The following is a 72,089-nucleotide window of genomic DNA, read 5'->3' on the forward strand; positions in this document are numbered from 1 at the left end:
TGGTCTGGTACAACAGCTTCGGAAGAGTGGAAGCTATTCTTCACTTGCCGCTGCTGTAACCAGAAAGCACTGGAGTAAAGCAGCCTCTTGCAAATGCAATTCTGCCTTCAGGACGCGTATGGTCTTGAGCATCGTGTTAATGAGCACAAGGCGATGCAGGTCGATGCTGGCCGGGTCCTTCTTCACCTTGCGGAGCTTCTTTTTGGTCTGGTACAAAAGCTTCGAAAGAGGGGAAGCCATTCTTCACTTGCCGCTGCAGTCACCAGAAAGCACTGGAGTAAAGCAGCCTCTTGCAAATTCAATTCTGCCTTCAGGACACGCATGGTCTGGAGCGTCGTGTTTAGCAGCACGAGGCGATGCAGGTCGATGTGTGCCGGGTCCTTCACCTTGCGGAGTTTCTTTTTGCTCTGGAACAACAGCTTAGAAAGAGGGGAAGCCGTTCTTCACTTGCCGCTGAAGTCACCAGAAGGCACCCAGGCAGCACAAACCGTTGGCCCAATATTGGGAGTCTGTTGGCTATGTGTGGCCCTATACAGGACCAATGTTGCCTTCATTGTCCCCATATTGGCACTGCCACAATGTGCCATTTCCAACATTGGCCCTACTTGTCCGATGTTTTCCCCATATTGGCAATGCCGCTTAGTTACACCTCCAACGATGGCCCTACTTGTCCGATGTTTTCCCCGTATTGGCAATGCCACTTAGTTACACCTCCAACGATGGCCCTAAATGTCCGCTGTCGTCCCCATATTGGCAGTGCCGCCTCATTACACCCGCAACGATGGGCCTACTTGTCCGCTGTTTTCCCTGTATTGGCAGTGCCGCTCCACGACACACCAAAGGATATCCCTGCGATTATATGTGGTTATTTCTCTCAATCCATTTTTTTCAGTATTCGGACTTGTTTATTTATTTATTCTTTATGACCAACAACAGCGCTAGCGTCGAACTCTGACGCGAAATTACAATAAAAAGCGCGATGTAATTGATTGCGCGAAAGTGAGCCGAGGTCACATTCATTCACGAAGGTATACGAATTTTGAAAAGCGGCGTCTTTTGTAATTATGGCATGCAAAGAAAAAAAGAAAAAGAGAAAGAGGTGCCACAATCAAGAAAATGAAATTTCGATTCGAGGAATGGTATAATAACGCACTAATTAACGTGCTGCCTCGCAGATCTCTCGCATACCTCGCATACCACAGCCCCCGATTATAGGTTGCCGGTTCAAATTCGTGTCTCAAGATATAGGCCCAACTTAACTAATAAGTTTAGGCTGCACAAAACGCTGAATCGTATTACACAATCCGGAACACAATGCCTCACCCACAGGATGCTCACCCTAGAAAAAAACAAATAAATCGCTTTTTCCACTAGGTCACAAATTATTGCGTGGCGCATTTGGAGAGAAGAAACGATGTGAGTAAAACGGGATTTTGGTTTTATCGCAAATAAACAGTTGGCGTGAACAACTTGCTGCGCATTTACTGCGTGAAGAAGCAGCAGACGGGAAAGAAAATGTAGATGTATGTTAAATTAAAAATATAATAAGCGAACAAACAGCTCTGCTTCGTGAAGCCGCGAAGCTAAGGTGGCTAGGTTTTTTTAATGTCGCAAATTGTTTTGTTATTCTGCTGTGCTTTTTGGGTATTCTATAACGACGGCTCTAGCATACGTTTTTGCTTTAAATTATCGCGTTTTTCAAATTAAAGATCGGAACTTTTTCCCGGTCGCATTTCCACTAGTTTTTTTTTGTTCGCCTTTTCTTTGCGCGTATCCTTAATACCAATGAGCCATAACAGGTGCATGCTGAGTAGCGCGCCGCGTCATTTCGAGCTAGCGCAGACACGCACGGGTGGGCCGCATGACTATGACTTAGACCGACCTGCCTACACTGGTGTGTATAAAATGTAGGGTATTCGTCGCTCTAGAAGCGATTCATTGGATTATATTGATGAATGGTGTTGCTTGGACGTATGTCATCCTACTTTGTCCGCCACAAGTATCATACATGAAACACTCAAAGAACACGCATTGTTCCCGCTAATTTTATTTATTGTCTTATATTTCCGGTATTTTCATAGTAACACATTTATCTCAGCTTCAACCAAAGAGGCACACGACCGCAGAGATTACGCTAATGTTTGGAGCCGTTTTGACGAAATTCATGCCCAAGCTCCACGTTTCCACTTCCAACATCTCCGCATTGTTGTTTCCTTGCCGCTTTTCACGTGCTCAACTGCCTATGGCGCACCCTCCGGACATTCCGGAATTCTTTAACTCATTTCGCCCCCCCCCCCCCTCTCCACCCCCTTTTTGAAGTCCCATGCAGCCGCCTTTTGCCGGGCCGAGCCTCTTTGTTGGAAGAGCGCTGGCCCTCACCATGCTAGGAGTTATTTTTTTCTTTGTGATTTTAGGTACACTGACCTTCTCTAACCTGTTTTCCCCTCGCGCCCAACTAAGCGCAACGCCGCTCATCCACCCTCCCCAGATTTTCTTCTACCCCTTCTCCAGCTGCCGTTTCTCTTGCTGCAGCAAATTCTCCGAAAAATATAAGAAACCTGTCCCATCGTCGTCTCCTCCTTTCCCGAACACTCGCCCAACGAGTATCGCCTGTAGCTAGCAAGGCGGCGAAAAGCCACACAACCAGCGTGCCGACGAAGCATGCGCGCTCAAGCTGACGCCGTTCGTTGTCGAGAATCCGCACCCGATACGATTTGACAATTATGACGGAATTCAGTAGCCTGGCCTGCAAGATTCTATTTGTTTGTGAGTACCACCATACTTTTATATTGCAATGTGTTCGGAAATGAATATGGTTCTTGGCGTAATTGCCGCTTTGAATCAGCGCCGACCTTTTTTTTCTCCGGCAGGAAAAGAGAAAGCGACAAAGCACTGGCGCCAACTTCTGAATGCCAACTTTCACAGCGAAATGTCTAGCGCAAAGGCATGCACAGAATGGTGAGAACATTATTTTTCAGCTTTCAAAAATGGATTTACCGAACGTTGACTATCTTTTCACTCACCGTGGCGGAGTGTTAAGTGGCCCGACTCATGTTGCGTTCATTACGACGTTGGTAGTCTATCGTTTGTGCAAGATGAGTACCAGAAGCGCTTATTCTTCCACTGCAGCAGTTTTCTGGCCGCGTGTAATATTCCCGTGCCGGGTGCCTTTGTCTTGGCCAGTTGCAGGCGTACGAGAAAAAGCGGAATTCCTGGTCCCAGCGAACTTTATCCATGTTGTCTCGGAATAAATCACCCATGGACTATCGGAAGAGTGATTTCGTGTGGTTTTCAAGTAAGAATTCCGTCTGCCCCGTTACATGCATGCCAAGCGGCATCGATAATCTGCTTACTTTAAAAAAAAGTGTATTCGGTCTCCTGCGTTCAGCGCATTTCGCAAAACTGTGCAAGCCGTCTTTGCATGGAATATTATATTTCATAGCGAAAAAAAAAATGCTCACAGCTGTTCAATGGGGAGGAGCTGCTACCACCTGTGCAATACTTTGCTGGAACAAAACGGCAAACAACCAGCTCGCAATAGACATATAATTTTGATAGGAAATATAAATATAGATTGATTTGTATTAAACACTATATCTCTTTTTGTGACTTTTAATATGCATTTGAGGGTGTGACACGGCAAATTGGGATTAGAAATTAGCAATACGGTGGGAAAAATTGTTAAATTCAATTCAACATTTTGCTATTCGTGTGGGGACTTATATTAAGAGTCATTTAGAAATTATACTTTCAACATATATTGCGAGTACCTTCTCGCACACTGCGCGCCACTAAGATCAATGTGTTATTTTATTTCTTGTCTTTTTTCTGCGATGGTTGTACTTACACTCATGATCACATCATGCACCTCTTTGCAGCTGCGATGTACAGCCAGATCATCGTGCAAGAGCTTGGCGCGGAATTTGTTTCAAGGCACTGCAAAAGTTCTCTTACAAGAGGAGTGAAACGATTAGTGCCGATATGACTAATCGATTCAGCGGCACGACAGTGTGCATTTCACGATGTACTGGCACCGTAGATGCAATAAATTTCGTTCTTTGAATCCGTTCTTTCTTTTTTGTATGTCTGCTGACTGCTTATATGTAAAATGTTACACATACAAGCTCCGGCTGGTGGAAAACAAGCGGTATATGTCTGCATTGTTGCTGGCCAGCAAGAGGTGTGGTACAAAACTAGGTGGGACCCCCGATCGCATACAACTTCCCACTGGCCTTGCTATTGATATGCCACCTATAAAAGTTAGATCAAGGGTGGAAAAGTGGGCACAAGTCGGAGTGAACCTGGAGCTATTATTGATACTGGCGGAATGTGGGCATACTATTGGCGCGAATTTCAGGCCATTATTGACAGATCGACTGAATGTGGGCATACTATTGGCGTGAGATTGGCTGAATATGGGCATAGTATTGGCACGAATGTCGGGCCATAATTAATAGATTGGCTGAACATGGGCATTGTCTTGGCACGAAAGTTGGCCATTTGTGGATAGACTGGCTGAATGTTGGGTCAATGCTGGTAGCTAGACTGGCTGAGTATAGGCACAATCTTGGCATGAATGAAGGGCCATTGTTGGAAAAAGTCTCGAATTGCTCAAATGCCAGTGTAGGACCAATATTCATGCCAATTTCCGCCACTCTTTTGCGACTGTTGGACCAATCAATTTGTGCTGCTTGGGGTGCACTGGAGTAAAGCAGCCTCTTGCAAATTCAATTCCGCCTTCAGGACGCGTATGGTCTTGAGCTTCGTGTTTAGCAGCACGAGGCGATTCAATTCGATGCGGGCCGAGTCACTCTTCACCTTGCGCTGCTTGTTTTTCGTCTAGTACAACAACTTCGAATGAGGGGAAGCCATTCTTCCCTTTCCGCTGCAGTCACCAGAAAGCACTAGAGTAAAGCTGCCTCTTGGAAATTCAATTCTGCCTTCAGGACGCATATGCTCTTGAGCGTCGTGGTTAGCAGAACGAGGCGATGCAGGCCATTGCGGGCCGGGTCACTCTTCACCTTGCGGAGCTTTTTTTTCCTCTGGTACAACAGCTTCGAAAGAGTGGAAGCCATTCTTCACTGGCCGCTGCAGTGACCAGAAAGCACTGGAGTAAAGCAGCCTCTTGCAAATTTAATTCTGCCTTTAGGACGCGTATGGTCTTGAGCGTCGTGTTTAGCACCACGAGGCGATCCAGGTCGATGCGGCCCGGGTCCTTCACCTTGCGGAGCTTCTTTTTGGTCTGGTACAACAGCTTCGAAAGGGGGGAGCCATTCTTCACTTGCCGCTGCAGTCACCAGAAAGCACTGGAGTAAAGCAGCCTCTTGCAAATTCAATTTTGCCTTCAGGACGCGTATGCTCTTGAGCGTCGTGGTTAGAAGCACGAGGCGATGGAGGTCGATGCGGACTGGGTACTTCTTCACCTTGCGGAGCTTCTTTTTCGTCTGGTACAACAGCTTAGAAAGAGGGGAAGCCATTCTTCACTTGCCGCTGCAGTCACCAGAAAGCACTGGAGTAAAGCAGCCTCTTGCAAATTCAATTCTGCCTTCAGGACGCGTATGGTCTGGAGCGTCGTGTTTAGCAGAACGAGGCGATGCAGGTCGATGCGGGCCGGGTCCTTCACTTTGCGGAGCTTCTTTTTGGCTGGTACAGCAGCTTCGAAAGAGGGGAAGCCATTCTTCACTTGCCGCTGCAGTCACCAGGAAGCACAGGAGTAAAGCAGCCTCTTGCATATTCAGTTCTGCCTTCAGGACGCGTATGGTCTTGCGCGTCGTGTTTAGAAGCACGAGGTGATGCAGGTCGATGCGGACCGGGTACTTCTTCACCTTGCGGAGCTTCTTTTTCGTCTTGTACAACAGCTTCAAAAGATGGGAAGCCATTCTTCACTTGCCGCTGCAGTCACCAGAAAGCACTGGAGTAAAGCAGCCTCTTGCAAATTCAATTCTGCCTTCAAGACGCGTATGGTGTTGAGCGTCGTGTTTAGCAGCACGAGGCGATGCAGGTCGATATGTGCCGGGTCCTTCTTCACCTTGCGGAGTTTCTTTTTGGTCCGGTACAACAGCATCGAAAGGGGGGAAGCCATTCTTCACTTGCCGCTGCAGTCACCAGGAAGCACTGGAGTAAAGAATCCTCTTGCATATTCAGTTCTGGCTTCAGGACGCGTATTGTCTTGAGCGTCGTGTTTAGAAGCACGAGGTGATGCAGGTCGATATGTGCCGGGTCCTTCTTCACCTTGCGGAGTTTCTTTTTGGTCCGGTACAACAGCTTCGAAAGGGGGGAAGCCATTCTTCACTTGCCGCTGCAGTCACCAGGAAGCACTGGAGTAAAGCAGCCTCTTGCATATTCAGTTCTGCCTTCAGGACGCGTATGGTCTTGAGCGTCGTGTTTAGAAGCACGAGGCGATGCAGGTCGATATGTGCCGGGTCCTTCTTCACCTTGCGGAGTATCTTTTTGGTCCGGTACAACAGCTTCGAAAGAGGGGAAGCCATTCTTCACTTGCCGCTGCAGTCACCAGAAAGCACTGGAGTAAAGCAACATCTTGGAAATTCAATTCAGCCTTCAGGACGCATATGGTCTTGAGCGTCGTGTTTAGCAGCACGAGGCGATGCAGGTCGATGCGGGCCGAGTCATTCTTCACCTTGCGGAGCTTCTTTTTCGTCTGGTACAACAGCTTCGAAAGAGGGGAAGCTCCCAAGCAGCACATGACATCGGTGCAATGTAGGATCTGAGTTGGCAAACGACGGCCCTCTGAAGGCCCGCGTTGCCTCTGTTCTCCCAGCCTTGGCTTAACCATTTTTAGAAGTTGGCTGTATTGGATCAGTTTCTCAGACGTTTTCCCCGCCTTGGCTCAGCCATTTTTAGAAGTTGGCAGTATTGGACAAATTTCTCAGACGTTTTCCCCGCCTTGGCTCAGCCATTTTTAGAAGTTGGCAGTATTGGACCAGTTTCTCGGACGTTTTACCCGACTTGGCTCAGCCATTTTTAGAAGTTGGCAGTATTGGACCACTCTCTCGAATGTTTCGCCTGCATTGACTTTGCCATATTTAGAAGTCGGCCAATTCCTGCAATAGGCAACGCAACTTTGAAGTGCCGACTGCTGTGGAGCATCATCGAGTTGCTATCGTGACTTCTTAGTTTTCTCAATTGCAGCGAGGCGCGATATATATATATATATATATATATATAGCTCGCACATTGTCAATTATTTATAAGCATATATAGTTCGGGGCGTAGATAATGATATCTTCGTAAAAACCCGCATAACCTCCGGTGAGATTTTTTAAATCTCAGTTTTTTAAACTAAGATATGCAAAGTTGCATGCTTGCATGCGATTATTTTCCCCTTTAAGGTTGTGGTCTTCGTTCTGTGTAAAATGTAAAAAGTCCAGTCGTGCAATGAAAGAATGCGAGTCGGAGAAACATATATGCAGCACTGATTTTCTGGCCTGAATTTCAAAAACTATCAATAGCATTTTATAAAAATAACTTCTCGATACTAACGTTAGATCCGCTGTACCTTGATGCGCTTGGGCGTCGCAGTTAATGCGGTATACCTGCAGAACAGCACCAAAACATATATGCATGGCGCAACGTGTCGAGCACTCCATTAAAGCAGGAATGGGTAAACAGTAACGAGCGTTTGCTCCATGATAGGACACCGCTGACCATGCGCTTATATAAGAGATAGATATAGCTTAAGAAAAAAACGTTGCATCGTCTGCGGCAACTCGCATTGGAAGAATGCGAAGGCACTGCGCCTCCATGGAACTCGTTCTCTCCCTTTGCCTAGCTCTCTTTGATGCTCTGCCGCCGTTTTGCTCTCAATTAGCATTGCATTGGCTTTCATTAGCAGGTATTAATCGCTATCGCTTAATCGTCTTCATATGATTACGGTTATAGATTTCAATCACTGTTTTACATTTTTCTTATATAATCTCCTTAATTAATCGCTTTCACTCTGATTACACCCATTTCCGCCTCTCACGCATTTTTTTTTTAATTTGGGGCCAATGCTGCTTTCCCGCCCACATACTCTATCTTCGTCCAGCGTATTCGACCATCCAACGACTTCTGCTTATAATTAATTAATTAATCGATCTGAATCAAACTTTTTGTTCGATTGAGTATCACTCATCAAACACATTTCAATCCATTTCAAACTATATTTTCGCTCCTTTGCCTATTTTCCCACTATTTTGCCACCCATGGTTGTTTTTCTGTCCACTCACTATATCGACGCTCATGCTATTTCGAGGGTTTTTCAACATTTTTGGCTCTAATTGATTACTAATCATCCTACTGAGATCAAATTTCTTGCACATTATCCTCACATTGTGCTCTATCGGTACAATCATTTGTTTTATCCTATACTTCTTCTGAGAATGACACTACTACTGCTGACACATTTTGGCGACATGACCTCGCTGACATAGCCTAATTCTTTCACAATAAGCCTCTAATTGCCGCTGTCACTACTCAAATCGCGGAGACCTCTGTCTGGTTAGAACAGCAGCGAGCGAATTAAGTGTGTATTCGTTTACCTAAATGTGCGCTACGTCTTTCTTGCTATCATGTAACGCTTATATCTGCTCCTGAAGATGAGGAGGATTGGGAGTTCTATGAGCATAAGTAGCTTTGCATCGCATAATCAAAATGAAGTGTCTGTATTAGTGTCATTTATGACTCGTACATTGCATGGTAGCTCTATTGTTGCAACATGATCGAGGCACAAGATGAGAGCACAATTACACGAGATGAATAGTCCGCGATTAAGCATTTTCATTGCTTTGTGCCACCTTTTAAGTTTCGTATTAATGCTTGTTTTCCCGTATTTTTCAGTGTATAAGCTAACCGCACCCCTCTCCAAACGGCTGTTTTTCTGAAAAAAAAAACAAAACATACATGAGTCGCAGCAGTGTATAAAGACAAACCTGTTCATTCGGTAGAAAACTGCTCAAGGATCATGTTGGGAGAAAGTGCGATGAAAATGTTTGCGGCGGCCACTGCTTCAGCGCGTATCCCTTGATAGGCAGTGCTGACACACATGCATGTGTACCATCCAAAGTCGAGAGTACTTTTCAAAAATGTTTTTTTTTCGATAGCATGGTTAATGCGCACAACGGTATTTACAGAGGGAATTTAGGCAAAACTATCGAAGCCTGCCCCCTCCGGGTCATTAGCAAATATAGCAGCAAAATTCACCACTACACCAACTAATGAGAAGTACTTGAAATTGGTGCCTTTGTCAGCAGTACAGACGCCCTGTCGAATTGAACTGCGGCCATCATTTGATACCTATGTTAAGAACAGCTCTTCCTCTAAGTGTGATAAACTGAACGAGATGGTAGTTTTACTATATTACTAGCAAACACACCACTGGGTAATGATGAGCTTTGCATTTGCGGCATTTCAGTTCAGCAAAAAAACTGCAATATGGTGATTATATATGGCTTACACGGCATATGCCTCAAAATAAAAAATGAGGTTCCGCACTTATCTACACCCAGTGACACACAGGGGCTTGCATGTTATCAATGCAATATAACAGCTGTTGATATCAGCAGTACACAGGATAATGTTCAGCCCTAGTTGACAGTGTTCCGTATTTTTCACCCCTTCATCAGTCTCTGTGATTCAAATCACTTCATGCATTAGACCTGCACTCGAAGGAAGCATGACTCAGTGACCAATACACTCAGGAGGTATATTTTCTTGCAACAATGGTCGTTTGGTCAGACAGCCTTATCACATAGTGAGGTAAGACTATGCTACCCGCACAGGACCAACAGTAGCTAGGGTCTATGCCCTGCAGTGAGCATAACCAGCCGGGGAATGGTGGCAATAATAAACTTCTTTGAACTATACAGTTTTCTTCTCAGATCCTCATGTTCAAGCCTACGTCTCAACTTCAATGATGTGTGCTAATGTTTGTGTCTCTGTATACTTGTACCTACCAATTTTGAGTAAATCACAAACTGGCAACATAATTTCATCACACATTCATGTACACGTGGTACTGTTCAAAGTTATTCACTTCAGTGCTGCCTTAAAATGCAACTTGACATGCCAGATTCAAGTCATTTCATTTCTAGATGCAATGTTTAGCACAAGAACGCCTTCAAAAGTGTGCTATTAATTTAACCTTTCACTTGTGTTCAGTACGTCTTCATTAAAGCACCCTTAATGGAATCAAAAACCTTTAAGATTCCATCAATAACACCTAGGTCTTCTTACCAAAATGCTAAAGTTCACCAAGCACATTGAGCTTGAAAGCGCATATACCTGCAAGGCCAGCAGCCATTTACACCTCCTCGGCACACACTAAAAATGCCAGTGAGGCAAAATTTGATCAGTCATCTTTTGGTTTGTCTTGTGCGGCTCCCCTTGATTGCATTCTTGTTCATAGCACAGTACAGTGCAGTTACAAACTTATTTCGCTCTACTTGTAGCAGGACATTAGTTGATGTGGTTGCTTTAGTTTCTCTAACCCCAAGATTCGTAAAGTGGGTTTCGTGGAATCCCAGGGTTCCTTTTGGGGCTCTCTGAGAACCTTAATCCATATATATTTCTTGACTGTTCTTCATTTAACTTTATTTTCAGACTGATAAATGTTTACTTGTGGCTTATATTATGCAGCTAGCCTAAATAATTGAATGTGACCTTTTTTTTGAAGCGCTGCAAATCTGCAGGCTCTATTTTTTCATGCATTTAAGGCAGGAAGGTATGGAAGTAAAAAAAACTAGTGAAGTTTCACAGCCCTTCTTGAAAGCTGTTGGTGTTCCTCACTGCTAAAATAATTGAAGACTCCTGTATTAACCAATGGCTAGTTTCGGAGGTTTTTGTTACCCAAATGTAATTTTTAGTATTGCGTATATGAAAATTGGAAAATATCCTTGAACAACCTACTTTCTCGAACAAAAAACTGCAAAATATATGTAATCAAATGAAAAGTACTATATAAACTGAAGTGTTGCATGACCTACATGTCTGTCATTACAATGGTTTAGGTGTCTTTTTCTGGACACCTTAAACACTACTGCCAATGGCGTTGCTGACCTTTTCCTGACTGAAAACTTCTGGCCAAAGTTAATTTACACGACTACCATAACTCTAACAACACTTGTCATTTTTTGCCACATCAGTATGTATGGTACAAGAGACAAGATGTGTGACCTCTGAACACTTTAAGCATGAAAAAAATACTGAAAAAAACACACTCGGGCACGTAACTGCACTTCCATTGCAGCAAAAAAGCAGTCAAAACAGAAGCTTAAAGTATCATTTTGTGAGTAGTCGATGGTTTGATAGCCCACTCTCCGGTCAGGAATTATGGTTGATGAAGTTCACTGGTCAATGATCATGGTCAAAAACAAATGACGATTCGGGAGCGCTACAGCTCTTCCCAACCATGAAGAAGAGAGAGACATTCCTTTTTGACCACCGTCAGTGACCACTGAACTTCACCTACCTTTTGTGTGCAGTATGCTTTGTGCAGCCTATTTTACATTGCCCAAACTGGCACTGATGTTTGAGTATTAGCCTTATTTGGCGAGTGCTTTAATGTCATCATAAATGATAAGCACCTCCCTTTTTTGAGATCATTATGTAGTTCTTATGACCGTGTAACTTTCCTGTATTTGAAGAAGCCACAGTATTATTTTACACCATTTTTCTCACTGTTTAAGAATAAGTTGCAGTGCATCATATAGCCTCACTTTGGTTATGAAAGCGGCCAACGCAAGAATAACCAATGCCATTTGATTTCTGTTTTCTAGCATATAAAAAGCGCTATTTTCAGTGAAAGTAAACAGGAAAACTTAAATTTTTGTGATTTCTGGGGTTCAACGTCCCGAAGTGACACTATACTCCATTTCATATATGAGGTGCAACGCTGTGAAAGGTACGGAATTAGTCCACATGAAAAAATAGAGCCATGTTACCACACGCTTCTGAGCCTGAGGGGTTTAAGACACGAGAAAGTGACAGCATTCCGTCAGCAATAAGAGTGCACTTAATCAGGCTCATGACAATTTGTCATATATCATGCCTGAAGGCAAAGCATTTATTACTTTTCGCTCCCCACAAGGAACACAACACTTTTCAATTCCGGATGTAGAGGGTGCAAACAAAAGCTCTAGCTTTGGCAGCGTTGCACAAGATGTATGAAACGGAGTATAGAGGTGCGAGGTCTATCAATTTACATTCTCCTATTACATAATTCTTTGGAATCATGCTAATTGCGCATCACTTCAAGTAGTTATGCTGCACACCTAATATTCACATCAATTCATTTCAATGCAGCTTCGTGTGCTCAATACTATAATGTCTGCATTCTGTTTTAGACTGTCTGTTTTAGACTGTCAAATAGTAAACAACTTTGATGGGAACGGGAGGGTCTTTGGAGGCGCAGCTGCGGCCCTGGCAGCATCATTTGGGTGGCCCTGAAAAGGGCCGTTATCTACAAAGCTGACGCTTTCCACAGGTGAGGTTGTAGGAGATGATGCGCTCAACACCAATGGCTGCAGTGTTGTGCAGCTGAACACAAGGCTGGAGGTCCATTCTCAGCTTGTTTCAATGGAAGCAGAATACATGGAGATATATCAGGTTGCTCCCTCTTCATACAGGCACGTATTTCTTCATGCTGAAATAGCAATCTGATCTGTCACAGTGGCTCAGGTGGCCAAGGACATGAGTTCAATCCTGGCTGCTTTTTGATGGTGGTGAAAAGCAAGGCGGCCATCTACTGTGCGATGTCAGTGCACATTAAAGATCCCCAGGAGGTCGAAATTTCTGAAGCCTTGCAGCGACGTCCCTCTTAGCCCGAGTTGCTTTCCAATGTTAAACCAAACCAACAGCACTCAGATTTCACTCACAGTGGAGTAGAGAAAAAATAACGTGCCCTCGCTTGTAATTACGCTTCAGGCATCAAACTCGGTCTTTCATATTTGAGAGAGGCCACATCTTAGCTTCTTCCCCAAGACCACTGTAACGCCTTATATTGAGCCTTGAGCTCTCGATCGGTGTCTTAAAGAAATCTCTGCCATTTGGCAAGATGCCAGCCTTGACACTTTCTTTGCACACAGCAACAAAGACAACAGCAGAGTTGTCTACTAAAAATCAGTCTCCCACTTTCACGTGTTGCTCAACTCTTGCACTGATCATTGTACACTGCCTTGCTTCCGACATCCTGCGGCTAAGCTGTGCTAGTGGCTTGTTGGTAGTGCGGAGCATTTTTTTTACCTTTCCCAAATAGCTTGCGAAGGGAAATGCGCTGAATTGATCAACAGGGCCATGGTCTAGGCACTGCTCCGCCAGGTGCTCCAAGCTGTGAACGTTGTACACGACCTGTTTTGCGCCATACAACATGCCAAACTACTGAACAAAATACCTGAGCAGGTCCCGGGCAAAACTGTTCCAAGCTACATGGTGCTCAGGGGAGGCAAGTATCCTCAAAGCCACGTGGAGCTGAAGAAAATGCTTGTACTGTTCTTCAGTCAGGAGAGACTCGAGAACTACAGGCCCCAGATAGAGTAAAAACGTCCTGAACTCGGTTGCTTTCCAACGGTGCAGTTCCTCAGTTCCTCTGGGTTTTCGCTGGAAACAACTGGGAAAAACTGTGGCCGCTTCTTGCAGCCTGTTGTTGAGCTGGCTCCGTTCCTGTCTGCTAAGTCGAGCAGCATGGCCCGGGGAGACCCAATTTCGCAGTAGCCGCCGCATTACTCCCAGGCAGACCAGGTGCATGTATTCGGTGGGAAAGCATGCCACCATGTCAATATCTAAGTTAGTGAATGGTGAAACACCGGTGTGGTGCTGCCGATCTTCCTGGGAGCGAAATGATTGATCACTTCGTTGAGGTGCGTGGAGGTCTGGGAATGTGAGTCTGTTCTCCCCATAGCGGCCCTTTTGGCTCCATCTTTCACAAGCATGATAGCCTGCATGCCCAGTTATTGCCTTCACGAAACTTCTTACCGGGGCATCGCAGATCACAGCAGTCAGTGTGACAGCAACGCAATTTCCTTTCAATACCAAACCGTTACTGCTGAGGCTGTGTACTTCTTTTAAAAAGGGGGAAAGAAATTTCTGGAGGCACGGTGGCTTCCCTGTGCCGCAGTACACGCTCACCATAAATGGTGCCGAATTTTTGAGGTTCGTAACTCGGCAAAGTATTGGCCACAAACCAGGTTGACTACTCTTGTGCAAAGGCAGGCCATCAATGTTGGCTTGCAGCCTAATGTTCTCGGGCGCAGGCCCTTGCCCGACTGCTTGCTGAATGCTTTCAGCAAGGCCGAAATGAGCAAATGTGCCGTTGTGCTCAAGTAGCGCTTTTCGCTGTGTCCGCATTACTGTCCTCGCGTCTTTTGGTAGCTCCTCAATCCCACGACGACGACAGAAGTCAAGCATATCATTGAGGCAAGCATGCGTCATGTTGTGCTTGCTAGCTATGAGAGCTAACTCCTCAGTCGCCGAGAGACTGTGAGTAAAATGCTCACGAGGCTCACCCACGTTCTGAGCCACTGTGGATGACACATTCTCATCATCTGATTCTTCTGAGCTTTTGGCATTACTTGAATGGTCTGAAACTGCGTCATGACTCGAATGATCTGAGGCTGCAGCATCACTTGACCTGCTGCCTGTGCACGATTAGCTGCTCCCTGGTGACGCACGATCAGACTCGTGCACAAACGGTAACGGCGGGTCAGCAGGTGGCGATGGAACTACTCACCCGCTTCCACTGGAGCACGCGTCTTCAGCGCACACTTCGCTTCTGCGTCGCGTGGTTGCTTCAGACGGTAGCAAGAGTTGGGGGGGGGGGGGGGGGGTGCGTACGTCGACTGATGTTTCGGTGTGCGATCTTTTCCTGCCCCCTTGATCCAAGCTTGAAGACGTAGATGCGACCGGCCGTTGTGAAATACCGAGATCTTGCGAGATCTCACGGTATTCTTTTTCAACGATACGGTACTTGCGTTGCTTTGCATTCATGGCGAAATGCAGAAGCTTTGCGGTGAAAGGCGAGGACCGCAACAGCCGCACAAAGGGACAGCAGACAGGCAGTACGACCAACACCTCCACACCACAAAAGAAAAACAACGGCGAGCACTCGCGGCATGACTCGCGGGCAGGGTTGCCGTTGGGAACATTTTAAAAGGAGCCAAAACTTGAGCTGAAAGTAGTCAAAAGTAGCCATGCCATTCCATCTTAGCGCCAAATATGTAGCCAAATCAAATAGAAGCGTTATTAGGAATATGACTGTTGTCAAAGAACAGTAACTTTTAGCATTTCAGATCACGCAAGAAACAGAATAAAGAGCACAAAATTTTAGCCTTTTCCTTGTTCTTCAAGGCACAGGTAGGTTGCAAATAGATGAATTATTAAATGATGTGCGAGTAGATATTTGCACGCTCTAGCCAACAACCCAGTAGGACAGCTATATTAGCCTTCAAGCCTTAGATCGATCTTGATTCGACCGTAAGGCAGTGGAGCTTCATTTTGTTGCACACTTTTTTTATCAAGTTATCACAGAAGAAAACGCGCTCAGCATCAGAGTTGGAAATTCGAAGTGGGGAAATTTTGTGACTTATTGCGCAGGTGTGGAAAAGGCCATTCGCTGCGTCTTTGTACGCTCCGGCCACTGCGTGCCATAAACTCAAACATAATGGGTGATAAAATTCACGCTTAATGTTTGCAATTACCGCATTTCTGACTCCAACTCAATGGAGTACCATATATTAAAAATGCAGCGGCAGCTTCGTATGCCTTCACGACTCTCCGCGCTTTCTTTGTCATCATCAGGATTAATGGCATGCAGCCTCCCAAGTGCAGGGCATTTGAAAGCCGCTACAGGAGTCGTATGTCCATTTGCCTCAAGAACTGGAAGCATCACGGATCCTTGGCCGAGTGAAATGTTTTTGAAGATGTCACCTTCAGCGTCGCGCCGCATGCAAAGCGACGTCGTTAGCCTAGCCGTGCGTAGGGGTGCCTCGATGCGAACAGACCCTGCCGGCATGCCTGCCGGCGAGGATGCTGCGAGTTAAGCAGCCAACAAACGCGCCAAAATAAAAGTTCAAAGTAGCCAGGAAGTCACCAGGGAGCCAACCTGAAATATTCATTGCCAGAAGGTTTCAAAAGTAGCCAATTTGGCACAATGTAGCCACCAACGGCAACCCTGCTCGCGGGCGTGCACTCGGAACCTCGGTGCCGGTGCCGGTGGCCTGGATACAACCATGTTTGGAAAATAAAAATATCACAAAAAAGCGGCAACATTGTCCAGAAAAAAAAAGGTTCTGTAGTTGCGAGCAGTACACAAATTTTTCCCCGCAGGGAGGCGTCTGCAGCATGCAGACGTTGGTAAGTGGCGACACCATGGGGTTAACCCGAGCATCCGCAGGGACATCCCCGCCGGGGGATGATGGTGAACAATGCGTCACCACGGACCCGAGCATCCGCGCTTAGCCGTGCGTGGCATCGCCGTGTCCGGGGAAAAGGGGATCCTGGTGGTTGAGCCGATGCCGAGCTTTTGGACCCCTAAGGCCCCTCGGCGGAGGCAACACACCACTTTGGCCCCAGCTTCCTGTAGACGGCACCTCCGGCCTGACCCGACCGGGGGAAATCGGCAGTCGCCTTTTCCTGTCCTCCCCTCTATCTTTCACTTTCCTATATCTTTCGTACAACTCTCCTGTCTGCTCCTCTTTTCTTCGTTTTTTCCTCTTTTTCCTGGCATACAGGGACTAGACATAAAATTTTGCTGGGTTCCCAGCCACATTGGAATCGCTGGCAATGAGAAAGCAGACGAATGTGCTGGAAAAGCTCGAAACAAAGAAATAAAGAAAGTGTACATTCCCTACAAAGATGGTATGAAGTTGGTGCAGTGCAAATTAAGAAATAAATGGCAGTCGCAATGGAATATCGAAAGAAATAATAAGCTACATTTAGTAAAACCCATCCTAGACGAATGGAAATCATGCTCACACCAAAAACGATTCATCGAAGTTTTTTTATGCCGTCTCCGTATAGGACACACACATCTCACACACAACTTCCTGCCAACAAAGAAAGACAAACCTGTTTGCGAGCAATGCGGACATGAACTTACCGTAAACCACATACTACTATCATGCACAAAACTTGAATCATTAAGGAAAAAATATTTTGCCATATTTTACAAAGAACATATCCCATTTCATCCAGCGTTGATTTTAGCTGAACATGCACCCGTTAGTATACTTGATGTTTTTAGCTTTTTAAGGGAAGCCGGTGTTCTTCAAAACCTGTAATGTTCTGACCCTGTGCTTCTTTACTTAGAACGATACACCTCAGCCACTTTCTCAGTCCTGAGAAGGAGGCTGAGGTTTTTATCTGAGTAGTTGGGGGCCTCGAGATCCTTGGCAAGCCAAGGATGTCCACGGAGGTTAACCAACTTAAAAAGCTTCTGCAGACAGCCATTTCTAAAAAGTTTGTATTTAATCAGCCAGGTAATAAAAATAACTTTTAGGCCCTTTACACCACCGTTTTTATCAACTTTGTTTTCACACTCTGCTCAAGCCAATTTTTCCATACCTTGTTTTTGGCGCATGATAGCCTTAGCTGCTTATGCGCCAATAAACACAACACAACACAACACTCTTTTTCCTGGCGGCGAGGGTTAACCGTGTGTGACCAACTACCCTGAGTTGAGTCATATTAGGTTATAGTTAAGGTGTACAGCTGTCGTGGGCAGGACTTGCTCGCAAGTTCCTGTCCCGTCCCCTTGTGGGGCTCCATGGTGGGTGGTTGGCACCATGACCGAAAAACTAGAATTTTTATGGCTCCCCCTTTTTCCAAACCAGATCGCTCTCTCAAGAGAGGGCGGAACGAAGCAGAACAGTTCTTTCAAAAAAGAAAAGTCAGTTTTCCTAAGTACCATGTGATCCATAGTGAAGTACAAGATAAGCAAGCTAGAATCCTGTCCCCCTTCCTAGTGTGAAAATGTTTGACAGAAGCCTTGGGCATTGGCTACAAGGTGTCTAAAATGGCCAGCGGGGACTTACTGCTCGAACTGCGTGACAACGTCCAACACTCAAAACTCGTAAACATTGTATCTGTTGGGGATATTCCTGTCTCCGTGACGTCACACCGATCTCTGAACACCGTCCGATGTGTTATATCCGAAAATGACTTTGTCCACATCACTGAAAAAGAGATGCTCGAAGGTCTGAGTGACCAAGACGTGATAGATGTTCACAGAATCAAGATCCGGAAGGATAATAAGGAAATAGACACAAAACACATGATCCTGACGTTCAACACCAGCACACTGCCCGACACAGTCGAAGTAGGATATCTAAAAGTTAACATAAGACCATACATTCCCAACCCTCGCCGATGTTTCAACTGCCAAAGGTTCGGTCACGGCTCACAAAGTTGCCGCGGCCGGAAAACGTGCTCGAAATGCGCCTCGAAGGATCATTCTGATCAATGTGACGCAGTCCCGCATTGCGCAAACTGTGAAGGTGACCATGCAGCGTACTCCAGGGCGTGTCCGTCCTGGAAAAAAGAAAAGAAGATAATCAGCATAAAGACAAGGGAAAACATTTCATTTAAAGAAGCGAGAAGGCGTTTTGCACTCACGAACTCATTCTCCTTCCCAACAAAACAAAACTTCGCCGATGTGGTGCGTGGGCGGGGCGCACCACACCAGGCTTCGGCACCCGTCCCGGTCACACGCAGTGAGCCTGTGGCGGTGCCATCCGCGCCCCAAGGCGGAGCAGCTAACGCTGCTCCGCCAACTGCAAGTCAGGCTGCGCAGACCCCCGGGTCGGCGGGCCTCAAGACCTCTTCCCACAGGTCGAGGTCAAACTCGAACGCGAACGTGCCGCCTGCACGGTCGTCCAGCGCCTCCGCAGAGGTGATGGACACGGCCCCGGGCAGCCCCGCGCCGTCCACGTCGGACGGTCGACGGAGCTCTCTGGATCGATCAAAAAAAGACAGGCCCCGAGTCACGGGGCCAACAACAACTTGATATACCTTTCCACCCTATAGAAACACAAAATTAAGATGGCTTTCATAATACAATGGAACTGTAGAGGACTTTTACACAATTACAGTGACATAAAAGACATACTAGGAGCACACGCTCCTGTCTCCTTATGTCTACAAGAAACAAATTTAGGTCCCCAAAAAAATAACTTTCTTAAGAATTACACTGTTTTCCGCCGCGATCGGGAACAGGCGAGCCGACTATCGGGAGGCGTAGCCATTATAGTGAAAAGCGGCGTCCCTGCTCAAGAGATCAGACTGAAAACAAAACTTGAGGCAGTTGCAGTCAGCATTGTCAGCTACAAAACAATTACAATCTGCTCTGTACATATTCCTCCACATCTAACACTAACAGTCCACGATCTACAAGGCCTCATTGATGAACTTCCAGAACCATATCTAGTAGTCGGGGATTTTAACGCTCACTCGCCTTTTTGGGGAAGTGAGCGCTGTGACTCTAGGGGTCAAATAATCGAAGATTTTATCCTCACAAATAATGTATGTCTTTTCAATACAGAAAAAGCCACATACTGCTCCCCTACCACAGGGAATATGACCTTTTTAGATTTATCGTTTAGTTCACCTTCTGTTTTTAACGATTTTAACTGGGACGTCGTTGACAACCCATATGGCAGCGATCACCTCCCTGTACTAATCACTTTAACATCCACACCGGAAATAATCCCCACAAGGCCACGGCGCTGGAAGCTTCACCTCGCCGACTGGTCACTTTTTAGAGCAAAGGCAATTTTAGGAGATATAGTTTTAGGAAATCTTACCGTTGACCAGATAAACGAAAAGTTCACTAATTGTATCATAACTGCCGCACTCACAGCTATTCCTCAGACGTCAGGAGTGGCGCGATAAAACCATAAAGTATGGTGGACAAAGGACTGTAAGGAAGCCAAAAAACAACAAAACAGAGCTTGGGGTAAATTCCGCAGGTATCCGACGCATGAAAATCTCGTTAATTTTAAGAAGGCAAGAGCCAAAGCTCGGTACGTCCGTCGGTGTGCCGAGAAAGCATCATGGCAGAGTTATGTTTCATCCATTAACAGTCAGATGACATCTAAAAAAATGTGGGAGCAGGTTCGCAAATTAAATGGAAACTTTTCACCCTTCACAATTCCTTTTTTAACAACACCCGGAACACAAACAAGCATAGAGGAAGAGGCAGACATATTGGGGGAACATTTCACTGCAGTTTCAAGTTCATCACACTACACGCAGTCCTTTTTAAAATACAAACATACAGCTGAAAAACAGAGGCTCCCAACTACTGGAGGTGCAAATGAAAAATACAATAGTCTAATTACCCGCCAAGAAATCAACAGAGTACTTTCTGCCGGAAAAAAAACTGCTCCAGGACCCGACCATATACATCATGAAATGCTTGCACATCTTTCTGAGCCTGCCATAGAAGCACTTTTAAGATTCTTCAACACAGTTTGGATGTCAGGGAAAAAACCTGTAGCCTGGAAGAAAGCTATTATTGTACCATTTCTTAAACCTAGTAAACCCGCAACCTCTCCTAGCAGTTATAGACCCGTAGCCTTAACCAGTTGCCTCGCCAAATCCTTCGAAAGTGTCCTAAATATAAGACTAACCTTTGTTCTTCAATCCTGTGAACTGCTTGATATCCATCAGTGTGGATTTAAAAAAGGATGCTCCACTACAGATCACCTAGTCCGTCTAGAAAATACAGTCAGAGAAGCTTTTATACACAAACAACACTGTCTTAGCGTCTTTTTTGATATAGAAAAAGCATATGATACAACCTGGAGGTTCGGGATCCTCCAGGACTTAGCTGAACTTGGCATCCGTGGCAGAATGGTGAACTCCATTAAAGACTTTTTGTCTAACCGCTCATTTAATGTCCGCCTAGGCTCGACCCTTTCGAGGGACTTCATTCGGGAAAATGGAGTTCCTCAAGGGTGCATTTTAAGCACAACTCTCTTCGTTGTAAAAATGAATTGTATTAGAAAAATAATCCCAAGGTCCATTATGTATTCCATGTATGTTGATGATCTTCAGATAGCGTGCACATCTTCCAATATATCCACATGCGAACGACAAGTACAGCTTACAATCAACAAAATGGAAACATGGGCAGACAAGAATGGTTTCCAGTTCTCACCACAGAAAACAGTGGCCTTACTTTTTTCACTCAAACGAGGCTTGCACACAAATCCAACATTGCACCTAAACCAAACCGAGCTGCTTTTAAAAAAGGAACACAAATTTCTAGGCATCACTTTCGACAAAAAACTCACTTTCCTGCCTCACATAAACGCACTAAAGAAGAAAGCGTCGCTATCACTGAACATACTGAAAGTCCTTTCACGCAAACACTGGGGTTCTGATCGGGTATGTCTTCTACACATTTATCGCTCTGTAGTACGTTCCATTCTAGATTATGGCTGCATAGTGTATGGATCAGCAAGGCCATCGTACTTGAAGCGACTGGACCCTGTGCACAATTTGGGATTGCGTCTTTCAACTGGTGCATACAGGACGTCACCCATAAAAAGCCTGTATGTAGAAACCAATGAACCACCACTTGCAGACAGAACAACGCTCACATGCGCATACATTTTAAAGATCCGTTCCCAGCCTAAACACATATGTTACCCACTCGCTACAAAGTGCCCATCCCGAACACTATTTACCAACAGACCCCACGCAATCAGGTCACTTCTTCTCCGCTTTGAAGAGAAATGCCAAGAACTAGACATAATGAACACATTACCTAATATTGCCCGCAAACGTGATCCACTCCCGCCTTGGTACTGCGTACCATCTGTGTGCGACTTCACATTAACACAATTTCGGAAGAAACATACACCGCATGAACAGATATTACAAGAGTATTTAACAGTAAACGTAAAGTACGGAGTATACGAAGCATTTTATACCGATGGATCAAAATCGGCGCACTACGTGGGAAGTGCTGTGGTTCAGACTAATTGGGAAAAAGTAGTACGCCTGCCTGAGTGCGCATCCATTTTCACCGCCGAGTGTTACGCAGTCTCGGTGGCTGTAGAAAAAATAATAAATGAGAACATTCAAAACAGTATCATTTACACTGATTCTCTGAGCATACTAACCTCACTTCACCATAGAAATGCAGTGACACCACTAATCGGGGATATCATACATAACATAACAAGCGCCACAATACAGGGACAACACATAACATTTTGCTGGGTTCCCAGTCACATTGGAATCACTCGCAATGAGAAGGCAGATGAATGTGCTGCGAAAGCTCGGAACAAAGAAATAAAGAAAGTGTACATTCCCTACAAAGATGGTATGAAGTTGGTGCAGTGCAAATTAAAAAATAAATGGCAGTCGCAATGGAATATCGAAAGAAATAATAAGCTACATTTAGTAAAACCCATTCTAGACGAATGGAAATCATGCTCACACCAAAAACGATTCATCGAAGTTATTTTATGCCGTCTCCGTATTGGACACACACATCTCACCCACAACTTCCTGCTAACAAACAAAGACAAACCTGTTTGCGAGCAATGCGGACATGAACTTACCGTAAACCAGATACTACTATCATGCACAAAACTTGAACCATTAAGGAAAAAATATTTTGCTACATTTTACAAAGAACATATCCCATTTCATCCAGCGTTGATTTTAGCTGAACATGCACCCGTTAGTATACTTGATGTTTTTAGCTTTTTAAGGGAAGCCGGCGTTCTTCAAAACCTGTAATGTTCTGACCCTGTGCTTCCCTACTTAAAACAATACACCTCAGCCACTTTCTCAGTCCTGAGAAGGAGGCTGAGGTTTTTACCTGAGTAGTTGGGGACCTCGAGATCCTTGGCCAGCCAAGGATGTCCACGGAGGTTAACCAACTTTTAAAAGCTTCTGCAAACAGCCATTTCTAAAAAGCTTGTATTTAATCAGCCAGGAAAAAAAAGATAACTTTTAGGCCCTTTACACCACCGTTTTTATCAACTTTATTTTCACATTCTGCTCAAGCCAATCTTTCCATACCTTGTTCTTGGCGCATGAAAGCCTTAGCTGCTTACGCGCCAATAAACCCAACACAACACACAACACAGTACACAAATTTTATTAAATTACAAGACTGCAAATACTGCGTTTAATTATTTCGTTTATTTTGTAACACCGAATAGTTTGTAACTTCGCCTACTTGAATACTATCATACTGAGTAAATACATTAATGATTGCTTTCATAACTGCAAGGGAGTCCACGGAAAGTCATCGCCCGTTCGGCGCGACACGGGCAAGGTGTCGCGAAATTAAGCAGTCACAGTCACTTTCTTGGTGGACACCCGAACCACGCATGATACGATTTTATGTACGCAACCCGTCATTATAGGCCGCCAGTTCCTCGATTATTTCCGACACATGGTGCCGTATACTGCTACTACTACAAACGAGGCAAAAGATTGGTTTGGTTTGTGGGGTTTAACATCCCGAAGCGACTAAGGCTATGAGAGACGCCGTAGTGAAGGGCTCCGGAAATTTCGACCACCTGGGGTTCTTTAACGTGCACTGACACCGCACAGTACACGGGCCTCTATAATTTCGCTTCCAAAGAAATTCACCCGCCGCGGCCGGGATTGAACCGCGTCTTTCGGGTCAGCAGCCGAGCATCATAACCACTGAGCCACCGCGGCGGCTTCGAGGCAAGAGAGGCAGAGGTAAAATTGGATTCATTCAATGGAAAAGATCCCCGCAGGGAGGCGTCTGCAGCATGCAGACGTTGGTGAGTGGCGACACCACGGGGTTAACCCGAGCATCCGCAGGGACATCCCCGCAGGGGGATGATGGTGAACAATGCGTCACCACGGACCCGAGAATCCGCGCTTAGCCGTGCGTGGCATCGCCGCGTCCGGGGAAAAGGGGATCCTGGTGGTTGAGGCGATGCCGAGCGTTTGGACCCTTAAGGCCCCTCGGCGGTGGCAACACACCACTTTGGCCCCAGCTTCCTGTAGACGGCACCTCCGGCCTGACCCGACCGGGGGAAATCGGCAGTCGCCTTTTCCTATCCTCCCCTCTATCTTTCACTTTCCTATTTTCCTTTCCGGTTATGGTGCTCGGCTGCTGATCCAAAAGACGCGGGTTCGATCCCGGCCGCGGCGGCTAGAATTTCTTTGGAGGAGAAATTCTATAGGCCCGTGTACTGTGCGATGTCAGTGCACGTTAAAGAACCCCAGGTGGTCGAAATTTCCGGAGCCCTCCACTACGGCGTCTCTCATAGCCTTAGTCGCTTTGGGACGTTAAACCCCATAAACCAAACCAAACCTATTTCCTTTCTTACAACTCTCCTGTCTCCTCCTCTTTTCTTCGTTTTTTCCCTCTTTTTCCTGGCGGCGAGGGTTAACCGTGTGTGGCCAACTACCCTGAGTTGAGTCATATTAGGTTATAGTTAAGGTGTACAGCTGGCGTGGGCAGGACTTGCCTTCAAGTTCCTGTCGCGTCCCCTTGTTGGACTCCATGGTGGGTGGCGGCCACCATGACCGAAAAACCAAATTTTTTTATGGCTCCCCCCCTTTCAAAACTAGATCGCTCTCTCAAAAGAGCGCGGAAAGAAGCATCAGACTTTTTTTCGAAAAAGAAACCTATATTCACAAAGTTTCATGTGATACATAGCAACAGTGACCAAAAGCAAGATCGAATAATATCCCCATTTCTTGTAACCAAATGTTTAACAGATACCTTAGGGCCTGGCTACAAGGTATCCAAAATGTCCAGCGGCGACCTACTCCTCGAACTCCGTGAGAGCATCCAATGCTCGAAACTCTCAAACATTGCTTCCATAGGGGACATCTCTGTCTCCGTGACTCCCCACCGATCTCTTAACACAGTTAAAGGCGTTATCTTAGAAGCTGACTTCATCCATCTAACAGAAACCGAAATGCTTGAAGGACTTTCTGATCAAAATGTAATTGACGTGCACAGAATCAAAATCCGCAAAGACAACAAAGAAAAAGACACCAAACACATGGTCCTCACGTTTAACACCAGCAGTGTGCCCGAAACAATCGATGTTGGATACCTGAAAATCACCGTCAAACACTACATACCCAATCCCCGCCGCTGTTTTAACTTTCAGAAGTTTGGCCACGGCTCACAGAGTTGCCGCGGCCGCAAAACCTGCGCGAAATGCGCTTCGAAGGACCACCCTTCTAAGGAATATGACGCAGCCCTACGCTGCGCGAATTGTGAAGGATATCACGCTGCATACTCCAGGGCGTGTCCGTCCTGGAAAAAGGAAAAAGAAATCATCACCATTAAGACAAAAGAAAACATTTCGTTCAAAGAAGCGAGGAGGCGTTTTGCGCTTACCAATTCATTCTCCTTCACAGCAAAACCAAACTTCGCTGATGTGGTGCGCGGGGGCGTAGCACCACACAGCGCTCCGGCACCTGCCGCGGCCACTTCCACCGCGCCTGTGGCAGTGCCATCCACGCCCCAGGCTGAGACAGCGAAAGCTGCTCTGCCAACTACAAGCCAGGGAGTGCCGGCCCACAAGTCAGCATCCCGCAGGACTTCCCCCCGTCGGGGGAGGCCTGACACCCACACACCCGCGGCTTCTTCGCGGTCGTCCAGCACCTCTTCCGAGGTGATGGACCAAACTCCCAGCCCGCCTGCTCTGCAGCGAGCGGCGGAACAGCTCTCTTGAGCGAAAAAAAGGCACGGCTACCATAACGGCCCCAGAACATAAGTAAACCTCTCGTTGCTCCTGCCCCAAAACATAAACATGGCTTTTCTAGTTCAGTGGAACTGTAGACGAATATTGAGAAATTACGATGACATAAAAAACATTTTAGTGTCAATGTCACCCGTAGCTAGCCTTATGTCTCCAGGAAACCAATCTAGGTCCACAACATATGAACATCCTGAAGCATTATAAAACTTTTAGACGCGATCGTGAGCAGGCAAATAGACTCTCTGGAGGCGTCGCGATTATCGTACAAAGCGGCATTCCTGCTCAAGAAATAAAACTCAGAACAAAACTTGAAGCCGTTGCGGTCAGTGTCGTCAGCCATAAAACAATTTCTCTCTGTTCTGTATATATTCCTCCACATTCTACATTAACAGTCCACGATTTACAAGAACTTATCAATGAACTTCCACAACCGTATCTAGTAGTTGGGGACTTTAACGCTCACTCCACTTTTTGGGGAAGCTAGCACTGCGACTCTAGGGGTCAAGCAATCGAAGATTTTATCCTCACGAACAATGTATGTCTTTTAAATACAGGAAAAGCCACCTACTGCTCCCCTGCCTCGGGGAAAATGACCTTTTTAGATTTGTGTTTTAGCTCACCTTCTGTTTTTAATGATTTTAAATGGGATGTCATTGACAACCCATATGGCAGTGACCACCTCCCTATACTAATCACTTTAACTTCCTCACCAGAAATAATCCCAACAAAACCACGGCGCTGGAAACTTCACCTCGCCGACTGGTCACTTTTTAAAGCAAAGGCAACTTTAGACGATATAGTTTTAGAAAATCTCACCATCGACGATGATAAACGAAGAGTTCACTAATTGTATCATAACTGCCGCACTCACAGCTATTCCTCAGTCGTCAGGAGTGGCGCGACAAAACCATAAAGTATGGTGGACAAAGGACTGTAAGGAAGCCAAAAAACAACAAAACAGAGCTTGGGGTAAATTCCGCAGGTATCCGACACATGAAAATCTCGTTAATTTTAAGAAGGCATGAGCCAAAGCTCGGTACGTCCGTCGGTGTGCCGAGAAAGCATCATGGCAGAGTTATGTTTCATCCATTAACAGTCAGATGACATCTAAAAAAATGTGGGAGAAGGTTCGCAAATTAAATGGAAACTTTTCACCCTTCACAATTCCTTTTTTAACAACACCTGGCACACAAACAAGCATAGGGGAACAGGGAGACATACTGGGAGAACTTTTCGCTACAGTTTCAAGTTCATCACACTATACACAGTCATTTTTAAAACACAAAAACACAGCCGAAAGACAAAGACTTCCAACTAGTGGACGTGCAAACCAAGAATATAACAGTGTGATTACCCTCCAAGAAATAAATACAGTACTGTCTGCTGGTAAAAAAACTGCTCCAGGACCCAACCAAATCCACTACGAAATGCTGGCACATCTATCTCAACCTGCCGTAGAGGCACTTTTAAGGTTCTTCGACATAGTTTGGATATCAGGCAAAATACCGGAGGCCTGGAAAAAAGCTATTATTGTACCGTTTCTTAAACCTAGTAAACCCCCAACCTCTCCTAGCAGTTATAGACCCATAACCCTGACCAGTTTCCTCGCCAAAGCCTTCGGAAGTGTCCTAAATATAAGTCTAACCTTTGTTCTTCAATCCTGTGAACTGCTTGATATCCATCAGTGTGGATTTAAAAAGGGATGCTGCACCACAGATCACTTAGCCCGCCTCGAAAATACTGTGAGAGAAGCTTTTATACACAAACAACACTGTCTTAGCGTCTTTTTTGATTGAGAAAAAGCATATGATACAACCTGGAGGTTCGGGATTCTCCAGGACTTAGCTGAGCTCGGCATCCGTGGCAGAATGCTCAGCTCTATTAAAGACTTTTTATCTAACCGCTCATTTAATGTCCGTCTAGGCTCGACCCTTTCGAGGGATTTTATTGAGGAAAATGGAGTGCCTCAAGGGTGTATTTTAAGCACAACTCTTTTTATTGTAAAAATGAACTCTCTTAACAAAATAATACCAAGGTCTGTTATGCATTCACTTTATGTAGACGACCTCCAGATAGCTTACACATCCTCCATCATATCAACATGTGAAAGACAAATACAGCTAACAATAAATAAACTGACAACATAGGCAGACAGAAATGGTTTCCGATTTTCGCCACAGAAAACAGTGGCCATTCTGTTTTTACTCAAACGAGGCTTACAGGCAGACCCTACCCTACACCTTAACGAAATAGATTTACCAGTAGAAAATAAACATAAATTTCTAGGCATAACATTTGACAAAAACTCACTTTCCTGCCTCATATTAACACATTAAAAAAGAAAACTTCCCGATCACTGAACATACTCAAAGTCCTTTCACATAAACACTGGGGTTCTGACAGGACAGGGCTTCTAAAAATTTATCGCTCTGTGGTACGATCCTCATTAGACTATGGTAGTATAGTATATGGTTCAGCAAGGCCATCGTACTTGAAACGACTGGACCCAGTGCACAATTTAGGTTTACGTCTTGCAACTGGCGCTTACAGGACGTCACCCATTAATAGCCTCTACGTTGAAACAAATGAACCATCTCTTACAGATAGAAGAAGCATACTTACATGCTCATACGTCCTAAAAATCCGTTCCCTACCAAAACATATCTGTAATGAAATAGTTACAAAGTGTCCATCCAGAACACTTTTTAATAATAAACCACAAATTACAGAACCACTCCTCTTGCGTTTTGAAGAGATGTGCGAGAGTCTCGGTGTACTGAACACATTACCTAACATTGCGCTCAGACGAGAGCCACTACCTCCATGGTACAACTTCCCTGCAATATGCGATTTCACTCTCACACAGTTTCACAAAAAGCAAACCCCGCAACAACATATAGTACAAGAATTTCTTGCACTGGAGGAAAAATACAATGGTTTTGCGGATTTTTATACGGACGGTTCAAAAACAGCCACCTACGTAGGAAGTGCGGTAGTACGAGGGCATGAGAATGAAATAATCAGACTTCCACAGTGTGCATCAATTTTCACAGCCGAATGTTACGCTGTATGCTTGGCCGTACAAAAAATAGTAAATGAAAACCTCAGAAACAGTATTATTTACACGGACTCCCTTAGTTTACTTACAGCTCTCCACTCTAGAAATGCAATTACTCCCATGCTCGGTGACATAATACACAACATAACAAAAGCCATAGCTCAAGGAAAAAACATAAAACTTTGCTGGGTGCCGAGTCACGTCGGAATTAAAGGCAACGAGAGAGCAGACCTCTTCGCTGCGCAGCCTCGTAGCAAACAAATAAAGAAAGTAGACATTCCCTTTAAAGATTGCATGAACTCGGTACATTGTGAAATAAGGAAAAAATGGCAGTCCGCTTGGGACAATGAATCAAACAACAAACTACACTTTGTAAAACCAGTTTTAGGCGAATGGAAATCTTGCACCCACCAAGAACGCTTCAAAGAAGTCATTATTTGTCGTCTTCGTATAGGACACACGCATCTGACACACAATTTCCTACTGTCAAAAAAAGAGCATTTTTTTTGCGAAGAATGCGGAGTTGAAGTTACAATTAAGCATATTTTATTCACTTGTATGAAATTGGAAAAAATAAGGAAAAAGTACTTTGCTCAATTTTATAACGAATACATCCCTTTTCATCCCGCACTGCTTTTAGGAGATGATTCAATTGTTGATATATCATGTGTTTCCAGCTTTCTTAAAGAAACTGGATTTTTTAAGTGTCTCTACATTTTTACCCACAGGTCTGTTTTAATTCTATTACACCTCAGCCACTTTCTCACGCCTGAGAAGAAGGCTGAGGTTTTTAATTTTGGTTGGTTGGAAGTCTCAGTGTCCTTGTCCAGCCAAGGATAGCTACTGAGGTTTCCCAGCCCTGTTTAAAGCTTTTACTAGTAGCCATTTTTAAAATTTGTGTACATGTTCAAAAGGTAATATTAATGTCTGAAGGCCTTTACACCAAGGATGACTTTTTACATATCTCTAATATTCAAAAATAAACTTTTACAATACCTTGTGTGTGGTGCATGATGGCCTCAGTTGCCTATGTGCCATAAAACCCAACACAACACAACACACTCAATGGAAAAGAAGCCTAGTGCAGAACTATATCGACACTGGAAAACACAGATCAGGAACGAATTGTTCTATGATAAATCAAGAGGCAGTGCCCTACTCTTTGAACATTTAGGTCAGGGTGTCTCAGAACGCGCAGCTACAAAAGCAATTTAACAACGATGACACATGTGCTGTGTGTGGTAGATCTGTAGAAACAATTGAACACCTTGAAATGTGATTGTATCCATCCGAATGTCGATGCGGGCACAGTCAACATTCCTGAGGCCCTAGGGTTCAGAGATAACAATAGTCATGTAAATAAATCTGCGGTGGAAGTTACCAAAAACCGATTATTATCCCCAGTAGCACAAACGGGGCTCGGAATTGCGGGCCCTCGCGGGCCCCACACGGGAAGCCCATGGGGGCCCGCTGTGGGTTATGTGCGGGTTTTGCAACTCGGCATCGCGCGGGACCCACAGGGGCAGCCCAGTGGGCTTGCTACATAGGACCAGCAGTGGACCCCTATGGTCTGCATGCATAAAAACGATACAGGGGGCTTTCCTCGGTCCTTTGTGGGACCCATAGGGAAGGTAATGGGCTTCTTAGAGGGGACCTCCAGGGGGGCTTAGGCGGCAGTGCAGCGGGGACCCACACGGGCTAGCCCAAGTCCGGCCCACATGGGCAAGCCCAAGTCCGGCCCACGTGGGCTAGCCCAAGTTCGGCCCACAGGCAAACACACATAGACCAAGAAAGAGACAGGACACACATCAGCGCTGAATTCAGCGCTGGTGTGTGTGTCCTCTCTCTTTCATGGACTTGGTGTGTTCGCGTTGTTGAACCATCATTATGAATATAGACTAAATAGCCCAAGTTCGGCCCACAGGCAAACAAACATAGACCAAGAAAGAGACAGGACACACATCAGCGCTGAATTCAGCGCTGGTGTGTGTGTCCTCTCTCTTTCATGGACTTGGTGTGTTCGCGTTGTTGAACCATCATTATGAATATAGACTAATTAGCCCAATCTGGACTTCATCCACAGGCAAAACAGTGCACTTTTGCTTCTCAACCGGTTTTCCTTGGGTGATGGCTCCCCCGCCCAATTGCTTCTCCTTGTTAGAGACACCTCGGTGCGCGCTATATTTTTCCCATTGAACAAGAAACGCGAGCTGTGATGCATTACGGGAAAGGTCTAGTATTGGACAGTCGCAGGTATTAAGCGACAGCGTAAGGAGCTCGTTGAGGTGAAATCCCGGCTCCGGCCGTCGGAAAAAACCCAAAATTCCTGTAAATAGAAAAAGAAAATAGCCCCACTGCGCCAGGTGGGCAAGTAACGCGTATGCCACGAAGGTTTTTGTTTGTTCTTTATTCCCGTAGGCCACGAAGGGTAATTGCTTCAGGCATTGCTTCAGGCAACACACACGTACACGAAGGGAAGCGCTTCTAAATGTCGTGTGTGTTTGTGTGTTCCTTCATCAGGGTGAACGCACTATCCCGGCAAATCTTGTTGGCGCATTGCTTCAGAGAGGGTTTGTTTCTCACGGCACATCGTACATTTATGTACGTGTATAGATATTATGATCATGATCGCAATGAGAGTCGTCACGTGGTTACGGCGCTCGGCTGCTGACTCGAAATACGCGGGTTCGATCCTGGCTGCGGCGGTCGAATTTCCATGGAGGCGAAATTCTAGAGGCCCGTGTACTGTGCGCGATGTCAGTGCACTCTAAAGAACCCCAGGTGGTCGAAATTTCCGCAGCCGTTCTCTGCGGCGCCCCCCGTGACCAACCAGTTGCCACGTGCGATGCAGTTGAGTGCTTTTCATCGCCAATTTTTGCTTTTGTGAGGCTAATCGCTTGGTTCAGGCAGGCATGTCAGACGTCATAGAGTCGCAGCCTGCATGCCTTGTTATGCTTGATTGACAAATGCTTCCATGGCAGTGTTGACATTGTTGCGTTGCGAGTCTCCGTGCGATGAGAGAAATGTGACAAGAACAGGATGAATGAACACAATTCTTCTGTACTGCCAGAAGTAATGCTGCTCCTGCCAGTGATCGGTTACAGAAAAAAAATTGAGAGTACTTTTTTTTATGTGTGTCCCTTCCCGCTACTGAGAGCCTTGTATTACATAGTCTAAGATCAGTGTGACTCTACGTATAGTCCCCGCAGGGAGGCGTCTGCAGCATGCAGACGTTGGTGAGTGGCGACACCACGGGGTTAACCCGAGCATCCGCAGGGACATCCCCGCAGGGGAATGATGGTGAACAATGCGTCACCACGGACCCGAGCATCCGCGCTTAGCCGTGCGTGGCATCGCCGTGTCCGGGGAAAAGGGGATCCTGGTGGTTGAGCCGATGCCGAGCGTTTGGACCCTTAAGGCCCCTCGGCGGAGGCAACACACCACTTTGGCCCCAGCTTCCTTTAGACGGCACCTCCGGCCTGACTCGACCGGGGGAAATCGGCACTCGCCTTTTCCTGTCCGCCGCTCTATCTTTCACTTTCCTATTTCCTTTCTTACAACTTTCCTGTACCCTCCTCTCTTCTTCGTTTTTTCCTCTTTTTCCTGGCGGCGAGGGTTAACCGTTTGTGACCAACTACCCTGAGTTGAGTCATATTAGGTTATAGTTAAGGTGTACAGCTGGCGTAGGCAGGACTTGCTTTCAAGTTCCTGTCGCGTCCCCTTGTTGGACTCCATGGTGGGTGGCTGGCACCATGACCGAAAAACTAAATTTTTTTATGGCTCCCCCCCTTTCCAAACCAGATCGCTCTCTTAAAAGAGGGCGGAACGAGGCAACAGACTTTTTTTCGATAAAGAAGCCGACATTCACAAAGTTTCATGTGATACACAGCAACAGTGACGAAAAGCAAGCCCGAATAATATCCCCATTTCTTTAACCAAATGTTTAACAGATACCTTAGGGCCTGGCTACAAGGTGTCAAAAATCGCCAGTGGCGACCTAGTCCTCGAACTGCGTGAGAGCATCCAATGCTCGAAACTCTCAAACATTGCTTCTATAGGGGACATCTCTGTCTCCGTGACTCCCCACCGATCTCTTACACAGTTAAAGGCGTTATCTCAGAGGCTGAGTTCATCCATCTAACAGAAACCGAAATGATTGAAGGACTTTCTGATCAAAATGTAATTGACGTGCACAGAATCAATATCCGCAAGGACAACAAAGAAATAGACACCAAACACATGGTCCTCACGTTTAACACCAGCAGTTTGCCCGAAACGATCGATGTTGGATACCTGAAAATCAGCGTGAGACACTACATACCGAATCCGCGCCGCTGTTTCAACTGTCCGAAGTTTGGTCATGGCTCACAGAGTTGCCGCTGCCGTAAAACTTGTGCGAAATGTGCTTCGAAGGACCACCCTTCTGAGGAATGTGACGCAGCCCTACGTTGCGCGAACTGTGAGGGAGACCACGCTGCATACTCCAGGGCGTGTCCGTCCTGGAAAAAGGAGAAAGAAATTATTGTGTAGCGCCCGGCGACGCTATAAAGCGCCGGCGCTGAGATCGGCGTTACAGCGCGCGCTAGAGGAAAATAAAGACGGACAGCGCGTGCTCGTGCCGCACGCCCGGCACGGGCAGTCCGGAACTAGAAGCCTGCCACGCTGGTCGTCTCTCTCTGGTGCTCCGCTGCGACCCCGCAAATCCTCAACAGTGGTGACCTGGCGAACCGTGCCTTCTATCGCAGCGGCGTTCCAGCATGGCGTACTGGCAGCACCCAAGTTTCGACCCGCCGCTCCCGGCGTTCCGGCCTGCAGGCGTCGGCGGGTGGTTCGCCCAACTGGAGGCTGCGATGTACCTGAACGGCATCACCATCCAGCCGTTCAAACACGAAGTCCTTTGCGACATCCTCCCACCCGACCTCCTGCGTCGGCTCACCTACTCTGCTTTCGGCGGCCGGCCATACGATGAGCTGCGTGCGGCCGTCTTGGCGTCCTTCGGCGCCTACTACGTTCCGCCGCCGCTCTACGACGCAGCGGACCCGTTTTCGCCGCCGCCAGCCTCTGGCCCTGCACCGGCCTCGCTCGCGCCCACGCAGCCTTCATCAGAACCCGGCCCGCCTCAGCAGTCCCTCGCCGCATCGCCGCCACTCCCGTCCAGCGTCTCCAGCCCGGCTGTCTCTCTCGACGCCACCCCAGGTGGGATCAGCACGAGCTTCGCCTCGCGTCCTTCTCCCACTACTATCGTACCCGCGTCTCTGGCTCTGCCTCTTTGCGCTTCAGTGGCGTTGTCGCCAGAGCCTCCTGCAGCCAAAGACGACTCTGCGGCAGCAGCCGTGCCGAGGCTTCCGGCATCTCCATCTACCTCGTCACTATCGCCAACAGCTCTGCAGGCCTCTTCTGTGAGGTTGAAGCCGTCGCCCGCTGATGCTAAAGAGCCCTCGACAACGACCAAGCCTGCTTGTCACACTCCCAGCCCCTCAGAAGGTCCGCAGAGCACTACTCGTCATCAGGAGCAGGATGAGAAAGCCAACCCGATGACAGCAGTAACAAGCACGGCGATCGCCTCCAGCCCCACTTTGCCTGCAACAGTTCCTGACCCAGTGTCAGCGCTTGCTCTCAAGCCCGACCATGCCCACACGCGCATCAGCACTGGCCAGTCGCTCCGGACGGCCACTCCCGCTTTACCCCAGCACCTGGAATTGAACCCAGCAACTTCCTCCGTCATCACCACAGCTGTCACCGTTGTCTCGTCGGTCACACCTGTGCCAACCCTAGTGGCCGGACCGCACTGCTCGCGCCCTACATCAGGGGCACCTGAGCCATGTAAGCCAGCCATTTCCGCCTATTTGGACGACTTGAAGCTGGCGCTACAGCAGCGACACGACACCACGCTAAAGACCACATCTGTCCACGGAGCCGTTTCGACCGCTCCCTTGCTTGTGACGGAGTACTCTGTGTGCCAGCTTCCCGCCGACATCAGCTGCAACGGTCCAGCACCAATGACACTTGTGCCAGCGGGCAGCACTACAGTCGGTGACGGCCCCACCATGGCCTCCATTGCCCTAATATGCTTTGTCAGCTCGGCACCCTGCATCATTCGCCCATTGCGCAGCAGCCAGGCTCGTCCACCTGAATCCGCGCCCTCCACCCGACGGCTCTTCCCGGACCCTGACATGAACTTACCGGACCCTCCCTCCATCGCGTGACCTCCATCCGTACCCCGTCGGCGCGTACATTTCGCCGTTCCGTCTAGGCGGGGGGCCCTGTAGCGCCCGGCGACGCTATAAAGCGCCGGCGCTGAGATCGGCGTTACAGCGCGCGCTAGAGGAAAATAAAGACGGACAGCGCGTGCTCGTGGCGCACGCCCGGCACGGGCAGTCCGGAACTAGAAGCCTGCCACGCTGGTCGTCTCTCTCTGGTGCTCCGCTGCGACCCCGCAAATCCTCAACAATTGCAATAAAGACCAAAGAAAATATTCCATTCAAAGAAGCGAGGAGGCGTTTTGCGCTTACCAATTCATTCTCCTTCACAGGAAAACCCAACTTCGCTGATGTGGTGCGCGGGGGCGTAGCACCACACAACGCTCCGGCACCTGCCGAGGCCAGTTCCAGTGCGCCTGTAGCAGGGCCACCCACGCTCCAAGCAGGGACAGCGAAAGCTGCTCTGCCAACTCCAAGCCAGGGAGTGCCGGCCCATGGGTCAGCATCCCGCAGGACTTCCCCCCGTCGGGGGAGGCCTGACACCAACACATCCGCGGCTTCCCCGCGGTCTTCCAGCACCTCCAGTGAGGTGATGGAGGTAACTCCCGATCCGCCCGCTTTGCAGCGGCGGAATCACTCTCTTGAGCGAAGAAAAGACAGGACCCCGATAACGGGCCCAGAAGACAAGTAAATCCCTTCCGTTCTCATCCAAAAACATAAACATGACTTTTCTACTTCAATGGAACTGTAGACGATTGCTTAGGAATTACAATGACATAACACATTTTCTTGGGTCAATGCTTCTTGTAGCTTTGTGTCTTCAGGAAACCAACCTCGGTCCACAACATACAAATATCCTGAGACATTATAAAACATTCCGACGCGATCGCGAGCATGCCAACAGATTCTCAGGATGCGTCGCAATTGTCACTCAGAGCGTTGTCCCTGCAAAAAAAATCAATCTTAACACAAAACTGGAAGCGGTTGCGGTTAGCGTCGTTAGCTACAAAGCCATAACGATATGTTCTGTATATCTTCGCCCGCACATGACATTAACAATACAAGATTTAGAAGGCCTGAGAAATGAACTACCGGAGCCATTCCTGGTAGTTGGTGATCTTAACGCTCACTCACCGTTCTAGGGAAGCGAACGCTGTGACTCGAGGGGCCAAATCATAGAAAATGTTATCCTCTCAAATAAGATCTGTCTTTTAAATATAGGAAAAGCAACATATTGTTCCCCAAGCTCGGGATCGATGAGCTCCCTCGATCTAGCTTTCTCATCGCCATCTGTTTTTAACGATTTTAAATGGGATGTCATGACAACCCGTATGGCAGTGATCACCTTCCAGTACGAATTAGCTTAACATCTGCACCACAAATAATCCCTACAAAGCCGCGACGCTGGAAGCTGCATTTAGCAGACTGGGAACTTTTTAGAGCAAAAGCCAGCTTAGAAAATATAGTTTTAGATAATTTAAGCATTGAGCAGATAAACGAATTGTTCACAAATTGTATCGTAACTGTCGCACAGTTAGCTATTCCGCAGTCTTCAGGAGTGGTGTCACAAAATCGCAAAGTGTGGTGGACAAAAGACTGCAAGGAAGCAAAAGAAGAACGAAATAGAGCTTGGGGTAAGTTTCGAAGGTATCCGACACATGAGAACCTCTTAAATTTTAAAAAGGCGAGAGCTAAAGCTCGGTACGTTCGTCGCAGTGCTGAGAAAGCCTCATGGCAGAGATATGTTTCATCCATCGACAGTTCAATTACATCAAAAAAGACGTGGGAACAGGTGCGTAAATTAGACGGCAAAATTCTCTCCCTTTACAGTACCACTTCTAACAGCCTCTGGAACACAAACAAGTATAGATGAACAGGCTGACATACTAGGACATTTCTCTAACGTTTCAAGCTCTTCAAACTACACACAATCATTCTTAAAGGACAAAAACACAACAGAAAACCAGAAACTTCCAACGACTGGCAGTACAAACGAAACATATTGCCGCGAATCTTTGTAGCGTTTGTTTGTTGTTTTTATTTGTTCATGCTTCAAGGCTGCCGGCACGCCGCTTTATCGCTTCGTTTGTGACGCAAGACGCGCCTAGAAGTATCTCGATTAATCTCAACCGGACGGAGCCGTTTTCTAGTTTGCGCCAGAATGTTCTAGTAACTTCTAAAGCTTTATCTGGAAGGTTCGCTATCGGCTCTAAAAAGAGCACGGCCGACAGCGGCGGGCATTCTGTTCGACGACCGCCGAGCACGCTGGTTGCTACGCCGCCGCCGAGTGATTCAGTTCTTTGCGGACGCAAGTCAGCCCGAATAAAGAGTTTCGTTTCGAAGACATTCTCGCTGTGTTCCTGTTCGCCGGACTTCAGTCACCACTACGTGACATCTGGTGGAGGTGCTAATCTGCTATCCAGCTATGCCCCTCACGATGGAACCTGGTGCACAGCCAACGCCTGTCGTGCTTCGCCAGCCCCGGGAGCCACCGACATTTCGTGGAGAACCACACGAAGATGTAGAAGACTGGCTGGACATGTACGACCGTGTGGCAGCACTGAACGCCTGGGACGACAGCTCTAAGTTCCGAGACGTTTACTTTGCATTGGACGGCCCTGCCAGAACGTGGTTTGAAAACCACGAATCTTTTTTGGCGACCTGGGCGACCTTCAAGAAGCAGCTCCTGGGTACGTTTACTAGCGTCGTAGGCAAAGAAAGACCTCAGCTGCTTCTAGAATCACGCATCCAACACCCGAATGAGACTGTGACCGAGTACGTAGAAGACATGAAGGGCCTTTTTCAACGTGTCGATCCTGGCATGAAGGAGGAGAAGAAGGCGCAGCTTTTGATGCGTGGTGCTAAAGAGGCACTTTTCGGCGGTCTGACCCGCAACCCACCGACGACGGTCGCTGAATTCGCCACTGAAGCAGCCGCCATAGAGAGAACCTTGGAAGCACGAGCCCGTCATTTTCCTCGACAGCCTCAAGTGACCTCGACTGCCCTCTCGGATGGCGCAGCATTCGGAGGCAACCTGCGGGATGTTATCCGCGAAATTTTACGGGAAGAGCTGCGTCGCCTGCTACCATCTTCCAACCAGCCTCAAGTCGCGACGCTTGAGGAAATCGTACGTGAAGAAGTGCAGCATGCGCTGGGCACCCCGTCATCTCCGCCTCCTGTTGAAGCTCCAGCCTTAACCTACGCTGCCGCACTACGCAGTCCTCGGCCCCATCGCGAGAACCGCTTTCCACTTCTTCGACGTGAACTAGCTGTTCCCGAACGCCGTCCCCCTGCCCCCGCCCGCCCAGCCTACGACCGACGCCCAAGCCCCAGGAAGTGCGACGCCTGGAGGACTTCCAACAACCGCCCGCTGTGCTTCCATTGCGGCGAGGCCGGTCATGTACTTCGCCACTGCCCATACAGACGCATCGGTCTGCGTGGTTTCGCCACCGACGCCCCACGACCGTTCCCCGGCCAGCGACCACGGGAAATCGACGACTACCTGCGCAGAGGGGAGTACGTGTCGTCAAGCCATCTTTCTCGCTCCCCGTCGCCGTCTACCGCACGATTTGCATCACCGAGCCGCACCTACGCCGCGGCTGTCCGAGGAAGGTCCCCTAGCCCCCGTAGGGGAAACTAAACAAAGCAACCTGTGGAGGTCAGGTTGCTTGCCGAGGAAACGACGAAGATCCTCCAGCGACCACGCCGTATGAAGACGCCGCACTCTCTACACCGACGACGCATACAACAACCTCGACCACGACGCAAACCACCATCAAAACTACGCCGCCATCAAGAAAAGCTCCGACCACACGACCCACCAACGATTCACATACCCGACGAAGCCGTAACCCGACGCCGAGGACGACGTGTAACTCCAGAGCCAGGACATCCGACTTAGAAGTGGTTATCGACGGCCGGAAAGTCACCGCTCTTGTCGACACAGGAGCCGATTATTCGGTGATGAGCGGATCATTCGCTGCGCAACTAAGGGAAGTAACGACCGCTTGGGACGGCCCACAAATTCCCACCGCATGGGGCCACCTCATTACGCCATCAGGACGATGCACAGCGCGAGTGACTCTCAAGGTACGTACCTATCCCACGACCTTTGTAGTGCTACGGCAATGTTCCCGCGAAGTGATCTTGGGCATGGATTTCCTTAATTAGCATCAAGCGATCATCGACCTGCGATCCAAGATGATCACATTTTCCACGGACGAGGACATTCCATCGATGAGAACTCCGGAAAATCACGTCGCACTCAGTCTCCTGGAGGAACAAGTGACTGTAACACCCCGCTCAAGCGTCATCATCACTGTAGGCGCCACGGAAGCGAATAACACTGAAGCCATTATCGAGGGGAACATGCAGTTGCTTCTCGACCGAGGGATCGGCATCGCAAGAGGCATCGCACATTTCCGCAAAGGACAAGCCGAAGTATTGTTCACTAACTTCAGCGAAGAATACCGGCACGTTAACAGTGGAACGACGATTGCATTCCTCGACGAAATATCCGACGTACGAGACTTCTTCACGCTCTCCGACCCACCCGTAGAAGATTCGCCTTACCAAAAGAACTCGCCCACTTTCGATATAAACCCAGCCCTGCCCTGGAACAGACAAGACCAGATTCGCAATCTCCTTCGAAGCTACAGCGAGTGCTTCTCGTCATCGCCGAAGGTCCGACAAACGCCGATTGCCAAACATCGCATTATAACCGACCAGCACGCCCCACCTCTCCGCCAGAGCCCCTACCGAGTGTCGCCGCGAGATCGACAAGCCATCCGGGACCAAGTGGAAGAAATGCTGCGCGACGACATTATTCAGCCTTCAAAGAGCCCCTGGGCGGCACCTGTTGTTCTAGTGAGAAAGAAAGACGGTGCACTTCGATTCTGCGTTGATTACCGCCGCTTGAACAACATCACAAAGAAGGACGTCTACCCCCTCCCTCGCATCGACGACACACTGGACCGGCTCTGCAACGCCAGGTATTTCTCATCAATGGACCTCAAGAGCGGCTACTGGCAAATCGAGGTCGATGAACGAGATCGCGAGAAGACCGCATTCATCACTCCAGATGGCCTCTTCGAGTTCAAGGTGATGCCGTTTTGTCTCTGTTCCGCACCAGCGACATTTCAGCGAGTAATGGATACAGCGCTGCCAGGCCTGAAGTGGCAGATTTGTCTGGTATATTTAGATGACGTCGTTGTTTTCGCCTCGAACTTTGAGGAGCACCTGAAAAGGCTTCGAACAGTACTAGACGCAATCAAATCGTCCGGGCTAACCTTGAAAGCAGAGAAGTGCCACTTTGCCTATGAAGAACTGCTGTTTCTAGGCCACATTGTTAGCAAGGAGGGAGTACGCCCAGACCCGCAGAAAACAGCTGCTATCGCAATGTTTCCGCCACCAGCCGATAAGAAAGCTGTGCGCAGATTCCTCGGTCTGTGCGCGTACTACCGACGATTTGTGAAGAACTTTTCCCGCATCGCCGAGCCACTCACCCACCTGACAAAGGCAGACGTGCCATTTAAATGGGAAGCGCCGCAAGTGGAAGCCTTGAACGAACTTCAGCGTCGTTTACAGTCCCCACCGATCCTCGCGCACTTCGATGAAAACGCCGAGACTGAAATTCATACCGACGCAACTAGTGTGGGCCTAGGCGCTGTCCTCATTCAGAAAATTGACGGAGTGGAGAAGGTCATCGCGTACGCTAGCCGTTCCCTGTCCAAAGCAGAAGCTAATTATTCGATTACTGAGAAGGAGTGCCTTGCCATCATCTGGGCTACGTAGAAATTCCGCCCCTACCTGTACGGACGACCGTTCAAGGTGGTCAGCGATCACCACGCACTGTGCTGGTTCGCCAGTTTGAAGGACCCTCCGGCCGCCTCGCTCGATAGAGCCTGCGGCTCCAGGAGTTTGATGTAACCGTCGTTTACAAGTCCGGACGCAAGCACTCTGACGCCGACTGCCTGTCACGAGCCCCTGTAGATGCACCGCCGACGGACGACGATGAGGACGCCTTCCTGGGACCCATCAGCTTCAGCTCTTTTGCACAACAGCAACGCTCGGACCCCGACATAAAATGCCTCATCGAATACTTGGAAGGCAAGGTTTCTTCACCCCCCGCCTCTTTCAAGCGAGGATTGTCTTCGTTCTGTTTATAGAACGATGTCCTCGTGAAGAAAAACTTTGCAGCGAACAAGACAGCCTACCTCCTTGTTGTACCTGTCAGTCTGCGCGGAGAAGTTCTTCAGACCTCACACGAGGAGCCGACAGCTGGACATCTCGGGTTTTCTCGCACTCTCCGCCGCATTCAGGACAAGTATTACTGGCCCCGACTGTCTGCCGATGTCGCACATTATGTGAAAACCTGCCGAGATTGTCAGCGACGAAAGACCCCTCCAACCCGACCAGCAGGATTTCTGAACCCCATTGAACCCCCCTCAAGGCCCTTTCAGCAGATCGGCATGGACTTGCTTGGCTCTTTCCCGAAATCAACATCTGGAAATAAGTGGATCATAATAGCGACCGACTACCTGACCCGCTACGCCGAGGCAAAAGCTCTACCAAACGGAACAGCAGCAGAAGTCGGCAAATTTTTCGTGGAGAACATTCTTCTGCGACACGGCGCCCCCGATGTGCTCATCACTGACAGAGGAACAGCATTCACGGCGGAACTGACGCAAGCCATTCTCCATTACAGCCAAACCAGCCACCGGAGAACAACTGCATACCACCCGCAGACCAACGGACTGACCGAGGCCTCAACAAAACCATCGCCGATATGCTCGCCATGTATGTCGACGCCGAACACAAGACCTGGGACGTCATCTTGCCTTACGTAGTCTTCGCCTACAACACCGCAGTGCAGGAGACCACCCAGATGACGCCTTTTAGGCTCGTCCATGGCAGAGAGGCCACGACCACGCTGGACGCCATGCTGCCGAACGTTACCGAAGAAGATAACGTCGACGTCGCCGCCTACCTACAACGCGCAGAAGAAGCCCGAAGACGTGCCCGATTAAGGATAAAAGACCAGCAGCGGACCGATGCCACACGCTACAACCTACGAAGACGCAACGCGGAATACAAGCCAGGAGACCGAGTCTGGGTCTGGACGCCCATTCGCCGCCGAGGATTGAGCGAAAAGCTTTTGCGACGCTATTTCGGCCCGTACAAGGTTCTTCGCCGGCTAGGTGAATTGGACTATGAAGTCGTCCCTAACCAAATGACTCAATCCCAGCGACGCCGCGTACGACCAGAAGTAGTCCATGTCGTACGCCTAAAGCCCTATAATGCACGCTAAAGGACGCCGTGTTTCCACATTCGGTGTTTATTTTTTCACACAATCTGTTTTTGATTGTTGATAGCCGCATTATGTTCTAAAGCATCGAGTCGATGCTTCTTTGAGAGGGGAGTAATGCCGCGCATCTTCGTAGCGTTTGTTTGTTGTTTTTATTTGTTCATGCTTCAAGGCTGCCGGCACGCCGCTTTATCGTTCGTTTGTGACGCAAGACGCGCCTAGAATTATCTTGATTAATCTCAACCGGACGGAGCCGTTTTCTAGTTTGCGCCAGAATGTTCTAGTAACTTCTAAAGCTTTATCTGGAAGGTTCGCTATCGGCTTTAAAAAGAGCACGGCCGACAGCGGCGGGCATTCTGTTCGACGGCCGCCGAGCACGCTTGTTGCTACGCCGCCGCCGAGTGATTCAGTTCTTTGCGGGCGCAAGTCAGCCCGAATAAAGAGTTTCGTTTCGAAGAAATTCTCGCTGTGTTCCTGTTCGCCGGACTTCAGTCACCACTACGTGACAATATAATACAATATTTACAATTCAGGAGATCCAAAACGTACTGTCCTCCGCTAAACAGACAGCGCTTGGCCCGGATGATGTACATTATCAAATGCTTGCCCACCTGTCCGAAGCTGTTGTAGCAGCACTTCTGCAATTTTTCAACAAGATATGGGTGTCCGGAAAGATGCCAGAGGCTTGGAAAAAAGCAGTTATCGTACCATTCTTAAAACCTGGAAAGCCGCCCACATCTCCTAATAGTTATAGGCCCATAGCTCTTACAAGTTGTATCGCAAAATCATTTGAAAGTGTGCTGAACGTTGGCCTTATGTTCATTCTTGAATCACGCGAACTCCTTGACATCCACCAGTGCGGCTTTAAGAAAGGATGTTCGACAACTGACCATCTCGTCCGCTTAGAAAACACAGTTCGAGAGGCATTCATACATCAACAACACTGTCTGGCAGTCTTCTTTGACATGGAGAAAGCGTACGATACCACATGGAGATATGGGATTCTACGCGACTTGGCAGATCTTGGCATCCGAGGTAGGATGTTGAACAGCCTGAAGGATTTCCTGTCAGACCGGTCTTTTCAGGTGCGCCTGGGTGCAACCCTTTCGAAGAGCTTTGTCCAGGAGAATAGGGTACCGCAGGGCTGTATCCTAAGTACCACTCTTTTTGTCGTGAAAATGAATACCATAGTGAAAATAATTCCCAACTCCATTATGTATTCCGTATATGTCGTCGTCGACCTTCAGATTGCTTGCACGTCCTCCAACCTGTCAAGGTGTGAGTGGCAGGTACAACTCACTTTAAACAAGTTAGCAATCTGGGCAGACAAAAATGGGTTCAAGTTCTCTTCACAGAAAACAGTGGCTGTTGCTTTCTCGCTTAAGAGAGGCTTGCAGATCGATCCGAACTTATACCTAAATGGAACCACACTACCGGTAAAACAAGAACATAAATTTTTAGGAATAACATTTGATAAAAAACTTACATTTCTGCCGCACATAAACAACTTGAAAGTAAAGGCCTCCCTTGCAATGAATATTCTTAAAGTACTCTCCAGGAAACGCTGGGGATCTGACAGAGCATGCCTCCTTCACATCTACCGTTCTCTAGTGCGCTCATGTCTAGATTATCGGAGTATAGTATACGGCTCGGCAAGGCCTTCATATCTAAAAAGATTAGATCCAGTTCATAATCTAGGTGTCCGCCTTTCTTGTGGAGCATACAGAACGTCTCCGGTAATGAGCCTTCATGTTGAAGCAAATGAGCCATCACTAGAAGATAGAAGAAAAGCACTTACATGTTCATACATTCTAAGAATTAGGTCGCGAACAAAACACGTGTGTTATTCAATCGTCAGAACATGCCCGTCTCGAATAATATTTACAAATAAGCCCCAAGCAACCAGGCCTTTGCTAATGCGGTTTGAGGAGATCTGCCGAGAACTTGACGTATCAGAAACATTACCAAACGTTGCAGAACTTTGCCACGCATTCGCCCCTTGGTACAGTTTTCCGTCGATCTGTGATATAAGTCTTACACAGTTCAACAAGAAACAAACTCCAACAGAACACATCATACAAGAGTTCCTTACACTAAAGAAAAAATATGATATCTACACCGAGTTCTACACAGACGGATCGAAAACTGCAGGTTATGTTGGAAGTGCAGTAGTGGAAGGGAACTGGGAAAAAATAGTAAGGCTTTCTCAGTGTGCATCGGTGTTTACAGCTGAGTGTTATGCTGTGTTTCTTGCTACGGAGAAAATAATAAGCAAGAACATCGAAAACAGTATTATCTACACAGACTCCCTGAGTGTACTGAAAGCACTACAGTCCAGAAATGCAGTCATGCCATCACTAGGTACTGTCATACACAACATAACAAGGATCATAACACAAGGACATAACATAAAATTATGTTGGGTTCCAAGCCATGTTGGAATTGATGGTAACCAGAGAGCGGACGCATGCGCTGCTCAAGCCCGCAACAAGGAAATACAGAAAATAAGCATGCCACATAATGATTCTATGAAGCTAGTTCAGAATAGACTGAGGAACAAATAGCAGAGCACATGGAATAGTCAGATAAATAACAAGCTGCACTTATTAAAACCAATATTAGGAGAATAGAAATCATGCACACATCAGGAACGCTTTTTTGAAGTTATTTTTTGTCGTTTACGTATTGGACACACACGCACCTTACCCACAACTTTCTACTAACAAAACAAGACAAGCCTACATGTGAAAAATGCGGAGATGAACTCACAGTAGCTCATATTTTAATATCATGCATAGAACTTAAAACACTCAGCAACAAGTTTTTTACCCTGTTTTACAACCAACACATCCCTTTTCATCCGTCATTGATTTTAGGTGAAGAAGCTCTTATTGATAAGTCAAGCGTTTTTAACTTTTTAAAAGAAGCCAACGTACTCTCGAAACTCTCAACAATGGTCAGTTTTTTACAACTTGCGAATTTTTTTTTTGAGCCCCACCTCAGCCACCCTCTCGTCGTGAGAAGACAGCTGAGGTCACTATTCTATCGGTTGGGAATTCTAATGCACCTCGGCCACTTTCTCACTCCCGAGAAGACGGCTGAGGTCCCTATTCCATTGGTTGGGGACCTCGAGATCCTTGCACAGCCAAGGATGGCTGCTGAGGTTGCCAACCCTTTTTAAAGCTTTTACCATAAGTCTGTTTTAAAATTCTGTCTCATATTTTTACTACGTCGCACGAATGAACTTTTTAGGCCCTTTACACCGCCGTTCATTTAGACTTTAGTATAACAGCTATTTAAAAGAATTTTCCACACCCTGAGCTTGGCGCATGATATCCTTAGTTGCTTATGCGCCATTAATCCCAACTCAACTCAACTCAACGCAGTTCTTCAGGGAGAGTAGCGCAGCACAACACTAGGCGAGCGTGCGTGACGGATGATCTCATGGGCACACGTAATGGATTTCTGCAGGGGCTCCCTACATCCCGCGAAATTTTATAGTGAAATTTTTCGTGGAGATGATTCCCACGAGAACCTATATCTTTCGGTTTGGTTTGAACCGACGATGTAACAAAATTGTACAGACAAAGAGCTAAAAATCACGCAAAAAAAGCATTCCTGCATTAAAATATTTTGTCTTGCTCACGCTGCGTATGTTGGTGATCTGTCCGCCAGCAAAAAACAAAAGGCGCTTGTATAGCCAAGAAAATTGGTTTAAAAAAGTCCTTCTGCCAGATGGTTCAAACTTCTGACGGCCGTGCCGAAAAGCCGCCGCGGTGGCTCAGCGGTTATGGTGCTCGGCTGCTGACCCGAAAGACGCGGGTTCGATCCCGGCCGCGGCGGCTAGAATTTCTTTGGAGGAGAAATTCTAGAGGCCCGTGTACTGTGCGATGTCTGTGCACGTTAAAGATCCCCAGGTGGTCGAAATTTCCGGAGCCCTCCACTACGGCGTCTCTCATAGCCTTAGTCGCTTTGGGACGTTAAACCCCATAAACCAAACCAAACCAAACCAAGCCGTGCCGAAAAGGAACGCTTGGCACCGTTTTTCAGGCGACGTCATTGGTAGCTTACCTTCATAGAACTTGGTGTCGGCGCCCGCGTTTTACTTGCGAAATAATTAGATAAAGTTTACTCGTGTATTTTATTTCTTGTTTCTTTTTTCTGGCTTATAATCTATCCGTTTTAGATTAGAGTAAGCTCTTCGAGATTATAGCACGGCACTCCACCAACTCAGGCCTGCTTTCACTCGTTGTGTGTCCTCGGTCTTGGAAAAAGCCTCCGCTGGATAGAACGTCCCCATTTTCAAAGTAGAAAAACAATGTTCTCAAACGGATGCAACCAAACGTCCCGTACGTAAACCCTTGAAACGCCAGTGATTTGACCACCCTCCTCGCATCAGGGGGGTTCAGTCCAGCTAGCTGATGGGGTCACCTATTCTAAAAGTACCTAAATCGACGCCGCTGGCATACCTACCTTATTTTTGAAAAACTATTAGAACCTTGCACTCCACTCCTAAACAATGACAACGCTTTCTGTTGTATTTCTTAATGAGAAAAAAAATTGGTTTCGTTGCTTGGTAGAAGGAAGGGAACGACTGCGACGTAAAAACTCGAAGTATGCGTAGCAATGCTACAGGCGAATCACATTCCGGCGCTTATGTCTGTGAAGTGCAAATATTGAAGGCGCCGTTGAAGAGAATTACGTCTGAGCTGAGAATTTGGCCTTACAGACAACGCAGGGAGAGCTCCTGAAACAACTTTAGTGTTGCGCAAAATAGCGCAAATACAATTAAAACATACATGCTGCTTGTTGCGCTAGGTGCGCTCTCCAGCTCAGCGAAAAAAGCAAAACGATTCTCTCAACTGCAAAGCTTCCAGGTCATTGACAAACGACTGTCCTGCCGAAGTGCTTATTGCCGCACCTGTAAAGAATCTGCGGGGGTAGTTCATGAAGAAACATCTACTAAAATCACAAGTCAATGAATGAGAGGCAACGGGGCTGTGGATGGGGCGTGTGAAGCTCTGCCAATGCATCACGTAGGTGGCCCTGACAAGGGCAGTTGTCATGCTTCAAAGGTATGGAGGGCTAAATGTCAGGCGAAGAAGTCGGGGCCAAGTGGAAGTTTATCAAGTTCTCCCCTCAGGACCACACCTGTGGGCTTCGAGCCTTTGAACCGCAGCCTCTTGCAAATTCAATTCTGCCTTCAGGACGCGTATGGTCTTGAGCGTCGTGTTGAGCAGCACGAGGCGATGCAGGTCGATGCGGACCGGGTTCTTCTTCACCTTGCGGAGCTTCTTTTTCGTCTGGTGCAACAGCTTCGAAAGAGGGGCAGCCATTCTTAGCTTGCCGCTGCAGTCACCAGCAAGCACTGGAGTAAAGCTTCTGTGACTCCGACCCCTTTTATAGGCTTAATCCCTTACCCTCGCACGCAGGCTGCGGTCGCGTCCCTACTCTCGACAACAGTCGCCATCTATCGGTGCTGCGTGCAGATGGACTAGGGGTGGCGCTAGCGCCGCTCGTAGGAGTGATTACGTGCTCGCTTCTGTCGTAAGAGAGTTCTAGCATATCGTCGCCGTGTTTACGTAATCATTGGCGGGGCTCGGCTCGCGACTGCTGTGCATGCGCGTCCATTGCCGGGGCGCTAGCACTTTGCGGAATCTCTTCCAGCGTTGTGCGGAGAGTTTGCGTTCGCTTGTAAAGAAACATGGTGGCGCCTTGCACGGCCGCTTCGGGCCTAACACAGCATCGCCGCAGCATTCTACGGCGTCATTTCCGCCTTAATTCGCTCTTAATTAAAAAACTCTCGCTCATACGTAGGGGTTTAAGTGACTAGCCGATGTTTTTTTAGATAACTGAGCAATTTTCGAGCAGTGAAGCCTATCTATATGCCGAGTAGTTTGCGAAAATAGCAACGACAACACTGTAGTTTTTATGCCAGCTTTAACTTTTTCCTCTATATTCATAGTTTTCTTCCTTGAAAAACAAGACTATTTTGGTAATTTTTCTCATATTTATCACTAAGTGAAGAAAATAGTTCCTCCTCCCCAGGGTATGCGCTTTGACTTACTGTCATTGGATGGCACCACTGCGCTAACATCTAAACCATGGAATCAAACATCGAAAGAAGCGGCGCGGCGCACGGCAAAGAGGTGTCGTAGCTGGGTTTCTTACACCATTTGCAACGCAGTAAGCACGTTCCCGAGCCGCCCAAGCTTCTTGTGTTTTGTGTATTAAAGTTGTCTACAGGCCAGGGTATTTCAAAGCACGCTGAGCAGGCCGTTCGCAAAAAGTTAAGGTGATTAAAGTGCATGTACCATCTCACTGGAAGGAAATGCTTGCAATGCATGCATATTTCTCTTTCTAATAAATTCGCGGGCATCTGCCGTACTCACGACTTGTTTTCGCCCTACGGTAACTTATTAGGCTAGAGACGGTATGTTTAAACGTCTTCTGTAACAATATGCTATAACTCTCAGTTTTTGCACCCCATAGTGATCATTTTCCCTCTACCAGACAGTAGTGCGGTTATCTGACGTTCAATTGCTCGTTTTTAAAACCTTAAATTTTAAAAAATCATAACGACCCGATTCGACTGCCACGACTGACAACAGAGATAGAAGGTCGCTGTTATGCCCTACTTGATCGCATTTCGCACAACATCAAGAATATTGGGAAACGTGTTGGAGTTGAAGTCGTCTTTAGTGCCCGAAAGCGACTTTCCCAGCTTTGCAGAAAGGTCAATGACACTCGTAAAAAAGAGAGTATATGCAATATCATGCTCCAGAAGAATTTTGTGCAATGTACCGATTCAGTTGTCTATTCCATCCCTTTGTACTGTAGGAAGCAGTAAATTAGACAGACAGGGCGTTGTTTAAATGAACGACTAAAAGAACATGATTACAACGCAAATGTCCAAAAGTGCCGTCACATCGGTAACCATTTTCGGGATTGCAAAGATGTAGAAAAAGGTTGTTCGCCGCACTTTGAAAAAACTCGCGAATAGCCACAATCAGAAGCACGAGGCCCCGTGAAATAGTTTAGGCAATCACAATAGCTGCGTTAAACAAAAAAGCGCATTAGCATGCCTTCACTGTCGCTATCCGAGAAAAATCTCGCGTATCTGGCGCAAATTTCGAGATATTAACATATTAACTTTCGGACCTTATGCAACCGTTCTTTTTCCCGCCAACTTTCATTCCGCTGTTTGATACACAAAACTTAACCTTATATTTCTGTTAGTTTTCCGCGATGTTTTCTGAATTTTAGCTGTTAGTTTTTTTGCCGTCTTACTTGTTGGCATATTGTCTTTTTCATTTCCATTGCCCTGTTAACTTTATTGCTCTTATTGCTTTATTGGTTTTTACCTTTTTGTTTTTGTCGGTTTTTGTTATGAGTATAAATTTTCGTCTTCGCGAGGTCTGGCGTTTTCTCCCCGTTTTTTTTTCCTTTTTATTCTTGCCTCCATTGAAACTTCTCACCTTCACGTGTTATATTAGTTCAGAGCTTTGGTTTGCTTCTGTCGCTTGTCTCTTCATGACCTTGAAGATTCCACTTGTTCTTGCTTTCCTTCTGTGGTACGTCCCCCTGACATATGGCTGTATATATTCGTTGCACCTGTACTTCCGAAATAAAGTTGTAAGCTCAGCGCTCCTGTCCGTCGTGTTCCGCCTTTTTGTTGTCCGTTGTGTTTTTTGCGCTGGTTCGTTCAGAAGAAAGAAGAGCGTTTCTGAGTTCTGGAGACGGTGGTTGCAATATAGTTAAAATAAAGTGGCACAAACCCAACAATATCGGAAAAAAATCGAATTTCGGCGGGAAACAGTTTACGAATGAAATTTATTTCATATAAGACTTTGGGACAACAATTAGTATATCCGCTTAACACCCGACGGCAGCGGAATTTTTTTTTATGCGGAGCATACTACTGTAGCTACCACTTCAGCCCTTCACCGTGGTTATGCGCCTCCAAATCACGTGATACATGACGTCTCCACCATGTGACACGATGACGTCACGACAATAAAGAAACGGGGGCCCACCTCGCGCCGTCGCTGTGGTTGTGCGCCTCCAAATCACGTGATACATGACGTCACACCACGTGACACGATGACGTCACGACAGTGGAGAAACGGGGCCCACCTCGCGCCGTCGCTGTGGTTGTGCGCCTCCAAATTACGCGACACGATGATGCTTCGCCTCAGCCATTTTTTAAGGCGAAAGCCTTTAATGTCTCATCGTTGTAAGCTGCAATTGTCGACAGAAATGTCACGCTTTTCAGTTGGTCGAAACGGTCGTGACGTCACAGTGCGCCAATTTCAAACGGGGCCAATTGTACTTTGGCTAGTAACCATGCAACCAATTGAAGGGATCATATAGTGATGCTCCAAGTAAATGGGACTGAGCTTAGTTAATTGCTTAATAACCCAATTAGCCTAATTAACTTTTCTAGTCATGCCATATAAATAAATAAAACAGAGCAGGAAATTTGTCGATCTCGGGAATCGAACCCCGGTCTTCGGAGTGCGAGACGAGCATGCTATCCACTCCGCCATGCCAGCTCGATGGTTTGGAATGAACAAAGGCGCGTCTAGTGAATACGGTGTCTTCGCTCACTGCCATCCTCCTCCCTTCCCCTCCGGCGAGGTTTAGGTGTCCACCGAGGTATGAGATATGAGAGACAGATACACTTCCTTTCCTCAAAAACCAATTTACCGACGAGCGATGCGTAGAACCGAATGGGCGATGGCGTTCAATGGACTCCCTGGCAGCGTTGCAAGACGCTGTCGCGTTCCACTCTTAGAGGCGAAGCTTAAAATCTTAACCACACATCAGTGACCGCACTTTAGGTAAAAAAAGTGCACCCCTCCCCCCATGAATTTTGACGGGTGTCCACCGAGATATGTGAAACAGTTACTGCGTAATTTCCTTTCCTCTAATACAATTTTCATTTTCTTCATTACGAGCCATCTTTGTCTTTCTTCTTTCACTCCCAATTCCTCCCTTCCTCTACGGTGCGGTTCAGTTGTCCACCGAGATGACAAAGAATTACTGCGCCGTTTCCTTTCCTCAAAAAGCGTTGCGTTCAAACGGCAAGGCATCGCGCCGAACGGGTGGTGGCGTTCCGTGGACTCCCTGGCAGCGCTACAACACGCTGTCGCGTTCCACTCCTAAAGGCGAGGCTTAAGCGCCATTAATTAGCATTTAATTGGTATTCAGGCATTAATCAGTAATTAACCATTAATTAGTGATTTGTCATCACTTAGTAATTAGTACTCAATTACATGTGACGCCACCAGTGCCACAGAAGCAGTCAAAGTAGTGCGGAAAACGCTTTCGCCTCCCTGCACTTTAGACAGTTAAAGTGCTCCTGAATTTTTTTTGCTTTTATCGTTTTCGCTAACTTCAGAAGCATTCCCTTTTTCTATTGACACTCTTGACTGCTCCAGTGACCGAAGGAAACACGTTAAATGGAATATTTTGTTACACATAAGAAAAATGGGTCACTGCCTTCAATATTTCCATAACCATATCTCCCAATTTTTTAATATTCAAAATTTTTGGCCGGGAATGTTGGACATGTTTCCGCAAAATATTGCTTATGCCTCGAAGTGCGTTCGAGTATTTCGCTATATAAGTGCAGGGGGGCGCTCACACCCTTTCTACTTCCCGCCCTCCTCCCCCGCACCGGGCATTGCTCCTCGGTGTGGAGGTCGTATTCAAACCCCGTCAGTGATGAAAGCCTTGTCCAGACGAACACATGCCGTCTTGTAGAAAAGATGGCACGCTCTGAAGCATTCCCCCTACTTCAATTTCTATGAGTCAGTGCACGTGGCATAGAGGAAATACTGCTGCCGGCTTGAAGACCACCTGGTCTGCTCACATTATTTTTATGAAAGAAATAGGTCAGATAAGGGGAGGATAGGCGGTGACTACTGAGAAATTCCGAGCATCCAAATAGGGCGGGTTTCAGCTAGAGGACACTCAATCGCCACTCGGTCCCGTTTTATTCCACTCGGCGACATGTGGAAGGCAGTTTGCAACAGTAATGACACTTCCGTGGCCTTGCTGTGTTGTTGGGCTAGCGCAGCACCGGTCACCATGTCCGCTGTAGTTGGTGCGAACTTCTGCATGGGCTGATGCGTCGAAATGTAACAATACGTGTGGTGTGCGGCGATGTCAGCAACGCGATGAGCGAGATAAATGTTTCCAGCTTGGTAACCCTATAGAAAAACATTAGTACTTCATCGATACGTGTTCTTAGGCCGTGTTCTTGCTGTCGTTTGCATTTCTGATAATTAGGCGCTTTTCGGCTAATCGTACAGTGGAAACATTACACGCGGAATTTGTGGCTGTAAAAAGTTTTCGAACTTAGCAAAGACGCACGAATCACTTCTACCTCATTGCTTCACATGCTTTGCCCACAGGATGCAGTAGTAGGGGTATTGGCCTTCTTGACTTGGGTTAACATGCTTGTGTTTACGGAACCACAATTCGAAAATGCTTCTTCAACTTTAGTGCTTGGGATGATAAAATGCATTGGGAACAGAGCGGGCTAGTGGCATCCGCGTAGTTTACAAAACAACGGAGCGATGACGATTGCCCGTACAACGCAATGTTTGCGCCCCCGTATTAAGCTTCTTCAGGCTGCATGCGTTGCGCTCTGCGTGTCTATATTTCTTCTGGGGAGCCGAAAAAAAATGTTCCAGAAAAAACGTCCCCGGAAGATACGGCCCGGAAAAAACGTCCACGGAAAATACATCCCCGGATAAAACATCCCGATTTGTGAAGAAGGAAAAAATGTCCCCAAACGGACGACATCCAACGTATCGTAAGCCGTCGTAATTTGAGCAGCCGGCCTCCTCGCATGTGTACATGGATGCAACTAGCATGGATGTACGGATCGCATGAGGCGCGTGCAAGTTGTTTGCCGGTTTAAAGAGGCATGGTCAAAGCAACGCTAGTGGGGCAATGGTTTATCGCTCAATACTTGGAAGGTTTGCAACGAAACACATGATGAGAAGGACATCTCATTACACAAGCTAAATACAAGCTAAATACAAGCAAATATCGTGTATTGCAGAAAGCAAGTGGAAAAAATTATATTACCATTGATCATAACGAAGGCACTTGACATCATGACCGAACGTTTCTTGCTGGGCATCGCGTTTGCAGGAACGAGGACTGCGCGTGTCCTCTACACTATCATCCAGCTGTCACATGACGCCGACGCAATATTTAAAGGGTGGTAGTTCAGCGCCAATGCGCTGCACCTAGAGACAGCAGCTTCGTGCTTGCACCAGTTCTTGCAAGGTAAGTGTACGACTTAGCAGACGTGATGTAACGGTATACAGATCGCTAAAATTTGCATACTTCTAAGGGTATTGATTTAATGGTGTATTTAATTTCAGGATGGAGACCATGAAGTCGAACAAAGGAGGCGTAAAGCTATGCCTTGTCGTCTTTATGTATACAAGGCAAAAAGATATTGCCTCCGGCACCCGCTGGTACTGTATGAAACATTCCTCTTAGTACCGCCTAATTGTTCCCTACAATCACCCCGCAGGTGATGCTGCTGTAAATATCGCAAAAACAAAGCAGAAAATGAAAGTAACTGCTCTTGTCTCAAAAGGAAAGCTTGCTGCCTTTCTCGCAGATGCAGTCAGATGCCTTAGTGAGGAAGCAAAATGTCGCATAAGCAGTGAGCAGAGGCTGAAACGCTGCACTCGCCAACAGCGTAGAAAAATCTACCCGCCGAATTCTGTCAGCCTCAGGGACCTTGTTGTTCAGCCACCGTGGACTATGACCTCCGGTAGCAAGCCAGAGCCCTTCTTCTGCTACGACAATGGTACGGAGTCTGAAAACAGACTACTTGTATTTGCCAGCACAACTTGCTTGAAGTTGCTAGCCGAGAGCAACAGGTGGTTCATGGATGGGAACTTCGATCTCGCACCGAAGGGATTCCTGCAGCCATATTTTATTCTTGTACCACTCAGCGAAGGTGTTGTATCAGTTGCTTACGCCTGCGTGACAAGAAAAAATGAGGACTCCTACGAAGAGCTTTTCAGGCCACTTTGTGGCCATTGCGAACTCCTTGAATTGATTCTGTACCCGGACCTCGTTATGTGCGACTTTGAAAGAGCGCCCATGAATGCTGTCAAGGCAGTGTTTGGAGAAGGCGTTACCATACAGGCTTGCTTCTTCCATCTTTGCCAAAGCACCTGTCGAAAAATTCAAGAGCTCTGTGTTGCGAACTTTTGCAGGCACGACAAAGAATCCCTTCTCAATACCAAACAGGAGTCTAATAAAGAGGTACATTTCCTGTCAACTGGGTTCCGGAAGAAATGTTCTTCTTAACTTGGGGACATTTTTTCCTAGATTGTGCATACCCTCTCCACTTCTAGCGAAGTGCAGAGGGTATCGTTTAGCGCCCACAAGATTACGCCCTCTCCATGAGTCATCAGTAGTGTCAGATATGACTCACGAAGGAATTTACAGGTACTACACAAAGAAGGCCCTCCATCTAGCAGATTTGACCGACTGTCACGACATCATGGATAATCCTATTTCACAGATGCACCTGGCAGACTACCATTTCACTCTAGGGGATTACCCAATACATTTTGAAAACGGATGGATAGATGGCTCGATGGATGGATAAATAAGAGCGCCCCCTTTGAAACGGGGTGCTGGCAATTGCCACCATGCCCAGCTTTCATTTATTTTATTTTTGTTCACCAGTGTTGTCAATTCTCATTAAGATTCGCCACCTTCTTTACCTAGGGTTTCCTACACTTCCAACCTTAGGCCAGCTTTTCAGCCACCAATCCTTCAATCGCTTTTTGCTCACTTCCAATGCAGATTTATTTACACGACCATTGTTATCTTCAAAAAGGTGCACGATCTAGAAGAACTAATCAATGAACTTCCAAAACCGTATCTAGTAGTAGGGGACTTCAATGCTCGCTCCCCTTTTTGGGGAAGCGAGCACTGTGACTCTAGGGGTCAAATAGTTGACGATTTTTTTATTTATTTATTTATTCTTTATTTACATATACTGCAGGCCAACGTTTTGGCCCAAGCAGAATGGGCATACAAATTGAGAACACAAGAGGAACATATACAATGCGAGAAATGTTTGGTTTTGGTTTTGTGGGGTTTAACGTCCCAAAGCGACTAAGGCTATGAGAGACGCCGTAGTGGAGGGCTCCGGAAGTTTCGACCACCTGGGGTTCTTTAACGTGCACTGACATCGCACAGCACACGGGTCTCTAGAATTTCTCCTCCAAAGAAATTCTAGCCGCCGCGGCCGGGATCGAACCCGCGTCTTTTGGGTCAGCAGCCGAGCACCATAGTCACTGAGCCACCGCGGCGGCTACAATGCGAGAAAGAACACATGGGAAACAACACATTTCTTAAAAGAACAACTATATGATAAAACTAATATTGGGAAATAAATGGCAACAACACATCTCATGTATGATACGAATGCGAAATGCATGACAAATAACACTTCTGGAAGGAAAACAGGATATGTTAAGTATGCAAAATATGGCTTTCTAGTCCTTTCACAATGTCTTTGCTTTTAAAAATGTTGTGTGGTAAATAATTCCTTTCAGTGATCTTGCGGGGAAAAAAACTATATTTAAATGTGTTAGTGCGAGCGAAGACTGGGGCTAAGGATTGTTCGTGATTATGCCGCGTTGTCCTTGTACTAGCTTGTTTAACAGATTCTGGTATGGGTAACTTGATCTTTCCGGAAAGACCGTTATAAAGAAATGCAAGACGGCTAACTTGCCTTCATGCTCCTAATGTAGGGATATTATTGAGCTTCATTAAATTAGAAGGGGAGCCTAATCATTTATATTTTCCAAAAATAAATCTAACTGCTTTCCTTTGTACCTTTTCAAGCTGCATAATATCTTTTTTACAATGAGGGTCCCTTACAACAGAGCCATATTCTAGTTTCGATCTTATGCATGCATTATAAGCTAGGATCTTTGTACAAGGTGGTGCGCTTCTGAGTTTTCTTTTCAGGAACCACTACTTTCTAAGAGCGGCTACACAAATATCGTTTATATGCTCGGACCAGGTTAGCTTGTTAGTCAGTGTAACACCAAGGTATTTATACTTATCAACTACTGAAATAGGCCTGTTAAAGAGCGAATATGTGAAAGTACTAATTGACTTCTTCCTAGTAACACGCAAGAGTACCGTTTTATCTGTGTTCAGCTCCATCCCCCAGCGATAACTCCATCGTGCTATTGCTAGAATACTGTTCTGAAGCAAAATATGATCGTTAGCACAGGTTACTTGTTTGAAAACAAGACAATCATCAGCAAACAGTCTTATAGATACTTCACCGGGGATAACATCCACTAAATCATTAACATAGATAAGAAACAACAGTGGCCCTAAAACACTTCCTTGTGGTACGCCTGAAGTAAAAGGAAGGACACCAGATGCACAACTTCTTATTTCTACAAATGGGCTTCTAGTGCGGAGGTATGCACTGACCCACTGAACAATAAAAGAAGGGAGACCAAGGCGTTCTAATTTATACAGTAGTTTATCGTGAGGCAGTTTGTCGAAGGCCTTTGAAAAATCTAAAAACAGAATGTCTACCTGACCAGACACATCAAGCACACTCGATAAATCATGCACAGTTCAAACCGGCTGGGTTACTGTAGACGGCTTTTCTGAAGCCATGCTGATATGACAACAAATTATGGTCTGCTAAAAAATCTTGAATGTAACATGCAATAGTGTGTTCCAACAATTTACAACATGTACTTGTAATTGAAACAGAACGATAATTATTTACAGAGAGTCGGTCACCCTTTTTATGAATTGGTGTAACACGTGCAATGCGCCAATCAGCTGGAATGTCACTTGTAGCAACCGACAAGTTGAACATATCAGTTAGAAACCCTGAAATCTGCTAAGCATAACGTCTAAGAAAAGCGTTCGGAATGCCATCAGGGCCTGTGGACTTTTTTGCATTCAAATTAAGTAACATGGTAATGACACCTTCGCGAGTAATCAATGTAGCTCTCGCTGGAGCCATTGGGGTACTGTGATATTCATGTTTATTCCGCTCCGAAAAAACTGTCTGAAAATACCGATTGAAAATTCCTGCTATGTCTGCTGGTTCATTGATAAATTTATTTTCAAATTTTATTTTATGAATCTCCTCATTATCTTGGCTTACGTGACGCCAAAATTTTGGGGGGTCACTCACAGTAAACTCTGATAGCGTTTTACTGAAAAAATTGTTTCTTGCATGCCTGACTTTTGTTTCTAAATCGTTTTTCATTTCACTAAACTGCGGTGTGGAAGTTTTAGGCTGTTTTCTCAGCCGCTTAATTTTTCTTTTCATGTGAATAATAACGCGATTAGCCTCACAAATAGTGTATGCCTTCTAAATACAGAAAAAGCCACCTACTGCTGCCCTGCCTCAGGGAAAATGACATGTTTAGATTGGTCGTTGAGTTCACCTTCGGTTTTTAACGATTTTAAATGGGACGTCGTTGACAACCCATATGGCAGCGATCACCTCCCTATACTAATCACTTTATCGAACCCACCGGAAATAATCCCCATGAGGCCACGGCACTGCAAGCTTCACCTCGCCGACTGGTCACTTTTTAGAGCAAAGGCAACCTTAGAAAATATACTTTTAGAAAATCTCATCATCGACCAAATAAATGAAAAGTTCACTAATTGAATCATAACTGCCGCGCACACACCAATTCCTCAGTCGTTAGGAGTGGCGCGACAAAACCACAAAGTATGGTGGACAAAAGACTGTAAAGAAGCGAAAAAACAACAAAACAGAGCTTGGGGTAAATTTCGCAGGTGTAGGACACATGAAAATCTCTTCAATTTTAAAAAGGCAAAAGCTAAAGCTCGGTACGTCCGTCGCAGTGCTGAGAAAGCTTCATGACAAAATTATGTCAAAATTATGACAAAAGACTGTAAAGAAGCGAAAAAACAACAAAACAGAGCTTGGGGTAAATTTCGCAGGTGTAGGACACATGAAAATCATTTCAATTTTAAAAAGGCAAAAGCTAAAGCTCGGTACGTCCGTCGCAGTGCTGAGAAAGCTTCATGACAAAATTATGTTTCATCTATCAACACTCAGATCCCATCTAAAAAAATGTGGCAGCAGGTTCGAAAATTAAACGGCAACTTTTCACCATTCACAATTCCTTTTTTAACAACACCTGGCACACAAACAAGCATAGAGGAACAGGCAGACATGTTGGGGGAACATTTCGCTGCAATTTCAAGTTCATCACACTATACGCAGTCCTTTTTAAACTACAAAAACACAGCTGAAAGACAGAGGCTCCCAACAAGTGGAGGTACAGCCGCCCTGATTTTTAATAATATAGCGCGAGGGTCGACCGAACTGCTGGTCAGCGCCTTTTAACGGCGATAAGCGTGCAACAAGGCGAGAGTTCGCGCATGCGCACGAAGGCAGAGCGTCGTCTGCTGCGCTGTTCCGTGCACGAGGACACGCGCCCTCCCACAATATCAGTTCGCAAGATCCCGCCAAGTCGTAGAGCGCATGCGTATGATTATATGCGAGACTGCATGAAACGTAATTTCTTTCTCCCTCTTTTTTTTGCCTTTTACGGAAGGCCAGCCTGGCGATGCGAAGTTATGATAAGAAAAAATGAAAGGAAAGAAATATAGCAGCACGTTGAAATGATTGCCTGGATCGCTATAAACGGGGTTCCAACCAGCTCTTTAATCAGCCTTGCAGTGTCTCGACGGCATAAAAAAGCATTGGTTGGAACCCCGTTTATCGCGATCCAGGCAATCATTTCAACGTGCTGCTATATTTCTTTCCTTTTATTTTTTCTTATCATAACTTTGCATCACCAGGCTGGCCTCCCGTAATAGGCAAAAAAAGAGGAAGAAAGAAATCACGTCTCATGCACTCTCGCATATTAATCATGCGCATTCGCTCTACGGCTTCACCGGGATCTTGCGAACTGATATTGTGGCAGGGCGTGTGTCCTCGTGCACGGAACAGCGCAGCAGACAACGCTCTGCCTTCGTGCGCGTGCGCGAACTCTCGCCTTGTTGCACTCTTATCGCCGTTATAAGGCGCTGACCAGCAGTTCGGTCGACGCTCGCGCTATATTATTAAAAATCAGTGCGGCTGTATAAATGAAAGATTCAATAGTCTAATTACCCTCCAAGAAATCAATAGAGTACTAACTGCCAGCAAAAAAACTGCTCCAGGACCCGACGAAATACATTACGAAATGCTTGCCCATCTTTCCGAACCAGCCGTGGACGCACTTTTAAGATTCTTGAGCACAGTTTGGATATCTGGGAAAATACCGGAAGCCTGGCAGAAAGCTATCAATGTACCGTTTCTTAAACGTAGTAAACCCCCAACCTCTCCTAGCAGTTATAGACCCATAGCCTTAACCAGTTATCTCGCCAAATCCTTTGAAAGTGTCCGTAATATAAGATTAACTTTTGCTCTTCATTCCTGTGAACTTCTTGATGTTCATCAGTGTGTATTTAAAAAGGGATGTTCCACTTCAGATCACCTAGTCCGCCTTGAAAATACTGTCAGAGAAGCTTTTATACACAAGCAACACTGTCTTAGCGTCTTTTTTTATTTATAGAAATCATACGATACTACCTGGAAGTTCGGGATTCTTCAAGACTGAGCTCGGCATCCGTGGCAGAATGTTGAACTCCATTAAATACTTATTGTCGAACCGATCATTTAATATCCGTCTAGGCTCAACCTTTTCGAGGAATTTTATTCGCGAAAATGGAGAGCCTCAAGGGTTTATCTTAAGCACAACTCTGTTCGTTGTGAAAATGAATTCTATTAAGAAAATAATCCCAAGGTCCGTTATGCATTCAGTCTGTGTTGACCATCTTCAGATAGCATGCACATCTTCCAATATATTTACATGCGAAAGACAAGTACAGCTTACAATCAACAAACTGGCAACATGGGCAGACAAGAATAGTTTCCAGTTCTCACCACAGAAAACAGTAGTGAAGTTCGCGGTGCTGTAGTTTGTTTGCCGCATCCGGTCGCGTAGTGGAATGCCCCTTATGTGCTTTTCTTGGGCCCTCCGCACAACCGCACAGAGAAGGCTCAGTGAACCCAGCGGGAGAAGGGAGGCGCCGAATGGCGGGGGATTACAGGAGACTTCAAACTCCCCTTATGGACGGAGTCGTTAGGCGGCATCCTGTGTGCACGTGTGTACGGCGAGGCTGACCCGCGTCACAGTGCGTTGCTCTTTGTACCATGTCTGCAGCGGCATGCTTTGACCTATTGTCACGCTAGCTGCAGGCATGAGGAGCGACGATGGGAAAGATGTGGATTGAAGTGGCGTTCCTCGAACTTGGCGGCAACCGGACGTTGGGAAAGCGAGTGTTCGCGAAGCTCGCAGCGGGAAAGCATAATTATCTGAAATCGTGATGGTGGAAAGTGTGCATATGTGTACAGTGTCGCGATGAGTTACCTTCTTTCCCCAATCATTCATTGGTTGTGTTATTCTTTCCCAAACTGCTGATTGGTGGTATTTTCCTTTCCCCAATAAGTTATTGGGTGGATGCTTGTATAGTACTTGATTGGTTATTCTCCCACCGAGGGCGGGGACATGGGATCTAAAACCCGCTGCTTCGGCAGGACCGAGGGCTGGTTTCGTCACCTAGAACTGCGAGCCAGTCAAGTGTAAATATGTTTTCTCTTTGCTTGTATCCTCCTTTGTGCTTTTAATTGTTATAAAAAGTTAACCTCTCCTGAAGTGTCCTCTTGCAATGTGATTAAGCAAAACGAATCTGCAAGACGTCAAGAATCCTACAACAATCATCATTAACTAAATTTCCCTCTACGAGTCAAGAGGGAATCCAACTGGCGCAGTCGAGACAGGATTTGCTACGTCTTCCTGCTCGAGGTATCTGACGGAGGGGCGGAGGATCAAGTCGGTGGACAAGCTGCAGAGCGGTACGTCCTAAAGGAGGAACGTCAGCGTCATAGAGCGACGTTGAAAGCTTCATGAGACTGCTGGTCATTGTCAACGGGACGTAGGAGGCTCAAGTCGGCGAGGAGCTGAAGGAGCCAGGCGACCGACGTGTCGTGGAGGTGCCTAGTCCGTGAGCTGCGGAAGGAACCAGGCGTCCCCGTTGAGGTTCAAGAGAAGAACCAGGAGACCAGCAAGTCAAACGAGGCAGGACAAGTCAGTGAGCTGCTGTGAGAGCCGGGGCTCAACTCAACTCATCCGCATCAAGGAGCCCGCTGTCGTCACTCAGGGCGACGTGACTACCGTGGCAGAGGAAAGCAACCTGCGAGGTAGGAGACCTTTCTGGTTCCTCCGAATTCACCATGTCGGTGTAGCGTTTTCGTGCTATAGATGATGGCACGGAAAAGGGAGATGGCTGCCGTGCGGTACGATCGGGAGGGCATAATGCGATGTTTGGAGACTGAGCAGAAGGCAGAACAGCTGCTTGAAATTGGCAAGTTGAAACTCGAAATTGAACGAGAAAGGATAAAACTTGCACAGATGCAATCTAAATTCAACCAGGGAACAAAATCCGATAGAGGGATGTTATTTGCAGCAGTTCAATGTTTTGACTGCATGGAATTTGGGCATCTAATGATTGACTGTCCGAAATCGAAGCGAGAACAGCATGTTCCCGTATTGAGAATTACCTGTGGGCCAATGGCTATAGGTGTGAAAGCTGCAGCGATTAGGCAGCAGGGCCCAACCGTGTGTGCCGTGCCAGGAGAGATGGCTGAGGGCATAGGGGCGTTAGTCAGCCCTGTGAAGCACTGCCTCTCAGAGCAGACCCAAGAGGCACATGAGTGTATTGCTCGTGAAAAAGAGTTAAGCATTGTGCCAGAGCAGGTTGGCGCTAACTCCGAGGCCGCAGTAACGCTCGGCGAAGAGGTAGAGCAGGCGCCAACAACGGGAACGCTCTTTGCAGGCGGCGGGAAGCTAGCTCTCAAAGATGAGGTGGGTAGCCAGCCGGAGCTGACACCCTGCGCACTGACAGCCCATGTAGCGGAAGGTGTAGAGAAGCTGGTAACACCTGAGACGCACTCGCTGCTAGAGCAGCCAGTAAAAGAGCGGCTGCATGAAGAAACAGAGCTAGCTGATTTTGAAGAACATTTCAAAATTCGAGACAAACCTAAGACGCCGGTAGAGCTTGAGGCCAATCCGGTAGCTGCAAAAGTTTTTGCAACATATTGTTAACTAACAACGAGCGATGAGGCTGCATTTGATGCCGAGGAAGGAAAGAATGCGCGTTTGATCACTGCAATGGTTTTCGAAGCTGATAAGGAACTGCAGGACTGGGATAATGCATCTGTCCCCGTGGCTATCAGTATGGAGGAGAGACAGTGTGTTGCATTGCCAGAAGTGCGCAAGCAAGCTGGTGGAGTCAATTATGAGAAAAGAAGGCTCGAAGGCATGATTTTCTTTGAAGTGAACGTCGGTGGGCAGTTGTACGAAGAGCTAGGGCTACTTGAATCTCGATGCAAAACTGCATGCGAAGTAGCCGATGAGAGGCCTGACCCTACTGCGAAACTCAAAGAAGGGGTGAATGCAGACGCGAGGGCAGTAGCAATCTTCGTGGCCCGCGAGGAGCAGGTGTGCTCTATTGATCCGACGGCGGCGGCAGCCTTTAGAACCGGTGTTTTCCCGGATAATTCGGAAGTTGGGTCCAGTCTTCTGGGCAAGGCTCAAAAGAAACAAGTGTTGTTTCGAGATGTAGGTGGCTAGAATTTATTTCTGCCAGTTTGGGGCACCGATCTGACATGGTGAATTCTGGAATGTGCAGATTGGTTTCCGGCCTTGTGTGTGCGGGTTGAAATATCCGCTGTGTGCGCGCATGTGTGCGTGCTGGTGTACTGACTGGACAGCCGGCGCATGTGTGCGTGTTGGTGGACTGACCGGACAGCCGACGTACGTGTGTGTGCGTGTGTATGTACTTTTGTTGTTGGACACCGTGGCTGAACTTTAATGTCCCACTGACAACAAGTGTCCGTGTGACATTCTTGGTTGGGAGGAGTGAAGTTCGCGGTGCTGTAGTTTGTTTGCCGCATCCGGTCGCGTAGTGGAATGCCCCTTATGTGCTTTTCTTGGGCCCTCCGCACAACCGCACAGAGAGGGCTCAGTGAACCCAGCGGGAGAAGGGAGGCGCCGAATGGCGGGGGATTACAGGAGACTTCAAACTCTCCTTATGGACGGAGTCGTTAGGCGGCATCCTGTGTGCACGTGTGTACGGCGAGGCTGACCCGCGTCACAGTGCGTGGCTCTTTGTACCATGTCTGCAGCGGCATGCTTTGACCTATTGTCACGCTAGCTGCAGGCATGAGGAGCGACGATGGGAAAGAGATGGATTGAAGTGGCGTTCCTCGAACTTGGCGGCAACCGGACGTTGGGAAAGCGAGTGTTCGCGAAGCTCGCAGCGGGAAAGCATAATTATCCGAAATCGTGATGGTGGAAAGTGTGCATATGTGTACAGTGTCGCGATGAGTTACCTTCTTTCCCCAATCATTCATTGGTTGTGTTATTCTTTCCCAAACAGCTGATTGGTGGTATTTTCCTTTCCCCAATAAGTTATTGGGTGGATGCTTGTATAGTACTTGATTGGTTATTCTCCCACCGAGGGCGGGGACATGGGATTTAAAACCCGCTGCTTCGGCAGGACCGAGGGCAGGTTTCGTCACCTAGAACTGCGAGCCAGTCAAGTGTAAATATGTTTTCTCCTTGCTTGTATCCTCCTTTGTGCTTTTAATTGTTATAAAAAGTTAACCTCTCCTGAAGTGTCCTCTTGCAATGTGATTAAGCAAAACGAATCTGCAAGACGTCAAGAATCCTACAACAATCATCATTAACTAAATTTCTCTCTACGAGTCAAGAGGGAATCCAACTGGCGCAGTCGAGACAGGATTTGCTACGTCTTCCTGCTCGAGGTATCTGACGGAGGGGCGGAGGATCAAGTCGGTGGACAAGCTGCAGAGCGGTACGTCCTAAAGGAGGAACGTCAGCGTCATAGAGCGACGTTGAAAGCTTCATGAGACTGCTGGTCATTGTCAACGGGACGTAGGAGGCTCAAGTCGGCGAGGAGCTGAAGGAGCCAGGCGACCGACGTGTCGTGGAGGTGCCTAGTCCGTGAGCTGCGGAAGGAACCAGGCGTCCCCGTTGAGGTTCAAGAGAAGAACCAGGAGACCAGCAAGTCAAACGAGGCAGGACAAGTCAGTGAGCTGCTGTGAGAGCCGGGGCTCAACTCAACTCATCCGCATCAAGGAGCCCGCTGTCGTCACTCAGGGCGACGTGACTACCGTGGCAGAGGAAAGCAACCTGCGAGGTAGGAGACCTTTCTGGTTCCTCCGAATTCACCATGTCGGTGTAGCGTTTTCGTGCTATAGATGATGGCACGGAAAAGGGAGATGGCTGCCGTGCGGTACGATCGGGAGGGCATAATGCGATGTTTGGAGACTGAGCAGAAGGCAGAACAGCTGCTTGAAATTGGCAAGTTGAAACTCGAAATTGAACGAGAAAGGATAAAACTTGCACAGATGCAATCTAAATTCAACCAGGGAACAAAATCCGATAGAGGGATGTTATTTGCAGCAGTTCAATGTTTTGACTGCATGGAATTTGGGCATCTAATGATTGACTGTCCGAAATCGAAGCGAGAACAGCATGTTCCCGTATTGAGAATTACCTGTGGGCCAATGGCTATAGGTGTGAAAGCTGCAGCGATTAGGCAGCAGGGCCCAACCGTGTGTGCCGTGCCAGGAGAGATGGCTGAGGGCATAGGGGCGTTAGTCAGCCCTGTGAAGCACTGCCTCTCAGAGCAGACCCAAGAGGCACATGAGTGTATTGCTCGTGAAAAAGAGTTAAGCATTGTGCCAGAGCAGGTTGGCGCTAACTCCGAGGCCGCAGTAACGCTCGGCGAAGAGGTAGAGCAGGCGCCAACAACGGGAACGCTCTTTGCAGGCGGCGGGAAGCTAGCTCTCAAAGATGAGGTGGGTAGCCAGCCGGAGCTGACACCCTGCGCACTGACAGCCCATGTAGCGGAAGGTGTAGAGAAGCTGGTAACACCTGAGACGCACTCGCTGCTAGAGCAGCCAGTAAAAGAGCGGCTGCATGAAGAAACAGAGCTAGCTGATTTTGAAGAACATTTCAAAATTCGAGACAAACCTAAGACGCCGGTAGAGCTTGAGGCCAATCCGGTAGCTGCAAAAGTTTTTGCAGCATATTGTGAACTAACAACGAGCGATGAGGCTGCATTTGATGCCGAGGAAGGAAAGAATGCGCGTTTGATCACTGCAATGGTTTTCGAAGCTGATAAGGAACTGCAGGACTGGGATAATGCATCTGTCCCCGTGGCTATCAGTATGGAGGAGAGACAGTGTGTTGCATTGCCAGAAGTGCGCAAGCAAGCTGGTGGAGTCAATTATGAGAAAAGAAGGCTCGAAGGCATGATTTTCTTTGAAGTGAACGTCGGTGGGCAGTTGTACGAAGAGCTAGGGCTACTTGAATCTCGATGCAAAACTGCATGCGAAGTAGCCGATGAGAGGCCTGACCCTACTGCGAAACTCAAAGAAGGGGTGAATGCAGACGCGAGGGCAGTAGCAATCTTCGTGGCCCGCGAGGAGCAGGTGTGCTCTATTGATCCGACGGCGGCGGCAGCCTTTAGAACCGGTGTTTTCCCGGATAATTCGGAAGTTGGGTCCAGTCTTCTGGGCAAGGCTCAAAAGAAACAAGTGTTGTTTCGAGATGTAGGTGGCTAGAATTTATTTCTGCCAGTTTGGGGCACCGATCTGACATGGTGAATTCTGGAATGTGCAGATTGGTTTCCGGCCTTGTGTGTGCGGGTTGAAATATCCGCTGTGTGCGCGCATGTGTGCGTGCTGGTGTACTGACTGGACAGCCGGCGCATGTGTGCGTGTTGGTGGACTGACCGGACAGCCGACGTACGTGTGTGTGCGTGTGTATGTACTTTTGTTGTTGGACACCGTGGCTGAACTTTAATGTCCCACTGACAACAAGTGTCCGTGTGACATTCTTGGTTGGGAGGAGTGAAGTTCGCGGTGCTGTAGTTTGTTTGCCGCATCCGGTCGCGTAGTGGAATGCCCCTTATGTGCTTTTCTTGGGCCCTCCGCACAACCGCACAGAGAGGGCTCAGTGAACCCAGCGGGAGAAGGGAGGCGCCGAATGGCGGGGGATTACAGGAGACTTCAAACTCTCCTTATGGACGGAGTCGTTAGGCGGCATCCTGTGTGCACGTGTGTACGGCGAGGCTGACCCGCGTCACAGTGCGTGGCTCTTTGTACCATGTCTGCAGCGGCATGCTTTGACCTATTGTCACGCTAGCTGCAGGCATGAGGAGCGACGATGGGAAAGAGATGGATTGAAGTGGCGTTCCTCGAACTTGGCGGCAACCGGACGTTGGGAAAGCGAGTGTTCGCGAAGCTCGCAGCGGGAAAGCATAATTATCCGAAATCGTGATGGTGGAAAGTGTGCATATGTGTACAGTGTCGCGATGAGTTACCTTCTTTCCCCAATCATTCATTGGTTGTGTTATTCTTTCCCAAACTGCTGATTGGTGGTATTTTCCTTTCCCCAATAAGTTATTGGGTGGATGCTTGTATAGTACTTGATTGGTTATTCTCCCACCGAGGGCGGGGACATGGGATTTAAAACCCGCTGCTTCGGCAGGACCGAGGGCAGGTTTCGTCACCTAGAACTGCGAGCCAGTCAAGTGTAAATATGTTTTCTCCTTGCTTGTATCCTCCTTTGTGCTTTTAATTGTTATAAAAAGTTAACCTCTCCTGAAGTGTCCTCTTGCAATGTGATTAAGCAAAACGAATCTGCAAGACGTCAAGAATCCTACAACAATCATCATTAACTAAATTTCTCTCTACGAGTCAAGAGGGAATCCAACTGGCGCAGTCGAGACAGGATTTGCTACGTCTTCCTGCTCGAGGTATCTGACGGAGGGGCGGAGGATCAAGTCGGTGGACAAGCTGCAGAGCGGTACGTCCTAAAGGAGGAACGTCAGCGTCATAGAGCGACGTTGAAAGCTTCATGAGACTGCTGGTCATTGTCAACGGGACGTAGGAGGCTCAAGTCGGCGAGGAGCTGAAGGAGCCAGGCGACCGACGTGTCGTGGAGGTGCCTAGTCCGTGAGCTGCGGAAGGAACCAGGCGTCCCCGTTGAGGTTCAAGAGAAGAACCAGGAGACCAGCAAGTCAAACGAGGCAGGACAAGTCAGTGAGCTGCTGTGAGAGCCGGGGCTCAACTCAACTCATCCGCATCAAGGAGCCCGCTGTCGTCACTCAGGGCGACGTGACTACCGTGGCAGAGGAAAGCAACCTGCGAGGTAGGAGAGCTTTCTGGTTCCTCCGAATTCACCATGTCGGTGTAGTGTTTTCGTGCTATAGATGATGGCACGGAAAAGGGAGATGGCTGCCGTGCGGTACGATCGGGAGGGCATAATGCGATGTTTGGAGACTGAGCAGAAGGCAGAACAGCTGCTTGAAATTGGCAAGTTGAAACTCGAAATTGAACGAGAAAGGATAAAACTTGCACAGATGCAATCTAAATTCAACCAGGGAACGAAATCCGATAGAGGGATGTTATTTGCAGCAGTTCAATGTTTTGACTGCATGGAATTTGGGCATCTAATGATTGACTGTCCGAAATCGAAGCGAGAACAGCATGTTCCCGTATTGAGAATTACCTGTGGGCCAATGGCTATAGGTGTGAAAGCTGCAGCGGTTAGGCAGCAGGGCCCAACCGTGTGTGCCGTGCCAGGAGAGATGGCTGAGGGCATAGAGGCGTTAGTCAGCCCTGTGAAGCACTGCCTCTCAGAGCAGACCCAAGAGGCACATGAGTGTATTGCTCGTGAAAAAGAGTTAAGCATTGTGCCAGAGCAGGTTGGCGCTAACTCCGAGGCCGCAGTAACGCTCGGCGAAGAGGTAGAGCAGGCGCCAACAACGGGAACGCTCTTTGCAGGCGGCGGGAAGCTAGCTCTCAAAGATGAGGTGGGTAGCCAGCCGGAGCTGACACCCTGCGCACTGACAGCCCATGTAGCGGAAGGTGTAGAGAAGCTGGTAACACCTGAGACGCACTCGCTGCTAGAGCAGCCAGAAAAAGAGCGGCTGCATGAAGAAACAGAGCTAGCTGATTTTGAAGAACATTTCAAAATTCGAGACAAACCTAAGACGCCGGTAGAGCTTGAGGCCAATCCGGTAGCTGCAAAAGTTTTTGCAGGAGATTGTGAACTAACAACGAGCGATGAGGCTGCATTTGATGCCGAGGAAGGAAAGAATGCGCGTTTGATCACTGCAATGGTTTTCGAAGCTGATAAGGAACTGCAGGATTGGGATAATGCATCTGTCCCCGTGGCTATCAGTATGGAGGAGAGACAGTGTGTTGCATTGCCAGAAGTGCGCAAGCAAGCTGGTGGAGTCAATTATGCGAAAAGAAGGCTCGAAGGCATGATTTTCTTTGAAGTGAACGTCGGTGGGCAGTTGTACGAAGAGCTAGGGCTACTTGAATCTCGATGCAAAACTGCATGCGAAGTAGCCGATGAGAGGCCTGACCCTACTGCGAAACTCAAAGAAGGGGTGAATGCAGACGCGAGGGCAGTAGCAATCTTCGTGGCCCGCGAGGAGCAGGTGTGCTCTATTGATCCGACGGCGGCGGCAGCCTTTAGAACCGGTGTTTTCCCGGATAATTCGGAAGTTGGGTCCAGTCTTCTGGGCAAGGCTCAAAAGAAACAAGTGTTGTTTCGAGATGTAGGTGGCTAGAATTTATTTCTGCCAGTTTGGGGCACCGATCTGACATGGTGAATTCTGGAATGTGCAGATTGGTTTCCGGCCTTGTGTGTGCGGGTTGAAATATCCGCTGTGTGCGCGCATGTGTGCGTGCTGGTGTACTGACTGGACAGCCGGCGCATGTGTGCGTGTTGGTGGACTGACCGGACAGCCGACGTACGTGTGTGTGCGTGTGTATGTACTTTTGTTGTTGGACACCGTGGCTGAACTTTAATGTCCCACTGACAACAAGTGTCCGTTTGACATTCTTGGTTGGGAGGAGTGAAGTTCGCGGTGCTGTAGTTTGTTTGCCGCATCCGGTCGCGTAGTGGAATGCCCCTTATGTGCTTTTCTTGGGCCCTCCGCACAACCGCACAGAGAGGGCTCAGTGAACCCAGCGGGAGAAGGGAGGCGCCGAATGGCGGGGGATTACAGGAGACTTCAAACTCCCCTTATGGACGGAGTCGTTAGGCGGCATCCTGTGTGCACGTGTGTACGGCGAGGCTGACCCGCGTCACAGTGCGTGGCTCTTTGTACCATGTCTGCAGCGGCACGCTTTGACCTATTGCCACGCTAGCTGCAGGCATGAGGAGCGACGATGGGAAAGAGATGGATTGAAGTGGCGTTCCTCGAACTTGGCGGCAACAGGACGTTGGGAAAGCGAGTGTTCGCGAAGCTCGCAGCGGGAAAGCATAATTATCCGAAATCGTGATGGTGGAAAGTGTGCATATGTGTACAGTGTCGCGATGAGTTACCTTCTTTCCCCAATCATTCATTGGTTGTGTTATTCTTTCCCAAACTGCTGATTGGTGGCACTTTCCTTTCCCCAATAAGTTATTGGGTTGATGTTTGTATAGTACTTGATTGGTTATTCTCCCACCGAGGGCGGGGACATGGGATTTAAAACCCGCTGCTTCGGCAGGACCGAGGGCTGGTTTCGTCACCTAGAACTGCGAGCCAGTCAAGTGTAAATATGTTTTCTCCTTGCTTGTATCCTCCTTTGTGCTTTTAATTGTTATAAAAAGTTAACCTCTCCTGAAGTGTCCTCTTCCAATGTGATTAAGCAAAACGAATCTGCAAGACGTCAAGAATCCTACAACAATCATCATTAACTAAATTTCCCTCTACGAGTCAAGAGGGAATCCAACTACAGTGGCCTTACTTTTTTCACTCAAACGAGGCGTGCACACAGATCCCACAATACACCTAAACCGAACCGAACTACCTTTAAAAAAGGAACACAAATTTCTAGGCATCACCTTCGATAAAAAGTTTACTTTCCTGCCTCACATAAATGCACTGAAAAAGAAAGCGTCGCTACCATTTAGCATACTGAAAGTCCTTTCACGCAAACAATGGGGTTCTGATCGCGTATGCCTTCTACAGATTTATCGCTCTGTAGTACGTTCCGTTTTAGATTATGGCTGCATAGCGTATGGATCAGCAAGGCCGTCGTACTTGAAGCGACTGGACCCTGTGCACAATATGGGTTTGCGTCTTTCAACTGGTGCTTGCAGGACATCACCCATAAAAAGCCTTTACGTGGAAACCAATGAACCACTACTTGCAGACAGACGAACATTGCTCACATGCTCATACATTTTAAAGATCCGTTCCCAGCCTAAACACATCTGTTACCCACTCGTTACAAAGTGTCCATCTCGAACACTATTTACGAACAAACCTCTAGCAATCAGACCACTTCTTCTCCGCTTTGAAGAGAAATGCCAAGAACAAGACATAATGAACAGGTTGCCTAATATTTCCCGAAAACCTGATGCACTCCCGCCTTGGTACTGCCTACCATCTGTGTGCGACTTCACATTAACACAATTTCGGAAAAAACATACACCACATGAACAGATATTACAAGATTAGCACTCAACGAAAAATACGATGAATACGAAGCATTTTATACCGATGGATCAAAATCGGCGCACTACGTGGGAAGCGCTGTAGTTCAGAATAATTGGGAAAAAATAGTACGGCTACCTGAGTGTACGTCCATTTTCACCGCCGAGTGTGACGCAGTCTTGGTGGCTGTAGGAAAAATAATAAATGAGAACATTCAGAACAGTATCATTTATACTGATTCTCTGAGCATACTAACCTCACTTCACCATGGAAATGCAGCGACACCATTAATTGGTAATATCATACACATCATAACAAGCGCCACAGTACTGGGACAAGACAAAATTTTGCTGGGTTCCCAGCCACATTGGAATCACCGGCAATGAGAAAGCGGATGAATGTGCTGCGAAAGCTCGGAACAAACAAATAAAGAAAGTTAACATTCCCTACAAAGATGGCATGAAGTTAATACAGTATAAGCTCAGAGATAAATGGCAGTCTGAATGGAATATTGAAGGAAATAATAAGCTCCACTTAGTAAAACCATTTATAGAAGAATGGAAGTCATGCTCCCACCAGGAACGTTTCATTGAAGTTATTTTATGCCGTCTCCGTATTGGACACACACACCTCACGCACAACTTCCGACTTACAAAACAAGACAAACCTGTTTGTGAAAAGTGCTGAGATGAACTAACAGTAAACCGCATATTATTCTCATGTACGGAACTTGAATCGCTAAGGAAAAAGCATTTTACTACCTTTTACAAAGAACACATTCCTTTTAATCCAGCATTGATTTTAGGCGAAGATGCACTTGTCAGTCTACCCTGTGTTTTTAGCTTTTTAAGGGAAGCCAGTATTCTTCATCAACTCTAATCTACTCACCCTGTGCTTCACTACATACAATTATACACCTCAGCCACTTTCTCAATCATGAGAAGGAGGCTGAGGTCTTTATCTGAGTTGTTGGGAGCCTCGAAATCCTTGCCGAGCCAAGGCTGTCTGCGGAGGTAACCCAACCTTTAAAAGTTTCTGCTATCAGACATTTTTAAAATTCTCGTCTTTCATCAGTTAGTTAGTAAAAATAACTTTTAGGCCCTTTAAACCACCGTTTTTATCCACTTTCTTTTCAAACT

General features: G+C 47.3%; 1 pseudogene; it reads right to left on the bottom strand.

Annotated features, from left to right (window-relative positions):
• Positions 1 to 12,692: 12,692 nt before the first annotated feature.
• Positions 12,693 to 47,615, bottom strand: LOC149337386 (uncharacterized; annotated as a pseudogene).
• Positions 47,616 to 72,089: the final 24,474 nt, after the last annotated feature.

The sequence above is a fragment of the Amblyomma mixtum genome, chromosome 7 (assembly GCF_055824585.1).
Source record: "Amblyomma mixtum isolate Tamu chromosome 7, ASM5582458v1, whole genome shotgun sequence".
NCBI lineage: Eukaryota > Metazoa > Arthropoda > Arachnida > Ixodida > Ixodidae > Amblyomma > Amblyomma mixtum.